Source organism: Symphodus melops, assembly GCF_947650265.1.
Source record: "Symphodus melops genome assembly, chromosome: 7".
NCBI lineage: Eukaryota > Metazoa > Chordata > Actinopteri > Labriformes > Labridae > Symphodus > Symphodus melops.
The window spans coordinates 29,359,259-29,414,258 of record NC_136697.1 but is presented as its reverse complement, the minus strand read 5'-3'; the positions used below and the strand labels follow the sequence as shown (position 1 = coordinate 29,414,258).

The 55,000-nt window shown below is 42.4% G+C and overlaps 4 protein-coding genes across 7 annotated transcripts in view; 1 reads left to right on the top strand and 3 right to left on the bottom strand.

The window, feature by feature from the left end:
• Window positions 1-760: 760 nt before the first annotated feature.
• LOC306826312 (amphiphysin-like) lies at window positions 761-33,236 on the bottom strand. Of its 4 annotated transcripts, none has more exons than XM_079347512.1 (21): window positions 33,005-33,173; window positions 29,492-29,572; window positions 27,305-27,359; window positions 26,963-27,057; window positions 26,382-26,477; window positions 26,191-26,298; window positions 25,619-25,704; window positions 24,295-24,370; window positions 23,878-23,960; window positions 23,644-23,782; window positions 20,750-20,869; window positions 20,584-20,667; window positions 20,466-20,492; window positions 20,355-20,378; window positions 9,703-9,732; window positions 9,356-9,397; window positions 4,377-4,421; window positions 2,555-2,599; window positions 1,964-2,152; window positions 1,770-1,871; window positions 761-1,674 (listed from the first exon to the last, which is right to left on the bottom strand). In XM_079347512.1, the coding sequence occupies exons 1-21, from the start codon at window positions 33,071-33,073 to the stop codon at window positions 1,570-1,572; spliced, it is 1,701 nt and encodes a 566-aa protein (XP_079203638.1). In that variant the 5' UTR covers window positions 33,074-33,173; the 3' UTR covers window positions 761-1,569. The 4 variants fall into 4 exon arrangements, with proteins under 4 accessions (XP_079203638.1, XP_079203639.1, XP_079203641.1 ...); XM_079347513.1 differs by having other exon boundaries at window positions 20,750-20,860; XM_079347515.1 differs by lacking the exons at window positions 761-1,674; window positions 1,770-1,871; window positions 1,964-2,152; window positions 2,555-2,599; window positions 4,377-4,421 and adding an exon at window positions 7,565-7,959 and having other exon boundaries at window positions 33,005-33,236.
• On the bottom strand, window positions 9,954-12,359 carry LOC306827165 (uncharacterized protein; the record flags this gene model as incomplete). Its single annotated transcript, XM_079348834.1, has 2 exons — window positions 9,954-11,245; window positions 11,489-12,359. The coding sequence occupies 2 exons, from the start codon at window positions 12,357-12,359 to the stop codon at window positions 9,954-9,956; spliced, it is 2,163 nt and encodes a 720-aa protein (XP_079204960.1).
• A 9,886-nt stretch (window positions 33,237-43,122) lies between the features above and the next one.
• Window positions 43,123-48,512, bottom strand: inhbab (inhibin subunit beta Ab). Its single transcript, XM_079349020.1, has 2 exons — window positions 48,036-48,512; window positions 43,123-44,134 (listed from the first exon to the last, which is right to left on the bottom strand). Exons 1-2 carry the CDS (start codon window positions 48,442-48,444, stop codon window positions 43,347-43,349), a joined length of 1,197 nt encoding a protein of 398 aa, XP_079205146.1. The 5' UTR covers window positions 48,445-48,512; the 3' UTR covers window positions 43,123-43,346.
• Window positions 48,513-52,817: 4,305 nt separating this feature from the next.
• Window positions 52,818-55,000, top strand: part of mplkip (M-phase specific PLK1 interacting protein) — a 2,817-nt gene continuing 634 nt past the window's right edge. The window contains exon 1 of the mRNA XM_079347772.1: window positions 52,818-53,339. Coding sequence (XP_079203898.1) covers window positions 52,977-53,339 — 363 coding nt within the window. The 5' untranslated portion in view covers window positions 52,818-52,976. The remainder of the gene's footprint in view (window positions 53,340-55,000) is intronic.

Here is a 55,000-nt window from a genome sequence, read left to right as displayed (position 1 = left end):
AAGATCCTATTATTTTATGAACTGCATTAAGATGTTTTAACAAGTGTAAATAAAGATGTATATATGTTTCTACAATTTTACTAACCCATGTATTTTTATGAGTGTGGTTTTAATGTGAATTTAAGCACTTATTTTATTTATGCACTTTTTTACATTTATTAACTAACCTTTTATCAATTTTAACACTTATTCTTTTATTTTGTAGATACATTTATACTTAACTTTTGCCAGGCCTTTTAATTCAGTTCAGGGCACTTATAAATAGGATCTTTATTTTATCTGTTTTAAACTATTTGTTTTATTTATTTTATCTATTTAGATTTTAATTTCTACCCTTTTAGTACAATAAGAGTCATTGAGCTCCGGGGTGTTTTTATCGGAGGCCCTGGGACGGGGTAGGTTTTAACCAGCTACAGAGCTCCGCCGACCTCTCCTGCGCGGTGGTCCGGTTACCCTTTTTATTCAAAACCAAATTTTAGAGTGTCTTAAGAGGGTTTTAGTGAAATCTTTTGGTTTTTAAGGAGGGTTTTAATTGCAAATTCTTAATTATTTATTAAAACCGTTGGTCCCCCCCGAGAGCCAGTGCCCCCCGTAGCATCCCCCAGAGGACGCTGCGCTTTTACCCAAACCTAACCCTAACCCTAACCCTAACCCTAACCCTAACCCAATCCTACAAATAGAAAACATTCTTTATTCTCATTTATTGATTTTGATTGGGTTAGGGTATGTAAAACACATAATACCTTGAATGAGGTTGAACTTCATTGTTAGACCAATTTACATCGTATTATTTATTAACAGAATTGTTACATTAAAGACGCCTGAACTATAATGACAACATAGATTGCATATTGGATCTCAATACCTTCTGAGTTGTGTTACAATGAGGAACAGGTTGTTGTGTTTTGATTAGCTCTGTTAGCCGTAGATCAAGATGTGTCACCTATTAGCAAAAAATGTTGTTACTGGGCAGGTTTTCTTTCACATGGAATACTTTTCATGCTGGATATCACTTGTCCAATATCACACAATATATTTCTCTATGCTTCTGCATTTTATCATCACATACACTCAAGCTCAACATCACAGAAACATAGTGGAGGGTAACAGTTGAATAAAAAATAACTTCCTATTACACCCAAGAACATAGAATAGATCATTGCACGACAGATTTTGTTTAAGTTCAAAGCTGAGCAACTAAATAAATACTTAACACTTGATTAAAGGAGGCTTTTTTTCAGCAGGAAACACATTCCTGATTTTTGTAGATGTGAACAAGTTCAGATTGCAACATTCCCATTTAATGGATGTTTTTTCTTAAAAAAAAAGACAGTTTCAGGGGGTAAGACCAAACTATCACATCATGCTTGTTAATGTTCACTTACACTTTGAAAAGTACTCGTTTTAATGAATATGTTTAAAGTTATAGAAGTCTCATCTTCCACAGAAACTCTTGTGTTTGCAGCAGACAGCTGCAGCAGGTCACAGGCTTTTTTCAGGAATAAGCTGGATACATGCTGAATGAATGGCTTATGCACCAACATGTCAAACTTAATCTCAAGACACTTGTCACTCCAAACGTTGGATAAAATTTTCGGGGAAAAGTCCTTTCTGAGCCCCAGCTCCAACTGTTAACCAGTCACTTTCTCTGATCCCTGTGAGCCAGCCGGCGTCCTGCAAAGAGAACCCAAGACACAACGTTGTGTTCATATCACATTGACCCTGTCTTGTAGGAAGTTATTGGCCTTAAATTTCTGTGCTGTTCTCACCTGATCCTCTAATGAAGCAGTGGGAACCACCAAAACCACATCACCTCTCTTTAGTTCAAGCTCATCTGAATTTGCAGCTTCAAAATCATGCATTGTCTCCACCTGTAGGAAAAAAAGCAATCACAATGTAAGTTAACCTTTTTAGAAATGTTTTAATCTAGCGATATATTCATTATTGATAAACAGAAAGACACCTTGTAAAGGAAGTCATCAGGGAGTCCCGACGCTCCACCAGATGGAGACATGTGTTTGATGGCAGGGTTTTCAGCGGTCACACCGTTGTCACTGATGGCACTGGGAGAGATGATGTCTGCATCACGGTCATCATCCCCTTCATTACTGGAAGCTGGTTCAATCACCACAGAGGGGATTGGCATCTTTTCCTGCAGACAACAAACATAATACAGCTCTTTCATTAACACTGAAAACTTACATGCTACAAGAAATGACAAAGAATCATAAAATGACACTTCTCCTTGTGCAACAATTAATTTAAACTCTCAGCTTGAATCTTTATATCTATGTATAGTCAATAAAATGATGCAAACAATTCTTGGAAAAACTTTTATGCAAAATAACCGTGAACTGGAAAAACAAAGCTCCAAAACTTTCAAGGACCTTTGAAACTTTTATAGCTGATGTTGATGTATTTTGTGTTCTTACCTCATTGATTGAATCACTATTTTCAAAGTCTATTACAACGTTTACTTTTAAGGCTTGAGAAAGTTGTATATGTAGTAACAATGTTATAATTTAATTTTAATTAAAAAGTTTATGATATTTACCGATGATGCTGCTTCAGCTGGAGATGTTTCTTCAGTGGGAGGAATCTGTTATTAGACACAACCCTCTTCATTAAACATCAATATATTTAACTGTAACACATGTATTTTTTCTCTTAATTTATTAATTCATAAATTCAAATTTGAGGACAAAATATTATCAGTTTACTTAACCACACACTCAAAAATAAAAATTAAATATCCATTCATACACATTCACACACTGATGGTAGAGGCTGCTGCAGAGTAAAGAGTCCATCAGTATGAACTCATCCATTCATACACATTCACACACTGATGGTAGAGGCTGCTGCAGAGTAAAGAGTCCATCAGTATGAACTCATCCATTCATACACATTCACACACTGATGGTAGAGGCTGCTGCAGAGTAAAGAGTCCATCAGTATTAACTCATCCATTCATACACATTCACACACTGATGGTAGAGGCTGCTGCAGAGTCCATCAGTATGAACTCATCCATTCATACACATTCATACACTGATGGTAGAGGCTGCTGCAGAGTCCATCAGTATGAACTCATCCATTCAGACACATTCATACACTGATGGTAGAGGCTGCTGCAGAGTAAAGAGTCCATCAGTATGAACTCATCCATTCAGACACATTCACACACTGATGGTAGAGGCTGCTGCAGAGTAAAGAGTCCATCAGTATTAACTCATCCATTCATACACACTCACACACTGATGGTAGAGGCTGCTGCAGAGTAAAGAGTCCATCAGTATTAACTCATCCATTCATACACATTCATACACTGATGGTAGAGGCTGCTGCAGAGTAAAGAGTCCATCAGTATGAACTCATCCATTCATACACATTCACACACTGATGGTAGAGGCTGCTGCAGAGTAAAGAGTCCATCAGTATGAACTCATCCATTCATACACATTCACACACTGATGGTAGAGGCTGCTGCAGAGTAAAGAGTCCATCAGTATGAACTCATCCATTCATACACATTCACACACTGATGGTAGAGGCTGCTGCAGAGTAAAGAGTCCATCAGTATGAACTCATCCATTCATACACATTCATACACTGATGGTAGAGGCTGCTGCAGAGTAAAGAGTCCATCAGTATGAACTCATCCATTCAGACACATTCACACACTGATGGTAGAGGCTGCTGCAGAGTAAAGAGTCCATCAGTATTAACTCATCCATTCATACACACTCACACACTGATGGTAGAGGCTGCTGCAGAGTAAAGAGTCCATCAGTATTAACTCATCCATTCATACACATTCATACACTGATGGTAGAGGCTGCTGCAGAGTAAAGAGTCCATCAGTATGAACTCATCCATTCATACACATTCACACACTGATGGTAGAGGCTGCTGCAGAGTAAAGAGTCCATCAGTATGAACTCATCCATTCATACACATTCACACACTGATGGTAGAGGCTGCTGCAGAGTAAAGAGTCCATCAGTATGAACTCATCCATTCATACACATTCACACACTGATGGTAGAGGCTGCTGCAGAGTAAAGAGTCCATCAGTATGAACTCATCCATTCATACACATTCACACACTGATGGTAGAGGCTGCTGCAGAGTAAAGAGTCCATCAGTAGTGGAGTAAAATGGCTTATCTAGTGTTGGCTGCCTGAATTACTGTTAACACAACTATGATTATCCCAATTACTATTTTAAAGCACAGGCTAAATATTATTCAACAGAATTTTTTTCTGAATGACTAATGAGAAATTATTTAAAAAATGTACTATTGTCAATAAATAAAAGAGTGAATAAACATTAATGAGACAGTAAAAGAAAGAAACAACAGTAGAAGCACACACCTGACCAATATCAGCCTGCTCTGAGCCAGGAGACACGCCAGCAGACTGCAAAGAAAATAACATTGAACACTTTATACCAATCAAAGCACAGGAGCTGAGCTCCCTGCTTCAGACTCTCTGCTGGACGAGGATTTCTGACACACCACGAAATATCCCTTTAGAGCTAAAACATTTTCATGTAGACTCCATTATTTTCCATGTCAGTGAATGATTAAAATTTCATGACAACAAAAAGGATGATGAAGAGGATGAAGGTCAAGATGATGAAACAAATGTTTGTAGGGAGAATGAGGAGGTATTTAATGAGGCTGAACCTGACGATTATAATGATGATGATGATGATGGTGATGATGATGATGGTGATGATGGTGATGATGGTGATGGTGATGATGGTGATGATGGTGATGATGGTGATGATGATGATGGTGATGATGATGATGGTGATGATGGTGATGATGATGGTGATGATGGTGATGATGATGATGGTGATGGTGATGGTGGTGATGATGATGGTGATGATGATGATGGTGATGATGATGGTGATGATGATGATGGTGATGATGATGGTGATGATGATGATGGTGATGATGGTGATGATGGTGATGATGATGGTGATGATGATGATGATGGTGATGGTGATGATGGTGATGATGATGGTGATGATGATGGTGATGGTGATGATGATGATGGTGATGATGATGATGGTGATGGTGATGATGGTGATGATGGTGATGATGGTGATGATGATGGTGATGATGATGGTGATGGTGATGATGATGATGGTGATGATGATGATGGTGATGGTGATGATGGTGATGATGATGGTGATGATGATGGTGATGGTGATGATGATGATGATGATGGTGATGATGGTGATGATGGTGATGATGGTGATGGTGATGATGGTGATGATGATGGTGATGATGATGGTGATGATGATGGTGATGATGGTGATGATGATGGTGATGATGATGGTGATGGTGATGATGATGATGGTGATGATGATGATGATGATGATGATGATGATGATGATGATGATGGTGATGGTGATGATGATGATGATGATGGTGATGATGGTGATGATGATGGTGATGATGATGGTGATGATGATGATGATGGTGATGATGATGATGGTGATGGTGATGGTGATGATGATGATGATGATGATGATGATGGTGATGATGATGATGGTGATGATGATGATGGTGATGGTGATGATGATGATGGTGATGGTGATGGTGATGATGATGATGATGATGGTGATGATGGTGATGATGGTGATGGTGATGATGGTGATGATGATGGTGATGATGGTGATGGTGATGATGGTGATGATGATGGTGATGATGGTGATGGTGATGATGGTGATGATGATGATGGTGATGGTGATGATGATGATGATGATGGTGATGATGGTGATGATGGTGATGATGATGGTGATGATGATGATGATGATGGTGATGGTGATGGTGATGGTGATGGTGATGATGGTGATGATGATGATGATGGTGATGATGGTGGTGATGGTGATGGTGATGGTGATGATGATGATGATGATGATGATGGTGATGGTGATGGTGATGATGATGATGATGATGATGATGATGATGGTGGTGATGATGATGATGATGATGATGATGATGATGATGATGGTGATGGTGATGGTGATGATGATGATGATGATGATGGTGATGAGGTGGTGATGGTGATGATGATGGTGATTTGATGATGATGATGATGGTGATGGTGATGGTGATGGTTGATGATGGTGATGATGATGATGATGGTGATGATGGTGGTGATGGTGATGGTGATGGTGAGATGATGATGATGATGATGATGATGATGTTGATGGTGATGGTGATGATGATAGATGATGATGATGATGGTGATCTGATGATGATGGTGATGATGTGGTGATGGTGATGATGATGATGATGGTGATGATGTGATGATGATGATGCTGATGATGGTGATGGTGATATGATGGTGATGATGATGATGATGATGGTGCTGGTGATGATGATGATGATGATGATGTGGTGATGATGGTGATGATGGTGATGATGATGATGATGGTGATGATGATGGAGATGATGATGATGATGATGGTGATGATGATGGTGATAGTGAGTTGATGATGATGGTGATGATGATGATGATGGTGATGATGGTGATGATGATGATGATGATAGGTGATGATTGATGATGATGGTGATGCTGGTGATGATGATGATGATGATGATGGTGATGATGAGATGATGATGTGGTGATGATGATGATGGTGTGATGATGATGCTGTGATCGGTGATGCTGATGATGATGGATGATGGTGATGATGGTGATGATGAAGGTGATGTGAGATGATGATGGTGATATGATGATGATGATGGGATGATGGTGATGATGATGGTGGTGATGGTGATGATGATGATGATGATGATGATGTGGATGATGATGGTGATGATGGTGATGATGATGATGATGATGGTGATGATGGTGATGATGATGGTGATGATGATGATGATGCGTGATGATGATGATGTGATGATGGTGATGATGGTGATGATGATGATGATGATGATGATGATGGTGATGATGATGGTGGTGATGGTGATGAAGATGGTGATGATGGTGATGATGATGATGATGATGATGGTGATGGTGATGATGATGATGATGGTGGTGATAATGATGTGATGGTGAAGGTGATGATGATGATGATGATGTGATGGTGATGGTGATGATGATGATGATGCATGATCTGTGGCTGTTCATGCATCGGTGATGACTGCTGGTGATGCTGGTGCATGCATGGTGATTCAGCATGGTGCATGCATGATGTGAAGCATGAAGCATGTAGGAGGTGAGCATCGATGCTGATGTTGAAGGCTGATTGAGGACTGATGATGCTTTTTAATGATAGGGATAAAAAGAAGTCGAGGTTCATGTAATTGTGGATGAGAAGAATATCAAACTTGTGCCAAAAGTTCACAAAGTATTGGAGATGTTCTTGAGCTCAGTAGTTGCACTTACATCAGGCTCTTCATCCTTTGCCTGACTTTCTAGGTTCCTCACAGGCAGGAGCAGCCTGGATCCTCACAGGCAGGAGCAGCTGGTTCCTCACTGGCAGGAGCAGCTGGTTCCTACTGGCGGAGCAGCTGGGTTCCTCACTGGCAGGAGCAGCTGGTTCCTCACTGGCAGGAGCAGCTGGTTCCTCACTGGCAGGAGCAGGCTGGTTCCTCACTGGCAGGAGCAGCTGGTTCCTCCACAGCAGGAGTAAGAAACTGGTTCTTCCTTAGCAGGAGGAGCTGGAGTTTCTTCATCAGAAGGAGAAGCAGGAGTTTCTTCATCAGAAGGAGAAGCAGGAGTTTCTTCATCAGAAGGAGAAGCAGGAGTTTCTTTGTCAGAAGGAGAAGCAGGAGTTTCTTTGTCAGAAGGGAGAAGCAGGAGTTTCTTTGTCAGAAGGAGGAGCAGGAGTTTCCTCAACAGCAGGAGGAGCTGGGGTTTCCTCCTCAGAAGGGGCAGCTACAGCAGGAGGAGTAGTAGCTGGTTCCTCATCAGAAGGAGGAGTGGCTTGTTCCTCCACAGCAGAAGAAACGAGAGGCTTTTCAATCTGCGAGGCCTCAGTTGGTTCAGTATTGACTTCGTTCTTTTGCAAAAAACAACAATGTAGTTTTGAAAACATAAACTGTACAGCTCATCCACGTGTTAGACAAAGATTAGAAGAAAAATAAAAGTAGGGTTAGGATTAGCTGAATTCTATATGGATACCTGCAATAACTTTTTTGCAATAATGATTTTTCATATTCTTTACATTTTCATGAAAAGACTGATATCTGCTTGAAAGTATTCTATGTACAGGATAATTCTCACCCACAGGGGGCAGCAAAATGTCCATGAAGGGTTGCTGCTCAATACCAAACTAAATAAGTCAATTAAAAGAAGTGTGTTAGGGTTAGGGTTAACCCTAAGAAAACCACACGCTCTCTTGCCAGCATTTGAGTGACTCGCCTCAGGACGCCAGCTTCGCTGTCCCTGCTGGAGGACAATAGCATAGCAACATTTGTCCCCATGCACTACTCTCTGATATCTTATCCATCATAGCACTACAGTCACTTTATTCTTTTAGTAGCTCTAGTATATATTTAGACTTGTTTTATTATGTGCCATGCACCCCCGTCACTTTATTATTTAGTATCTGCCTACTTGCATATAGCTCTCTCTCTCTCTCTCTCTCTCTCTCTCTCTCTCTCTATATATATATATATATATATATATATATATATATATATATATATATATATATAGATTATATATTATTATATATTATATATATTCTTTTATTGACAATTAATATTTGGTTACATTTTTAGTTTACTTGCCATGTTGTTCCTTTACTGCTCTGTGTGCCTTTGAATTCCCCCCGGGGACGAATAAAGTTTTTTGAATTGAATGTGCTACTTCAGAACATAAGCAATGTACTCTGCACCTTAGTAACTTGTAAGTAAGAACCTCAGGAACGTACTGGTTCTGAACTTAAGAATTTAAACATTGATGAACCTTACGAATGACTGGTTCTGTGTTCTAGGAACAGGGTTAGGAACATACTGATTCTAAAAGATTGTTGTAGTAATTCTAAAGATGAGCAGATAACGAGTAATTGGAACAACTCAATGTGAACGTTTTTGATGTAAAGCATCAAAGTTACTGTTACAGAGGAACAAGATGCATTTTATTCCAGTGGATTAAGCCCAGACCTCCTTTTATTAATCAGTGGTATGGGACATGTTTTCAGTAGGTTATGGGAACCAGTCCTAAACGTGTCTGTACTCCCTGTTTCATGTGGTGCATCTGGAATCTGTGATATAGATTTGTCCATGTATGACATTATATTGCAAAATATTTTGATAACATATTTTGTTTATGATTATGATGTTTGTTCAAAAATGTCATTAAATATATATATAAAACCTCACCATCTTATCAAAATCAGCAAAAAATGATGGAGCAGAGGAATCCTGAGTTAGGGGACAAAACAGAAGATAAAGAGGCCAAAAACATCATTATTGATCATACACAGCAGCAGAAATTTAAAATGTGAGACATTAAAGAAGGAATGTGAAGAAAAGTGAAGAGCAACATAAAGACAATAAAGAAATTTTATACATTAAATTAAAAATATTGGTTTTAATTTTAAAGACAGGAAACTAGAAGCCTTAATTTGTGTGATCAAAGATGGAGTCAATACCTATACTGAATAAGACCTGGAAAAGCTATATTTCAATGTTTTCATTGACATTTTAAGTAAAGTTCAAAACATTACCTGTGAAAATCCATTAAATGCATCAGTCACCTAAATCAAATGACAAAGATACATATTAGAATTAGTTGCCTTTTACAAAAATGAGTGTAAGATGATGAAAATGACAAATGAAGAATGAAGAATGGTTTGAACAGGAAGACAAAGCAAGCAAGAGAGAGTGGGGAGGAGCTCAGGCTGGGATCCAGGATAAGGACACTTTTAACTATTCTCAGTCAGGGTGGAGGACAGGAAAGAGTTTTTTGACTTCTACTCTATTCTAATCTAGCACACTGAAGAGGGGAGGAGTCATGTACCTCTTCCTTCTCTGTATCTAACTCTTGGTACAACTTTCCCAATCTCCGGTTTGCAGCCTCATCTTCAGACATGTCTGAATTTTCTGGTTCTTTGTGAATCCTGGAAACATTTGTGTCTTTTATCACGTCTGCAGCTTCTCCAGAAACAGACTCAGACTTTTCTCCAATGACAGAAGAGATGCTAATGACGTTAGCTTCCTGCCAGGTCGTCTTGTTGAAGGCAGCATCTCCCGTCCCTGACAAGACGGCTGTGAAACCTTGGGCAAAAGGGTCAGAATCCCACCCACCTTTACCATCTAAAGTGTCCTCAACCCCACCTCCTTCTGAGCTCTCAGCAAATGGATCCAGTTCAAAATCATTCCCTTTGTCTCCTTTCACTTTTTCAGCAAAAGGATCTGAATCAAACGCACCTCCTCCCTGTGTTTCAGCAAAAGGATCTGAATCAAACGCACCTCCTCCCTGTGTTTCAGCAAAAGGATCTGAATCAAACGCACCTCCTCCCTGTGTTTCAGCAAAAGGATCTGAATCAAACGCACCCCCTCCCTGTGTTTCAGCAAAAGGATCTGAATCAAACGCACCCCCTCCCTGTGTTTCAGCAAAATGATCTGAATCAAACGCACCTCCTCCCTGTGTTTCAGCAAAAGGATCTGAATCAAACGCACCCCCTCCCTGTGTTTCAGCAAAAGGATCTGAATCAAACGCACCCCCTCCCTGTGTTTCAGCAAAAGGATCTGAATCAAACGCACCCCCTCCCTGTGTTTCAGCAAAAGGATCTGAATCAAACGCACCCCCTCCCTGTGTTTCAGCAAAAGGATCTGAATCAAACGCACCCCCTCCCTGTGTTTCAGCAAAAGGATCTGAATCAAACGCACCCCCTCCCTGTGTTTCAATTACAGGATCTGAATCAAACGCACCCCCTCCATGTGTTTCAGCAAAAGGATCTGAATCAAACGCACCCCCTCCCTGTGTTTCAGCAAAAGGATCTGAATCAAACGCACCCCCTCCCTGTGTTTCAGCAAAAGGATCTGAATCAAACGCACCCCCTCCCTGTGTTTCAGCAAAAGGATCTGAATCAAACGCACCCCCTCCCTGTGTTTCAATTACAGGATCTGAATCAAACGCACCCCCTCCATGTGTTTCAGCAAAAGGATCTGAATCAAACGCACCCCCTCCCTGTGTTTCAGCAAAAGGATCTGAATCAAACGCACCTCCTCCCTGTGTTTCAGCAAAAGGATCTGAATCAAACGCACCTCCTCCCTGTGTTTCAGCAAAAGGATCTGAATCAAACGCACCCCCTCCCTGTGTTTCAATTACAGGATCTGAATCAAACGCACCTCCTCCCTGTGTTTCAATTACAGGATCTGAATCAAACGCACCCCCTCCCTGTGTTTCAGCAAAAGGATCTGAATCAAACGCACCCCCTCCCTGTGTTTCAATTACAGGATCTGAATCAAACGCACCTCCTCCCTGTGTTTCAATGACAGCAGATAAACTCCCCCCCTGTGCTGTGTTAGTTACAGAATGACCTGTAGAATCTAATCTGACTTCAGTTGGCTGTTCTTTAGGTGGACGGTAGCTCTCGGTTGCTACATCCTCACCTCCACCTTCCCACCCCTCTGAAGAGTTTGCTGGACGATCTTCAGATGAAAGTTCATCATCAGCACTCGCCCAGCCTCCCCCCTGAATCCCATCCCCCCATTCCTCAGCAGTTTCATATTCAGACCCAGACCCATCTGGGGACCTGGACCACTTGTCTCTTTTGTCCACTGTGCTATCTTCAATTTCTTGACCGTACTCGTTAGTGAAAACAAGTCCTGGAGTGGACTTCCTGCGATCTTCCTGGCCAGCACCGTATCCCCCTGAATCTAACTTCCCCGCTTCATCTTCATCACCTCTGACTGCCTCAGTGTTACCACTTGGTGTAGCTAGATTTCCATCTGATTTCCAGCCTTCGGCCTGGTTTAAGCCCTGATCCTGATCCTGATCCTGACCCTGAGCCCCCCCCTGAGCCCCCTCCAGCCCTGCAGCAGAGGCCTCAGCTCCTGAAGCAGCGTCTTCATTTGGTGATAGTGAACCAAAGTCAGCCGACCAGTTGGCAACGAAGCCGTCATCTGCAGCCTGCTTAGAAAAGGCAGTGAATGGGTTAAACTTTGTGACCCCCCCCCACCACACACACCTACATTCATAAACGCTCACACACACTTCAGGGACTGTATGTTTTAGATACTGCTGATGAGGACAATGTTTAAATCCAGAGACTTCATTTTGAACACCTTGGTGATTTATACACTGTGTGTGTGTGTGTAGAGTGTGTGTAGAGTGTGTGTAGAGTGTGTGTAGCAGACATGGGAGTAAGTCACACATGTACAAGTCAGTCTCAACCTTCAAGTCTCAAGCAAGTCGCAAGTCAAGTCACAACATTCTTCTAACCCTCGTGTCCACATTTAAACCAGTGAAGACAGTGTTCATGTTAATACTAGCTTCATGATGTGGTCCACTCCAAACCCTGAACCTGCTTTATGTTTTCATGAAGCAGGTTCAGGTTACAGGCGGTGACCCTAACCCAATACTAGCTTCATGATGTGGTCCACTCCAAACCCTGAACATGCTTTATGTTTTCATGAAGCAGGCTCAGGTTACAGGCGGTGACCCTAACCCAATACTAGCTTCATGATGTGGTCCACTCCAAACCCTGAACCTGCTTTATGTTTTCATGAAGCAGGCTCAGGTTACAGGCGGTGACCCTCACCCCTCCAATAGAGACGTGCAGGAGGGTCTAACCCTAACATGGAGAACATGACAGCTACTTTACTGACTTATTAGTTATCGTCTATAGTCTATAGGCCTAGACTACCGGGGGAACTGGCACCAGGATCTCTTATCTCTCTCTCCCTCTCTCTCTCCCAGCTTTCTTATCTTATAGTAATAAGATATGTCTATAGTGACAAGCAGTAGCTTGTCACTATCTTTGTATTCTAACCTCTCCTTTTGAGCTCTCTTAGGTTCCTTGAGCTCTCTTAGGTTCCTTGGGACTGTTGGTGAGGATGGCCTGCCCAAACAACCCCCCCCCCCCCTCCCCCTGAGGATGGCCTGCCCAGACCCCCCCCCCCCCAACCTATCCCATCCTATTCTTCTTTCTGCATCTTGTCCCATTTTCAAGCCCAGCACAGTTTAGCAGATGGCTGTTCCGTCATGATCCAGGTCTGCTGAAGATTTCTGCCTGTTAAAAGGAAGTTTTTTCTTGCCACGCTATGACAGATTAAGCTGGGCTCTTGTAATATATCCATCAGTAAGGTCCTTTACCTGCTTTATGTAAACATAACAATGAGCATGGTCTTGTTACCTGCTCTTTTGTTAATGTTAACAGACAAACAGTAAGGTCCTTTACCTGCTTTTGTAAAGTGTCTCGAGATAACACCTGTTATGAATCTTGAATTTCCCTCGGGATCAATAAAGTATCTATCTATCTATCTATCTATCTATGAATTGACGCTATATAAATAAAGATTGATTGATTGATTGATTATCAGATCAGGAGGCTGTTCATCCCAATCATCGCCCTCCAAGTCTAGCTGTCGCTGCCACGTGAGCGTTGAAGTCCCCAGTCTGAGCACTGTCCAGCACCCCTCCCAGGGACTCTAAGAAGGCCGGGTACTCTGCACTGCTGTTCAGTCTGTAGGCTGAGGAAACAGTCAGAGACCTGTCCTCTTGTTAGAACAAAATGTGTATAAGTTATCATGAAGTGTCATTGTGCAAGGCCGTTGTAAACAAAGTGTCCTTCAGTGCTTTTCCACTCAGATTGTTTGCAGAAAGTATGCAAGTGTGCGTCATCAACAGTGGCGCCGGCTTCTGATACCGGAGGAATGCTGAAGATGCCCAAGGACATGGCAGCAGCTTCTTCTCATATATGTTCTCATATATGTTCTTTACCACTTGCCAACCGCTTCAACATCCTGAGCATGCAGGATTTTCCTCCCTTGGACGAGCGTGCACCACTGCCTTCACCTGCTCCAACAGTCAAATCTTCCATCTCTCACCGCCGCCAATTGCTGAAGGAGGCTGTGATGAGAAGAAGCTCTGAATCTCCTTTCTATCCAAGCTCTAAAGTGCCCCTTACTGCTGGTAAGATAGGTGCCCCAGCGCAACAACACCACACAGACTTGACCGCCCGTCTGCCAGTGAGTACCACCCGCACCTCGAAGGCCCATCATGCCGCCTTTTCTCCCCCCACAACACAGCCAACTATCCCTCTGCCACTTTTTCCACCATCAACTCTAATCATCGGTGACTCAATAATTAGGTCAGTGCACTTTTTTAATGCCACCACCCGCTGCTTTCCTGGAGCCACTGTCACTGACATTATAGAAAAACTCCAGGATTTACTGCCCTCACTCCCGTCCTCAATTAAAAGAGTCATAGTGCACGTTGGCTCAAACGACACAACCCGCTCTCAGTCCGAGGTAACCAAAGCTGACTTTGATAAATGTTTAGGGCTCCTTAAGTGCTGTGGAAAGTCCATCTTCATCTCAGGTCCCATCCCCACAGTCGGTCGCGGCACCGGCCAATTCAGCAGACTTCTCAGCCTTCACAGCTGGCTCCAGTCAGTCTGTAGAGGACACGCTGTGGGCTTCATCGACAACTTCAATCTTTTTTGGAACAGATGGTCTTATTTTAAAAGAGACGGGCTACATCCGAACAAACTAGGTGCACGAATGCTCGCTGCTAACATACAGCACGCCGTGCACACAGCCCCAAGTGCCTGACTGTCTGTATGCCGGAACAGCCACGCCCCTGTCTCACTTCATGCTCCTGACTCTATTCCACATATCATCCCAGTCAGAACCGAAAAAAGGGTCAAATCAGTTCACCACCCACCCTCCATTGCCCTATCGACAGTAACAGAGATGTTACATCTACGGACCTTCTCCAGGGCCGCTCCGCCACAGACTGCACAACACCACTACATTCTCAAATGACACATCCACAAAGGCTCTCAACGGAACCTTCCGTACAGTCAACACAACAGCAACACAAACATCCGCTCCTTTTGGTCTACTGAGCCCCGCCCCCCCCGCCGCACTACCCGTCCTGTCAATCACAACCTACTGTCTTCTCTGCTCAAAGCAACCACATACACACCACTCACCTGTCTGAAACTCTGTCTGCTGAACATTAGATCCCTTAGTAACAAGGCTCTGCTGATCGCTGACTTTATTGCTGACCATAAACTGGACATTTTATGCCTCACTGAGACTTGGCAACAGCCAAACGACTTTTCCCAGCTAAATGAGGCTGTTCCACCGGGCTTCTCCTTTATCAGTAAACCCCGTGCCACAGGGAGGGGGGGAAGTCTCGCTCTCCTTCACCGCGACAACATCAAAGTCACTGCTGTCACTATCCCCCACCATTCCTCCTTTGAATGTTTAGCTGCAAAAATCACAGGCCCAAAGCCCACCATCATTGTCACCATCTACAGGCCACCAAAACCCTCCACCGTGTTCCTCAATGAATTTGCATCACTACTAACATCTGTTTGTGCCATGTCCCCCACTGTAATCCTCCTCGGCGATTTCAACATACACATTGACAATCCGTCCAACACCTTAGCTAACGACTTCACATCACTCCTGGACTGTCTCGGAATCACACAACATGTAAAGCTCCCAACTCATAACAAAGGCCACATACTGGACTTAATCTGCTGCACTGACATCACCCCCACCAACCTTGACATCATGGACTTCCCCATTACTGACCACAAAGCTGCTTTTTAACATTCACACCCAACTTCACAAAGTCAAAGAACAACGGACCATCTCCTTCAGAAACATCAATCATATCAACACGACAAATCTCTCCACCCTGATCAGCTCCTACCCCAGCCCTCCCCTAGCATCTTCCCCTTCTGACTTGGTGACCCACTATAACAACTGTCTCTCCACTGCCCTTCAGACCATGGCTCCTCTGAAAACACGCTCAGTCTCCTTCCATCACACTGCTCCCTGGTTCACCCCTGCCCTACGCCAGCTCAAAGCCACAGGTCGTCAACTGGAGCGACTGTACAAAAAAACCGGACTCACCGTTCACAGCCAAATGTACTCAGACCACCTGCATCACTATAAAAATGCGCTTACTACTGCCAAATCTTCATATTATTCCAACCTCATCAACATTGGTACTGGCAGCGACAGAACCCTCTTTGCAACGGTCAGCCACCTAATTCAGCCTCCTAAAATCCTCCCACCAGACACATCCACCGATCAGTGCACTGCTTTCCTGAACTTCTTCAACTCAAAAATCACTACCATTCACCAACAACTGGCATCATCCTGCACCTCCTCAAATGATCCAACTTGGATGATCACTGCTGGCCAACCTCTCATCAGCTGCCTCTCTGACTTCACCCCAGTATCGGATCACACCATCTCTGAACTCATCCGCAAAGCTAAAACCACCACCTGCCAGCTTGATCCTCTTCCCACTTCCCTCGTCAAAGCCCGTCTGCCATCCATCTCTCCGATGATCACCAATATAATTAACTCCTCCCTCACCACTGGCATTGTACCCCCCACTCTCAAACTAGCTGCTATCACTCCCATCCTGAAAAAACCCGCCGCTGACCCAACTGACCTCAACCTCTACCGGCCCATCTCCAACCTCCCCTTCATCTCCAAAACACTTGAAAGGGTGGTTGCCGCTCAACTACAGTCCCACCTCAACACAAACAACCTCCATGAACCCTTCCAATCCGGTTTCCGTCCAAAACACAGCACTGAAACAGCCCTAGTCAAAATCACCAACGACCTCCTCTGTGCAGCTGACTCCGGACTTCTGACCATACTCATCCTCCTCGACCTCAGCGCAGCATTCGACACTATTTCCCACACATTACTCCTGGACCGCCTGGCTGGCATTGGGATCACTGGTGCTGCACTCCGCTGGTTCACATCATACCTCACTGACCGCCAACAATTTGTGCAAATAAGGGACCACAAGTCTGGGTGTTCGGGTGTTTCACTGGGTGTTCCCCAGGGGTCAGTCTTGGGTCCATTACTCTTCATCATCTACCTCCTCCCTCTGGGCACAATCCTCCGCCATCATGGGATCCACTTTCACTGTTACGCCAACGACACACAGGTCTACATCTCCTCCAAACCCACTGCCACCACCCCTCCCACCTCCCTCATCACCTGCATGGAAGACATTCGGAACTGGATGAGCAGGAACTTCCTAAAACTCAACGGCAACAAAACCGAGTCCCTGCTCATCGGCTCCAAACCCACCCTCACCAACTCACAACCCACCCCAGTACCACCCATCATCATCGACGGTTTCCCTGTACCCTTCTCCCCCCAAGTCAAAAGCCTCGGCGTCATTCTGGACAGCACCCTCTCATTTGCTCCCCACATTAGAAACATCACCCGGACTGCCCTCTTCCACCTCCGTAACATTTCTAGACTCCGCCCATCACTGTCCCAGTCCAGCACCGAAATCCTAGTTCACTCATTTGTCACTTCCCGCATCGACTATTGCAATGCCCTCCTCACTGGACTCCCCGCCAAACTCATCAACAGACTGCAACTCATCCAGAACTCTGCCGCCAGGATCATTACTCGCACCACATCATCTGATCACATCACCCCCATTCTCATTCAACTTCACTGGCTCCCTGTACAACATCGCATCAACTACAAAAACCTCCTCCTCACTTACAAAGTTCTTCACCAGCTAGCCCCCACTTACCTCTGTGACCTCCTCCATCACTACAGCCCCTCACGCACCCTCTGCTCAACCTCTGCTGGACTGCTAGTCATCCCCACACCACGCCTCAGTACCATGGGTGCCCGAGCCTTCAGCTGCTCGGCACCCAGACTTTGGAACTGCCTCCCCCCCCCCACATACGACAGTCAGAGTCCATCTCCACCTTTAAATCCCAACTCAAAACCCACCTGTTTAAACTGGCATACTCACTGTAACTGTTCACTTCACACTACACCTGTCTTTTGTTTGTTTTTATGTTTGGTTTTAACCTAATGTATTGTTTTTATCCACTGTAAGGCGACCTTGGGTGGCTTGAAAGGCGCCATTAAATAAAATGTATTATTATTATTATTATTATTATAACAAACATCATGTGCAGATATGAGTGGCGCCTGCTTTTCCCCCTCCCTTATTTCTTACTCTTATCTTCTGCAAATTAGGGCGTTCTTCTTCAATAAAAAGAAAGGACGGGCAGCGGAACAGCAGAGTAGTTTGGAGATTGTAAACTCTCGCCGTCTCCAGCTGCTCTCCTTGCAAGTATTTTAACCTGAATTCTGATGTCTGTCTGTGTGTTCTAAGAATCTATTTGCAGCTGCAGCACAAACTAGACTAACATGGAGGTAAAGCTGCGGAGTGTCAGTTTTGGACCTGACACCTCTATCCAAAGGTGTAGTGATGTGACTCTCTCATTCACCGGGATAAACTCCAGCATATGGCGGCTGAGCTGTGGGCCATTCACAGTGCTTTACAGATATAAAAACAGGAATACATTCAAACAAAGCTTCAGCAAAGAACACAACAGAAATTACAAATAAAAAGCTATAAGCAGGCCCAGAGAATTTTAAAACATGTAACCCTAACCCTTCTCCGGGGCCCAAAGAGAAGCGAAGAGTCCATCGTATCCTTGAATTTCCCTCGGGATCAATAAAGTATCTATCTATCTATCTATCTATCTATCTATCTATCTATCTATCTATCTATCTATCTATCTATCTATCATCAGGGTTAGGGTTAGGGTTATCTATCATCGCCTCTCGAGGAGCTAAGCCTGAATGCATCTATCCGGTAGCCCTCGACTTCCCGCTCAAGCTCAGGCTCCTTCCCCCCCAGCGAGGTGACATTGTCCCAACAGCCAGAAGCTTTGTTCAGGGATCAGGTTGCCGAGTCCCCTGCTAATGGCTGCCGCCTGATCCACATTGCACCAGGCCTTGGACTTGAGTTTGTATAGTGCTTTTCGAGTCTTCTGACTGCTGTGGTCCTTTTACAGCGCATGTCACACCTACTCATTCACACACTGATGGCAGTGGGTGCTCTGTATACTGACCATGAGGACAGACACATTCAGAGACACAGCAGGGGGAGCACTTCAGGGTTCAGTGTGTTGCCCAAGGACACATCAGACATGTTGCTCACAGGAGCTGAGGATTGAACCCTCGAGCTTCAGGTTAAGAGACGACGACTCTATAAACTGAAGGTCGACTAAAGTCTGTTCAAGTCACCTGTCTCAAGTGAAGTCAAGTCTTTTATCAATGTCAGTCAAGCAAGTCTCAAGTCATCAAATCTGGGACTGAAGTCCCCTAACTCTGGTGTGTACTGTGTGTATACTATGTGTACTGTGTGTACTGTGTGTACTGTGTGTACTGTTTACTTTGTGTGTGTACTGTGTGTACTGTGTGTGTACTGTTTACTTTGTGTGTGCACTATGTGTACTGTGTATACTGTGTGTTTGTGTACTGTTTACTTTGTGTGTATACTGTGTGTGTGTACTGTTTACTTTGTGTGTGTACTGTGTGTGTGTACTGTTTACTTTGTGTGTGTACTGTGTGTGTGTACTGTTTACTTTGTGTGTGTACTGTTTACTTTGTGTGTGTACTGTTTACTTTGTGTGTGTACTGTTTACTTTGTGTGTGTACTGTTTACTTTGTGTGTGTACTGTGTGTGTGTACTGTTTACTTTGTGTGTGTACTGTGTGTGTGTACTGTTTACTTTGTGTGTGTACTGTGTGTGTGTACTGTTTACTTTGTGTGTGTACTGTTTACTTTGTGTGTGTACTGTGTATACTGTGTGTTTGTGTACTGTTTACTTTGTGTGTATACTGTGTGTGTGTACTGTTTACTTTGTGTGTGTACTGTGTGTGTGTACTGTTTACTTTGTGTGTGTACTGTGTGTGTGTACTGTTTACTTTGTGTGTGTACTGTGTATACTGTGTGTTTGTGTACTGTTTACTTTGTGTGTATACTGTGTGTGTGTACTGTTTACTTTGTGTGTGTACTGTGTGTGTGTACTGTTTACTTTGTGTGTGTACTGTGTGTGTGTACTGTTTACTTTGTGTGTGTACTGTTTACTTTGTGTGTGTACTGTTTACTTTGTGTGTGTACTGTTTACTTTGTGTGTGTACTGTTTACTTTGTGTGTGTACTGTGTGTGTGTACTGTTTACTTTGTGTGTGTACTGTGTGTGTGTACTGTTTACTTTGTGTGTATACTGTGTGTGTGTGTACTGTTTACTTTGTGTGTATACTGTGTGTGTGTACTGTTTACTTTGTGTGTGTACTGTGTGTGTGTACTGTTTACTTTGTGTGTGTACTGTGTGTACTCACAGGTGGAGCTGTTTGAGCGTTGCCCTTCAAAATAAAACAAAGGTTGTTAACGTGTGATGGAGTTGTTTTTGGTGATTTGAATGTTTGGATGGAAGATGAGGAGTCACTCACCGACCACATGTCCCAGGGTACAGCAGTCTGAAAGGTAAACAGCATGCTGTTCATTTAGGACACATGGAACAAACACACACTCAGTATATTGTGTATCAACATTCAGGTTAATAAAGACCTGAGGTATTGGAGACACACTGTCATCAGGCTGAAAAGCATCAAAGTCGAGGTCCAGCAGAGACTCTCCGGGTCGTTCATTGGGCTGTTAGAAACAGACAGCAGGTGTGAACAGGACACACAGGTGAGTCTGATCATTACACATTATAGGACAGGACTTCACACACCTGGGATGGAGAAGGTGCAGGTAAGAATTCTCCTCCGAACAAGTCGATAATCTGCTCCTCTGCCACCTCCTTGGACGGTGTGGCCTTTGGTGGAGGGGGCACTGGGGGCCCCTTTTTCAGCTGTTTTCAGAAATCAACAAGGATTTCATGTTTTCTTTACTGTTTCTGATCTTCAGTTTTAAATGAACCAAAAGATATATCAAACGATTACTGTGCACTGTCTCTGTATGTATACACTTTATCTGTATAGAGATACAAACATAGACTCTGTATGTATACACTTCATCTGTATAGAGATACAAACATAGACTCTGTATGTATACACTTTATCTGTATAGAGATACAAACATAGACTCTGTATGTATACACTTTATCTGTATAGAGATACAAACATAGACTCTGTATGTATACACTTTATCTGTATAGAGATACAAACATAGACTCTGTATGTATACACTTTATCTGTATAGAGATACAAACATAGACTCTGTATGTATACACTTTATCTGTATAGAGATACAAACATAGACTCTGTATGTATACACTTTATCTGTATAGAGATACAAACATAGACTCTGTATGTATACACTTTATCTGTATAGAGATACAAACATAGACTCTGTATGTATACACTTTATCTGTATAGAGATACAAACATAGACTGTGTATGTATACACTTTATCTGTATAGAGATAGAAACATAGACTCTGTATGTATACACGTTATCTGTATAGAGATACAAACATAGACTCTGTATGTATACACTTTATCTGTATAGAGATACAAACATAGACTCTGTATGTATACCCTTTATCTGTATAGAGATACAAACATAGACTCTGTATGTATACCCTTTATCTGTATAGAGATACAAACATAGACTGTGTATGTATACACTTTATCTGTATAGAGATAGAAACATAGACTCTGTATGTATACCCTTTATCTGTATAGAGATACAAACATAGACTCTGTATGTATACCCTTTATCTGTATAGAGATAGAAACATAGACTGTGTATGTATAAACTCTATATATAGAGAGAGAAACATAGACTGTGTATGTATAAACTCTATATATAGAGAGAGAAACATAGACTGTGTATGTATAAACTCTATATATAGAGATAGAAACATAGACTGTGTATATATACACACTCTATATATAGAGATAGAAACGTAGACTGTGTATATATACACACTCTATATATAGAGATAGAAACATAGACTGTGTATATATACACACTCTATATATAGAGATAGAAACATAGACTGTGTATATATACACACTCTATATATAGAGATAGAAACATAGACTGTGTGTATATATACACACTCTATATATAGAGATTGAAACATAGACTGTGTATATATACACACTCTATATATAGAGATAGAAACATAGACTGTGTATATATACACACTCTATATATAGAGATAGAAACATAGACTGTGTATATATACACACTCTATATATAGAGATAGAAACATAGACTGTGTATATATACACACTCTATATATAGAGATAGAAACATAGACTGTGTATATATACACACTCTATATATAGAGATAGAAACATAGACTGTGTATATATACACACTCTATATATAGAGATAGAAACAGACTGAGTATGTACACACCATATATTTAAACTATAAACTTTATAGTATAGACAAGAATGTAATTTCAAGAGCTATAAACAGAGACTCCTTATATAAAGAGTCTATACCTTAGTGTATATATACTGTAGAAAAGTATAGAGGAATAATACAAATACATTTGACAAACAATGATCACGTGTATAACATGAGTATAACATTAACACAAACACACAGCATATATATATATGTGTGTGTGTGTGTGTGTGTGTTTACTCAGCACAGACAGTCATACAAACACATGAATAAACTACTGTTGTGTGTTCACTCACCCAGTGACAAACAAATGTGTGCGGAAAAAAAAAAACAGTCACAAAAAATTACTTTGAAGGTCTCCAAGTCGATTATTCATCAATAACCCTTAGAAGAGGTCCCATGTCACATCAGTCATATAAAACATTATTTAATAACTATTACAACTCAATAAGTCAATAATTCATGAAATGTAAGAAAGTTAAATAAGGGGGGGTATTCAGTAGTCCAGTATGCCCTACCACCTGTGTTGTACTTAAACACGTACCAGTATGTATGCCTGCTGTTGGTCCTGTGGCGTGAGGCCAAAGGTCATATACAGTCTAAATGATTTCAATAGTCATGTTTAACATCAAAAGTAATTTCTGACAAGTTATCTGAACAAGCACCAAATAAGTGTGTCCCAGTTCTGTTAGATTTGGTACTTCTTTAAACGTAGCTTTCGTTTGATCTGTGATTCACACTTCAGATATCTCGTGTCATTCAAGGTGTATGCCATCTCTTCTCTGCAGACCTTCCTTTGTTAAGGGAATAATTGGTTGATTTCATGATGACACAGGGAGGACCTGTCGTAGGGTAGGTAGACGTTTTGTTTCCCCTGAGTGGCCATTAGACTGGCAGGATCAGGATTACAGTCAGACCCGAACCCTTGGTACCAACAGAAGCCTCAGCTGTGTGGTCAATGGAATTCTTCTCTGAGAAACTTAAGGTAGATCTAAACAGACTGTCTGTCCAGGTTTCTGTCTGTTCAAAATGAGTCAGAACAGTTCAATGTTTTAACCACTTCCAGGGACAATGGGGGTCCCAAGTCTCTAGCACTGTTACATTAGGGATCACGGGCTAAAATCTTTGGGAACCCCTCACATAGGAAACATCTTATCTTTGAAAAGAGACGACTTACTAACCTGTGGCGTGGATCTTAACTAAAATCTACCTGTGAACAGGAGATCAGGTTAGGGTTAGGTTAGGGTAAGATCAGGTCTACCTGTGTTGGGGACTTGGGTCGAGGCGGTCCAGGTGAGACGGGACGAAGCATGTGATTGGAGCTGGCGTCTGGACTCTCAGGTGGACTTTCATCTTCTGGAGGTGAAGGGGTTCTGGCAAGTCTCAGAGGTCCTGAATCACTGAAGGACAAATGTGATTATAATAGAAGCTCTATATGAACCTTACTTGAACAAGTACTCGCTGAGTGTTTGTCTGATGTGAGCATGGCACTGACCTCGGTGCTCCTTGGATGGTGAACATTTTGTCTGAGTGCTGCTCAGCCAGCTGAGTCATTACTTCATACAGTTGTCTGCACACCTGGAGGTAAAACATTTCTTTTATCTATCAATGATTGTCTTCTTTACTTTCTCCTGGAAACACGTGATGTCACATAGTGCTCAAACCGGGTTGGTCACAAATAGTTTATTTTTTAAGTGTTTGTGAATCTTTGAAAAAATAACAACTGACTGAAGCCCTGATAATACATTGTTTTATTCATTGTCTGGCTGTATGCTAACTGATGATGCAGGCATTAGACTAGAGTTGGTCATGTCTTGTTGGGGGGTCAGATCTGTGGCTCCTGCAGACACGTCTTAACCCTAACCCTTTATAAGCTGCGTATGAAAGTGTATTAAGTAAAGCCGATCCTCACCAGAGAGATCTCACGATGAAATTTGGCCTCCAGACTCGTCACACACTTGTAGGTGCTGATGTAGAAACCGACCCGGCTGCAGACAAACAAGAAGGGTTAATGAGTGTGTCACTGTCTGATCCATTCAACACACTGTCTAACACATTGTCCTGGTTTACTCTGAGATCTCTGACAACAGGTCAAGTTTAATAAAATATACAGGTACACTGATTCGCACATGAAAGGGATAGTTGTACATTTTGAAGGGTGGTTATGTGGGGTACTTGTCAATAGAAGGTACATTATCCACAGGAGCCAGTGAGCGTGGCCCCTTTAAGGAGAGACCAGTCAGATTTCTGGCACCAAGGATTAGCTATACCAATGGCTTAGTTTGAAACATGTGATTTCCATTAATAAGTTTACAAACAAGCAGACGAGAGAGAGAAAAGGGACACGCACTCGAGTCCACGTCGACACATTTGAGAACACAGAGAACGTGACACCTACTTTGTGCCTAATGTTGAGTCATGTATGTCAGATACAGCCGGAAGACTGGAAACTCAACCTTATTTTTTTATTTTAAGCTTTATTCACACATGTTGGTCCCATTGATATTAAGGCGCTCTCCTAGCCAAGAAAGGCAGAAGAAAGTTACAGACAAATACACAAAGGGAGATAAAAGTGTCACAAAACATGAAGCATTATGAGAGAACCATCTATGAGTCAAATCTGGGAGTCAGTAGTTCAAGCAGTCGACTCTGCTTCCAGATCTTTCATTTTAGATTTAAAACATTTAAAAACACAAGCTCCTTGACTTTTAAATCATTCTGCAACAGATTCCAGGCTGAGGGTGGTTAGCCCTAACCCTAACACCCCAAAAGACTGAGAGCATGAAAAGGTTCTGAGTGCGCAAACCATACTGTCCAGTACAGCAGACCAAGAATGTCATTATATATATATATATATATATATATATATAAAGGTGTAGCCGTGTAAGAGCCTGCAGGTTGCCAGAGCATGCCATCCAATCCGAGAGTACAAGTCACAGTAGTGAGTCAAAGCTTTACAGTTTGAACCTCAACGATGCATGTGAAGTTGTGTCAACCACATGGAGACACTGAGCAGAGGCGTGCAAGTACAAAAGACATTGAGATAGATAATTTATTACCTATTACCTATTATTTATAGGCTCAGGGCCTGTCTGATACAATGTAGAGACCAGTTTCAGAGTCTCTACTCTGGCCAGTCTTTACTTCAAGGCGCCACGGCGAGCAGCATCTTTCCTTTGATGTCACACAGACGACACAGATCTACACACATCAACATCCACAGATGAATCAGTCACCTGTCCCAGAGAGTGGGCAGTTCATCCTGAAGACCAACATTCAGCTCGTCAAACACTTTCTGAGCCTTTCTGAGCTCATCGTCTGCCTGGAGGAAACAAGAGCAGTCTGTTAACAACATGACCTTCACAGCACACCTGGACAGGTCAAACATTAAACCTGGACAGGTCAAACATTAAACCTGGACAGGTCAAACATTAAACCTGGACAGGTCAAACATTAAACCTGGACAGGTCAAACATTAAACCTGGACAGGTCAAACATGAAACCTGGACAGGTCAAACATGAAACCTGGACAGGTCAAACATTAAACCTGGACAGGTCAAACATTAAACCTGGACAGGTCAAACATGAAACCTGGACAGGTCAAACATTAAACCTGGACAGGTCAAACATTAAACCTGGACAGGTCAAACATTAAACCTGGACAGGTCAAACATTAAACCTGGACAGGTCAAACATTACACCTGGACAGGTCAAACATTAAACCTGGACAGGTCAAACATTAAACCTGGACAGGTCAAACATTAAACCTGGACAGGTAATATACCAAATCAAAAACGAGTGCACTCACCTTCATCATCTTACGATCACTCTTCATCCCTGACAACTGCAGAGTTTCCACGTGATGACGAGCGCTGTCATAGTCGATCAGTTTACGACTTCTTTTGGCCACACGAGTCTGAAATGTGAAAGTTTCAATCTTTAACTGATGAGTCTTCAGCACATTAAAAGACTTTTTGATTTGAGGACGAGCTGTTTTACTTTTAGATCTGGAAACTGTTGCAGGTACGCATCAAGGTTCAGGAGAGTTGAGTCTACCAGTTTATTGTGAAAATCTTCCCACAATGCATCACTGTCCTAAAAGAAACACACAATAACCAACGTCATTATAGTAACTGTGAACGAGAGGAGTGTTGCAACAGTTTGATGTCATCACCATAAATGTATGAGTTAGTCAACACATGAGCTCATCCCGGGCGCCGGAGGAAAACAAACCTCACTCTCAGGTTTAATGGATTCCTGAACTCGGACCGGTTCTCTATAAGAAATCCATTAAGAGCAGAATCCAGGACTAACACACGCCCTTCCATCACAATAACATGTCAGTTCGTTTGAGTCTATGACTTCATGTCTTCCTACTGACAATAATGAAACCTTTCTAATGGCGTCATGAAGATCTGTTTGAAACATCCATCAAAGCAAAGCTTGCAACATGTCTGCACAGCTACTGTTTAAAGTCATTATCCAGCCTTCTACGGGTTCCTCTAACATCCGGACTCACACAGGACAGGCTCTTCTGAGAAGTCACCTGACAACTTTGTCAAATGTGAAATGACTCTGACCTTCCCAATGACCATGACATCATCTTTCCCATGCCAGTCGGGTTCGTAGACTTCATGCAGAGATTGTGTCAGATTGATGGAGGCCTGCTGCATCCCTGCAAGAGAAGGATCAAGTAATGAGGTTGCCATGGACAACTTCAACTTTTAAGCATCCCGTTTAAAGGTGGAAAAACGGATTTTGCTTTACTAACCACTGATGTCAAAGTAATAAAAATAAAACACAATAAAACCATCGAGAAGAAACATGGATAGATAGATAGATACTTTATTGATCCCGAGGGAAATTCAAGTATGAACATGACTAAATGTTCAAGGTAAAATCATATTCAGATCTCTTCTCACCTTTAATGGCAGCCATGTAGGATTTCATTTCCCTCTGCAGCCGAGAACCTTCAGACTAACAACACACACACACACACACACACACACACACACACACACACACACACAGTTAGACTGACTCAGACTGACCTGTTAGACTGACTCAGACTGACCTGTTAGACTGACTGACCTGTTAGACTGACTCAGACTGACCTGTTAGACTGACTCAGACTGACCTGTTAGACTGACTTAGACTGACCTGTTAGACTGACTTAGACTGACCTGTTAGACTGACTCAGACTGACCTGTTAGACTGACTGACCTGTTAGACTGACTCAGACTGACCTGTTAGACTGACTGACCTGTTAGACTGACTCAGACTGACCTGTTAGACTGACTCAGACTGACCTGTTAGACTGACTTAGACTGACCTGTTAGACTGACTGACCTGTTAGACAGACTGACCTGTTAGACTGACTCAGACTGACCTGTTAGACTGACTGACCTGTTAGACTGACTCAGACTGACCTGTTAGACTGACTGACCTGTTAGACTGACTCAGACTGACCTGTTAGACTGACTCAGACTGACCTGTTAGACTGACTCAGACTGACCTGTTAGACTGACTGACCTGTTAGACTGACTCAGACTGACTTGTTAGACTGACTCAGACTGACCTGTTAGACTGACTCAGACTGACCTGTTAGACTGACTGACCTGTTAGACTGACTCAGACTGACTTGTTAGACAGACTGACCTGTTAGACTGACTGACCTGTTAGACTGACTCAGACTGACTTGTTAGACTGACTCAGACTGACCTGTTAGACTGACTCAGACTGACTTTTTAGACTGACTGACCTGTTAGACTGACTCTGACTGACTTGTTAGACTGACTCAGACTGACTTGTTAGACTGACTGACCTGTTAGACTGACTCAGACTGACTTGTTAGACTGACTCAGACTTGTTAGACTGACTCAGACTGACTTGTTAGACTGACTCAGACTGACTTGTTAGACTGACTGACCTGTTAGACTGACTCAGACTGACTTGTTAGACTGACTCAGACTTGTTAGACTGACTCAGACTGACTTGTTAGACTGACTCAGACTGACCTGTTAGACTGACTCAGACTTGTTAGACTGACTCAGACTGACTTGTTAGACTGACTCAGACTGACTTGTTAGACTGACTCAGACTGACCTGTTAGACTGACTCTGACTTGTTAGACTGACTCAGACTGACTTGTTAGACTGACTGACCTGTTAGACTGACTGACCTGTTAGACAGACTCAGACTGACTTGTTAGACAGACTCAGACTGACTTGTTAGACTGACTCAGACTGACTTGTTAGACTGACTCAGACTTGTTAGACTGACTCAGACTGACTTGTTAGACTGACTCAGACTGACTTGTTAGACTGACTCAGACTTGTTAGACTGACTCAGACTGACTTGTTAGACTGACTGACCTGTTAGACTGACTGACCTGTTAGACAGACTCAGACTGACTTGTTAGACTGACTCAGACTGACTTGTTAGACTGACTCAGACTGACTTGTTAGACTGACTCAGACTTGTTAGACTGACTCAGACTGACTTGTTAGACTGACTCAGACTGACCTGTTAGACTGACTCAGACTGACTTGTTAGACTGACTCAGACTGACCTGTTAGACTGACTCAGACTGACTTGTTAGACTGACTCTGACTTGTTAGACTGACTCAGACTGACTTGTTAGACTGACTGACCTGTTAGACTGACTGACCTGTTAGACAGACTCAGACTGACTTGTTAGACTGACTCAGACTTGTTAGACTGACTCAGACTGACTTGTTAGACTGACTCAGACTGACCTGTTAGACTGACTCAGACTGACTTGTTAGACTGACTCAGACTGACCTGTTAGACTGACTCAGACTGACTTGTTAGACTGACTCAGACTGACTTGTTAGATTGACTCAGACTGACTTGTTAGACTGACTCAGACTGACTTGTTAGATTGACTCAGACTGACTTGTTAGACTGACTCAGACTGACTTGTTAGACTGACTCAGACTGACTTGTTAGACTGACTCAGACTTGTTAGACTGACTCAGACTGACTTGTTAGACTGACTCAGACTGACTTGTTAGACTGACCTGTTAGACTGACTCAGACTGACTTGCTAGACTGACTTGTTAGACTGACTTGTTAGACTAACTCACCTCCTGCCTCCTGAAGTTGATGACCACTTGCTCAAATTGCTCATCTTTGGTCTCGTCTGCTTTGCCGAGTTTCTGCAGCACCTGGAAGTCAATCAGATAATGTTGTGTTTATCACAGAGGGTTAGATCAATCAATCAATCAATCAATCAATCAATCAATCTTTATTTGTGGGTTAGGGTTAGGGCTAGTGTCAATTCATAACAGGCGTTATAGGTAGATTACTGATTATTATCACAGGAGGTCCATGTTCTGTTCTGAACCTCTCGTGTACTCAAACAGAACTTTGACATTTAGAAGAATTTTCCACAGACAAGGAAAAAGTTCCATAAATGTGGATCAAGCTGACAGTCCTCTGTCAGAACCAGGTCATGTTTCAGAACCATGGACAGTCCTCTGTCAGAACCTGGTCATGTTTCAGAACCATGGACAGTCCTCTGTCAGAACCTGGTCATGTTTCAGAACCATGGACAGTCCTCTGTCAGAACCAGGTCATGTTTTCAGAACCATGGACAGTCCTCTGTCAGAACCTGGTCATGTTTCAGAACCATGGACAGTCCTCTGTCAGAACCTGGTCATGTTTCAGAACCATGGACAGTCCCCTGTGAGAACCTGGTCATGTTTCAGAACCATGGACAGTCCTCTGTCAGAACCTGGTCATGTTTCAGAACCATGGACAATTGCCTGTCAGAACCTGGTTATGTTTCAGAACCATGGACAGTCCTCTGTCAGAACTCAGAACTGTGTGAGGACGTCCACGGGGGGGACGGGGGGACGGGGGGGGGGGCCTCATGTGTCTGCAGTGACTCAGCAGTTCCTGTAAGATGAAGGCATTGATGCTGTGGACCGACCCGCCCGTTCCCCAGACATCATGTCTCCATCCACCACAGACTGTCCAGGAGGAGGAGGATGCTTTAGTCCAGGTCTGGGAGGAGATCCCTCAGGAGACCATCCTCCACCTCATCAGGAGCAGGACCAGGTGTTGTAGGGAGGTCTCACATAGGTCACACAGGCAGGTGGAGGCCACACAGAGGTCACACAGGCAGGTGGAGGTCACACAGAGGTCACACAGGCAGGTGGAGGCCACACAGAGGTCACACAGGCAGGTGGAGGTCACACAGAGGTCACACAGGCAGGTGGAGGTCACACAGAGGTCACACAGGCAGGTGGAGGCCACACAGAGGTCACACAGGCAGGTGGAGGTCACACAGAGGTCACACAGGCAGGTGGAGGTCACACAGAGGTCACACAGGCAGGTGGAGGTCACACAGAGGTCACACAGGCAGGTGGAGGTCACACAGAGGTCACACAGGCAGGTGGAGGCCACACAGAGGTCACACAGGCAGGTGGAGGTCATACAGAGGTCACACAGGCAGGTGGAGGTCACACAGAGGTCACACACACTACTGAGCCTCATTCTGTTTAAAGGACATCAGAGTGGGATCTGCCTGTTTTTAAATCTAGACCTTCATTGATACAGGAGATTTACATTGATCATGTTTGTGTTTAAATCTAGACCTTCATTGATACATGAGATTTACATTGATCATGTTTGTGTTGATTGATCATGACCTTCATTGATACAGGAGATTTACATTGATCATGTTTGTAAAGAACTAAATATTTAATCAGAATACTTCACTGGTTCACATCCAGGATGTTTTATTTTACTGTTCCCTTTATTGTTCTGAAAATATTAATATTTTAACATTTTATTGAAATGTTTTCAAAAGCTTGTTGAAAACTAAAAATGTTATTGTTCTTTATTTGGCAAAGAACAAACTGAAACCAGTAAATATTTATATTTTATTCAGTAAATAAAGTATGATAATAAGTATTGTGTCCAGCCTCCTCTGGTCTACAGAACAGCTCCAGTCTCTTTTCTGATTGGGTCCTAAATAGTTTGGACTTGTTCCCACAGCTTTAGATCAAACTTCTGTACGATCAATCTTTGAATCTACTAAATGTGTTCACAAGGCTTTCAATGTGGACTTGGACTTGGACTTGGCCGGTCCTCCAGAGTCCTTTTTCTTGGTCTCATAGTCTCTGAAGGACGCTCAGAACATTCAACCACTGTAATCTTCATCTAGAAAGATTCCTTTGCTTTCCTACTTGTTGTAAAATAGGAGAACAATGATTATGATATATACTTACTAACAGTATATATATATATATATATATACTGTTAGTAAGTATATATATATATACTGTTAGTAAGTATATATATATATACTGTTAGTAAGTATATATATATATATATACATATACTTACTAACAGTATATATATATATATATATATATATACTGTTAGTAAGTATATATATATATATATATATACATATACTTACTAACAGTATATATATATATATTGTTAGTAAGTATATATATATATACACTTACTAACAGTATATATATATATATATATACTTACTAACAATATATATATATATATATATTTACTAACAGTATATATATATATATATATACTGTTAGTAAGTATATATATATATATATATATATACTGTTAGTAAGTATATATATATATATATATATATATACTGTTAGTAAGTATATATATATATATATATATATACTGTTAGTAAGTATATATATATATATATTGTTAGTAAGTATATATATATATATATATATATATATACTGTTAGTAAGTATATATATATATATATATATATATATACTGTTAGTAAGTATATATATATATATTGTTAGTAAGTATATATATATATATATATATATATATACTTACTAACAATATATATATATATACTGTTAGTAAGTATATATATATATATATACTTACTAACAGTATATATATATATATATATATATATACTGTTAGTAAGTATATATATATATATATATATATATATATATACTGTTAGTAAGTATATATATATATATATATACTTACTAACAGTATATATATATATATACTTACTAACAGTATATATATATATATACTTACTAACAGTATATATATATATATACATACTAACATCTTAATGACATATACAGACTGGTCACCTCACTGTATATGACCTGTATGGACACCGTTTGGCTCATCATGTATATGTAGGCTTCTGTGATGCACAGTCACTCACAGACCTGCTCTACAAACAACGTGCAGGTAGTAGTGACGTCATCACGCCTCCCCTTCTGCCGACCTTGACGCAATAAACTCTTGTTCTACGCAAATGTTGGTGAACGTGACAAACGTGCTGGGCATAACACCGCACGTCTTACGTCATCACAATATGTTGTAAAAACGTTAAAGCACAGACACGGTTTTAATGTTTGTAAATGAATCATTATGACGTCACTCAGCATTAACGCACATAAAGATCATCGATCTATTTGCGACTTGATTGCAATGAAATGAACAGAGAAGAGAAGCAGGCCTGCAGCCACCAACCACCTACACCCCCCCGTCCTCTTACACCATCACCTCCTTCATCATCATCATCATCATCATCATCATCATCATCATCTTCTTACCTTCTCCTGCGCGCGATTCAGACGTTTCTGCACGTTTTTAGCGAAAATCCCCGTTTTGATTTCCGCCATGATCACCGAAAGAGGGAGACGGATTAACGGCGGAGGGAGCGAAAGATGCGCGCTGACAGCAAGGGGGAGGGGTGTGTGAGTGTGTGCGTACGTGTGTGCAGGGGGCGGGGCTTAAAGGGACCGCACACAGTCAGCTGATTATCAAACAGGAGTTCAGCCGTCAATCTCTTACGGTCTCTGCAGGTAATCTGTCTGCAGGTAGAGGAGATTATTCATGTGCTATTTATGGTTCACTTTCTGACACTGTGACGCAAAAACAGGAAATAATGCAAAAAACAAACAAGTAATTAGCAAGCTGCATTCAGGTACTCCTCAGATCGATATGCTTCAGGTGTTCCTGGGACTAGAATAACAATAAACCTGATTGATCCCCCAAAGGGGGACATTTGGTTGTTACAGCAGCTCCAAAAACACAATAGTGTTAGGGTTAGGAAATATAAACAGCATCAATAGCAAATAAGTGACAAGAACAAAACAAAACAAGCAGCTATGAGCAAGTTGACTTAAATAAAGGAAGGAAGAAAGAGTTAAATAATAGCAGGAATAAACACTCTGTACACTTCTTTCTTTATTGTCATTCAAAATGGACCTTCATCGTGCAGACCGAGCAGACTGGCTCGTAGTGCAGGTTAAAGTATTTACATCAGGTAAGCAATATTTACAACAGGTAAGCAATATTTACAACAGGTAAGCAATATTTACATCAGGTAAGCAATATTTACATCAGGTAAGCAATATTTACAACAGGTAAGCAATATTTACAACAGGTAAGCAATATTTACATCAGGTAAGCAATATTTACATCAGGTAAGCAATATTTACATCAGGTAAGCAATATTTACATCAGGTAAGCAATATTTACAACAGGTAAGCAATATTTACATCAGGTAAGCAATATTTACAACAGGTAAGCAATATTTACAACAGGTAAGCAATATTTACAACAGGTAAGCAATATTTACATCAGGTAAGCAATATTTACATCAGGTAAGCAATATTTACATCAGGTAAGCAATATTTACATCAGGTAAGCAATATTTACAACAGGTAAGCAATATTTACATCAGGTAAGCAATATTTACAACAGGTAAGCAATATTTACATCAGGTAAGCAATATTTACATCAGGTAAGCAATATTTACAACAGGTAAGCAATATTTACATCAGGTAAGCAATATTTACATCAGGTAAGCAATATTTACAACAGGTAAGCAATATTTACAACAGGTAAGCAATATTTACATCAGGTAAGCAATATTTACATCAGGTAAGCAATATTTACATCAGGTAAGCAATATTTACAACAGGTAAGCAATATTTACAACAGGTAAGCAATATTTACAACAGGTAAGCAATATTTACATCAGGTAAGCAATATTTACATCAGGTAAGCAATATTTACATCAGGTAAGCAATATTTACATCAGGTAAGCAATATTTACATCAGGTAAGCAATATTTACAACAGGTAAGCAATATTTACATCAGGTAAGCAATATTTACAACAGGTAAGCAATATTTACATCAGGTAAGCAATATTTACATCAGGTAAGCAATATTTACAAGAGGTAAGCAATATTTACAACAGGTAAGCAATATTTACAACAGGTAAGCAATATTTACATCAGGTAAGCAATATTTACATCAGGTAAGCAATATTTACATCAGGTAAGCAATATTTACAACAGGTAAGCAATATTTACATCAGGTAAGCAATATTTACAACAGGTAAGCAATATTTACATCAGGTAAGCAATATTTACATCAGGTAAGCAATATTTACAACAGGTAAGCAATATTTACATCAGGTAAGCAATATTTACATCAGGTAAGCAATATTTACAACAGGTAAGCAATATTTACAACAGGTAAGCAATATTTACATCAGGTAAGCAATATTTACATCAGGTAAGCAATATTTACAACAGGTAAGCAATATTTACATCAGGTAAGCAATATTTACATCAGGTAAGCAATATTTACATCAGGTAAGCAATATTTACAACAGGTAAGCAATATTTACATCAGGTAAGCAATATTTACAACAGAAGCTGCAGCTGTGTGTGAAATGACTATACAGTCTGAGGCCCTGCAGGATCCAGACCAGACAGGTCAGGACCAGAGGCTCTCTATAGTCTCTGTATATGACTATACAGTCTGAGGCCCTGCAGGATCCAGACCAGACAGGTCAGGACCAGAGGCTCTCTATAGTCTCTGTATATGACTATACAGTCTGAGGCCCTGCAGGATCCAGACCAGACAGGTCAGGACCAGAGGCTCTCTATAGTCTCTGTATATGACTATACAGTCTGAGGCCCTGCAGGATCCAGACCAGACAGGTCAGGACCAGAGGCTCTCTATAGTCTCTGTATATGACTATACAGTCTGAGGCCCTGAGACCAGACCAGACAGGTCAGGACCAGAGGCTCTCTATAGTCTCTGTATATGACTATACAGTCTGAGGCCCTGCAGGATCCAGACCAGACAGGTCAGGACCAGAGGCTCTCTATAGTCTCTGTATATGACTATACAGTCTGAGGCCCTGAGACCAGACAGATGCAGTTGGTCTGTAGAGTCTCTATAGTCTCTGTAGAAGGTGGTGAGAATGGGGGGGGGGGGGGGGGGGGGGGAGCTGAGCTCTTTTCATCATTTACAGTGTTTTCATCTCAAAACCATTTTTAAAGTTTTGATTGTGTCAACATTCAAATCCCCACCATGAGCTTCTTAGTGTTTCAACTTAGTGGGTCATGTCTGAAATGATCTATATATAAATCCATATCTATCAATCTATATCAATAGATCTATATGTACAGATCTAGATCTATATAAATCTAAAATGACCTATATTGATCAGTATTGATATCTCTGTAGATCTATAGATATAGATCTAGGCAGATCGACCACAGGAGCAGCAAACTGCAGACACCCTGACAGAGCAGGGGGAGGGTTAGGGTTAGGGTTGTCTTGCCCAAGGACACGTCGGACATGTTGCTCACAGGAGCTGGGGATCGAACCCTCGACCTTCTGGTTGAGAGACGATGACTACCCACTGAGCCACAGCCGCCCCGCTTGAGGCATGAATGAGACTTCAGACCTCCATACTTCCATCGAGCTTCCAGCCGGACTCTGCTGGTTCAGTCCATCAGAGAATGGACTGATTTATGTCAAACACCACTCATGAGGATCCACATATGAGGCTCACAGTTTCCTTCTCTGCATCCCGACTACAACATGCTGATACCGTGTCCTCAGCAAGTGATCAAATGTCCAACTGCTGCAAAATATCACAATGCTAAATCACCAATTATGAAAAAACACATGTAATGAGCCTCGAGCGTCACTGAGCCTCGAGGACCAGCACCTTAACCGGGGGGGGGGCCTGGAGTAAGTCCTTTAATAAAACAAGGAGTAAGGTATTGCTCCCTGTGAGTGGATCCGTCCCTTTGGAGGAGAAACATTCAAACCTTTCCTGGATGTTAAAATCTGTGCTGCTCATCTTCATGACTCATAGGACTCATCTGTCACTCTCTCTCTCTCTCTGCTCTATGGGCGTACAAACAAATTGCTTTATTGCTGAATCTGAACACACCATCTGAGAATGCAACACACACTATATATATGCTGATATATAGGAGACTAACCCTACTGTCATAGAATGTAGTCCCACTTTTTATCAATGTGAGGCCCAAAAAAGGAATCATGAAGATGTTGTAGTTTTTATAGGCACATCCATGTTTGACTGTGGGGGAGAGTCTGAGAGCAGTTTGTGGTGGAGGTGGTGTTGAGGTTATCAGGCCTGACGTGTCCTGCAGCCGGCCCACACACACAAAATAGATCCTTAACTTTGACTCACATGACGATGGGCCACCTTCATCATGTTTCTCTGGACATCTTCCTCCTCCACAGTCTGCACGTTCACTCGATAAATCATCTGTTCTGTGATTACAGAATTCAGCACTCTGATTGGCTCTCGCACAGAGAAACATGTGATATCAGAGAAATCTTAACAAAACCCTCAATTTTGAAAAACTGTAAAGAAATGTCGATTGTCATTTTAGTTTTCGTTCCTTGTACTTAATTTTGTGTTTTAGTTTCACTTCCTTCGTCATATTAAGACATGTATAAACGCCAAAGTATCTATCATCTATCTATCTATCTATCTATCTATCTATCTATCTATCTATCTATCTATCTATCTATCTATCTATCTATCTATCTATCTATCTATCTATCATCTATCTATCTATCATTTAAAACAACCAGGTGGGGAGAGAGAGACAGATATCAGAATATAGAATAGCTAGCTAACCCTAAGCCTTTCCCTCGGGATCAATAAAGTATCTATATATCTATATCTGATCCAAAGCTGAGGAAATGTTTGAACATGTTCAGACTCAGTGAACACGACTTCGCCATCGACAGACCTGGCTCCCCAAAGAGGACAGGGTCCGGGGTCTAACCCTAACCCTAACCTCGCCATCGACAGACCTGGCTCCCCAAAGAGGACAGGGTCCGGGGTCTAACCCTAACCCTAACCTCGCCATCGACAGACCTGGCTCCCCAAAGAGGACAGGGTCCGGGGTCTAACCCTAACCCTAACCTCGCCATCGACAGACCTGGCTCCCCAAAGAGGACAGGGTCCGGGGTCTAACCCTAACCCTAACCTCGCCATCGGCAGACCTGGCTCCCCAAAGAGGACAGGGTCCGGGGTCTAACCCTAACCTCGCCATCGACAGACCTGGCTCCCCAAAGAGGACAGGGTCCGGGGTCTAACCCTAACCCTAACCTCGCCATCGACAGACCTGGCTCCCCAAAGAGGGACAGGGTCCGGGGTCTAACCCTAACCCTAACCTCGCCATCGACAGACCTGGCTCCCCAAAGAGGACAGGGTCCGGGGTCTAACCCTAACCCTAACCTCGCCATCGACAGACCTGGCTCCCCAAAGAGGACAGGGTCCGGGGTCTAACCCTAACCCTAACCTCGCCATCGACAGACCTGGCTCCCCAAAGAGGACAGGGTCCGGGGTCTAACCCTAACCCTAACCTCGCCATCGACAGACCTGGCTCCCCAAAGAGGACAGGGTCCGGGGTCTAACCCTAACCTCGCCATCGACAGACCTGGCTCCCCAAAGAGGACAGGGTCCGGGGTCTAACCCTAACCCTAACCTCGCCATCGACAGACCTGGCTCCCCAAAGAGGACAGGGTCCGGGGTCTAACCCTAACCCTAACCTCGCCATCGACAGACCTGGCTCCCCAAAGAGGACAGGGTCCGGGGTCTAACCCTAACCCTAACCTCGCCATCGACAGACCTGGCTCCCCAAAGAGGACAGGGTCCGGGGTCTAACCCTAACCCTAACCTCGCCATCGACAGACCTGGCTCCCCAAAGAGGACAGGGTCCGGGGTCTAACCCTAACCCTAACCTCGCCATCGGCAGACCTGGCTCCCCAAAGAGGACAGGGTCCGGGGTCTAACCCTAACCTCGCCATCGACAGACCTGGCTCCCCAAAGAGGACAGGGTCCGGGGTCTAACCCTAACCCTAACCTCGCCATCGACAGACCTGGCTCCCCAAAGAGGACAGGGTCCGGGGTCTAACCCTAACCCAAAGAGGACAGGGTCCGGGGTCTAACCCTAACCCAAAGAGGACAGGGTCCGGGGTCTAACCCTAACCCAAAGAGGACAGGGTCCGGGGTCTTAACCCTAACCCAAAGAGGACAGGGTCCGGGGTCTAACCCTAACCCAAAGAGGACAGGGTCCGGGGTCTAACCCTAACCCAAAGAGGACAGGGTCCGGGGTCTAACCCTAACCCATTCATGTTGGGTTTTATAAGTAAAAATTGATTACCAAATAAAAATGTTATTTACTTTATTTAATTATTCATATAAATCAACAATATTATTAAACTGAGTTTAATACACCTATAGCAGTATCACTCTGATATCAATCAATCAATCAATCTTTATTTATATAGCATCAGTTTATAACAGGTGTTATCTCTTTACATAAAGCAGGTAAAGGAGCTTCCTTATGGCTACATTACAAGAGCCCAGCTTAGAAGAGTAGGATAGGATGGGGGGGGGGGCAGGCCATCCTCGTGGGGGGGGGGGGGGGGGGGGGAACAGGCCATCCTCTTGGGGGGGGGGCAGGCCATCCTCTTGGGGGGGGGGGGGCAGGCCATCCTCGTGGGGGGGGGGGGGGGGGGGCAGAACATCCTCTTGGGGGGGGGGCAGGCCATCCTCGTGGGGGGGGGGGGGGGGGGCAGAACATCCTCTTGGGGGGGGGCAGGCCATCCTCTTGGGGGGGGGGCAGGCCATCCTCTTGGGGGGGGGGGGGGTGTTTGGGCAGACCATCCTCATCATCAGTCCCAAGGAACCTAAGAGAGCTCAGGAGCTCCCAGAAATGGGATGTATATCAGAATCGTATATCAGAGAACAACCAAATATTAGTATCTGATTAATTAATAAATACCAATATTATCAATAATTAATTAATTGAAGGTGTGAAATCCGAACACAAAGCCCTTTCACCCAGCCTAAGTCACAATGTAAATACACAGTAATCACAAACAGCTGCTCTTTAAATTATAACAGAATTTATTTAACAAAGAAACATCAAGTTAATCAATGAAACTCAATCAATCAAATAACTGTTATAAACTAAACTACATAAAACAAACCATAATCAAACTGTGTGTCGCCCGCTGAGTTCAGTAACTTTAACTTAAACAGCAGAAAGCCACTGGTGCTTAACTGAAACAGAATGTGACTTCTATATAATAATGCAGAATCATCAGAGGTTATAAAAGAAACCAGAATCTCGTATAGTGAATCACTGCTGGTGATTGTTGAAGGTTCGTTTCACTTTGTTGAATGTTAAAATCAGCAGCTTCTGGCAGGTTTCCTTCAGATGCAGGATTCAGATTTTGGACCAGATCCGGCATCGAGAGAGGACGCCACCAACAGACCTGGCTCCCCAAAGAGGACAGCGTCGGTGAACTCTGTGTTTCCACAGCAGCATTGTAATTGTATTCATGATGTGAGAAATGTAGTCGTCATGGTTAGATTTGAAGCAGCAGAGTGCAGCTCTTTCCATCTTTCATTAAAATGTGATTTCAAGTTTTTTTTTCTGATTCTGTTGCAGCAATGTGCTTTATTACCCAGAGTGCTGTGCGTGAGTTTGTAGGTCAGTGAACAAACAGACTGTTGTCCTGCCAACTGGTCGCCACTGTCCCCCTTTTCCTTGACTAAACATTTAGTGTCCTAATTTTCCAGGTGGATTATTTAATGTTTAACACTCAGCTGTCTGTCCTGAAGGGGGCGCAAGAGGACACAGCATGCTGCCTTTAATAACAAAGAATCAGTTTGTTGTTCAAAAAAAGACATCTATTAGTCTACTTTAAAAAAAAAGGATTGTTCTTCATTTAGGCCTATTAGTCTCCTCAATGTCGACTATAAAACTGTTCAAAGGTACTGGCTCAGAGATTGACAAAACATCCTTCCAAAAATAATGAATCCAGATCAGGCAGGGTTCATAAAATCAAGATATAGCACAGACAATGAATGCCATGCTCTTAATGCTGTTCAATATCTTAACACTCACCCGGCGCTAGGGTCAGGGTCAGGGTCAGGGTCAGGGTTAGGGTTAGGGTCAGGGTTAGGGTCAGGGTCAGGGTCAGGGTCAGGGTTAGGGTTAGGGTTAGGGTCAGGGTCAGGGTTAGGGTCAGGGTCAGGGTTAGGGTCAGGGTTAGGGTTAGGGTTATCGTCTATCTTGATGCCAAAAAAGCCTTTGGCTGAGTGGAACAGTCTTTTTTGTTTTCGGTATTAAACAAATTTGGTCGGGGCTCTAACTTCATTATTTAATTAAAACCTTCTAATCAGACCGAATAGCCACAGTTAATACTAATTATTACCCTTATTTGCAGATGATGTCCTTTTATATTCAATTGAACCGGAGAAATCACTGAATTCATATCCCTTGCTATATGTGTAATAAAAACACCAAAGAGTTAAGTTTTCTTTACTTACTAAGCTAAAGGATCTGGGAGGGTCACTCCTGCTTAATCTATCGTTAGATTAATGGTCAAACTGGTTTATGAACAGGAAAGATTCCCTATGGGTGGGTTTTAGCTTGTTGCTATCCCAGAAGGCCCCTTCCTTTTATCAACACTGTGGATCAGTTATCTCATCTCAACGATACCATGATTGTTTATAACACGGTACTGGTTTGGCATGATACCTAAATATTCCCCCCGTCATCACTCGGGCTCTGAATTCAGATTTAACAACTCAAATTAGGAGTATTTGTTTGATGGAGTGGACTTCTAAGGGCCTGTCAAACATTTACTGACCTGTTGGTCCCTGATTCTGATCTCTATACATGAGCTTTAAATGTTTTCTTCAAACTTATTATACACCTGTTCTCCTCCAGAGAATGTTCCCTGACACTTCCGATCTAATATACCCAAAGGTACATTAATCCATGTCATTGGTAAGCAGCTTTGTTGATGTGGTGGTCGACTCTCCAGGTCTCCACAGTCAACATGTGAATATCACAGAGTTCTGCTCTGGACTCCAAGTTGACCTCAGATGGAGGATCTGGGAACCACTACATTACTTCTTACAATTATTTCAAGTATGTGCTCTCTGTTTACCTGTCTCCTGTTATCTTTTCATTTACTTATTCATGTTATATATACGTACAGTGAAGCGACCACTGTTTGGTTTAGTGGTCCATTTTGTTCTAATGTTTGTTTATAAAATTTAAGAAAAAAAAAACAAGAGTATAAAAAAAGACACAGACATAATTTAACATTGAAGGTTTTTTGTTTATTAATGAAACTAAAAAAAATAAATTAGATTATTTTTATAAGAAATAAAATGTATTCACAAAGTTTAACATTCATCATCAGTAAAATCACTCTTTGGTTGTTTTTTTTCTCCGACTCTTATATTCATCCTCCAATGTGTTCAAATATTAACATTCAATGTGTTACTATGAGAAAAAACAAAACATCATTATAGTTATGATTTTCATCCATCTACTTCTGTCGTGGTTGCAGCTAGAGCAGTAAGTCACCCCAACATGTTGGCCAACCAAAAGTCCTTCTCCATAGTCTCCCTGAACTCCACCCACACCGGGGTTTTTGCTTCCGCAACCACTGAAGCCACAGTCCTCCAAGAGGCCTGATACCTGACAGCTGATTCTCATGACCCCTTAGATAACCAAACCAGAAAGGCCTCCATCTTCCAATTAATGGATTTTCTTTACCATTGGTGTCCACCAGCAGATTTTTTAGGCTGCCAACAGGACAGGCACTGATTGTCTTCTGACCACAACTCCTTTGAACATGGACCACTTGGACCCCATGTCAACAAGCTGCCCCGGGGTCAAAGAGCTTTTCTGGAGGTGAGAATTGAAGACTGCATGGACACAGTCCTCTGCCAAATGTTTCCATGTCACCCGCACTACACATTTGTTAGATCTGTCCAGCAGCCATCCCTACCATCTGATCCAACTCACCACCAGGTGGTGATCCGTTGACAGCGCCGCTCCTCTCTTCACCCGAGTGTCAAAGACATACAGCCGCAGATCTGACAAAACAACTTTGATCTTTGGCTAAGGGTGTTCTGGTACAAAGTGCACTTATCCAAGTGCACCAATACACATCCCTTTATTTGAATATGGTGTTTGTGATGGCTAATCCATGACTAGCACAGAAGTCCAACAACATAACACCACTCAGGTTCAGATCAAACAGGCTGTTCTTCACAATCACCCCCTTTCAGGTGTCACCTACAGAACTGTAGAACTATAGATGGAACCCCTTCCAGGACCAGTACTGTGCATTGAGGTAAGCCCAACTATATCTGACTGGTAGTGCTCTACCTCAAGTACGAGCTCCTTTATTGCCTGAGAGGTGACGTTCCACATCCTGAGAACTAGTCTGCGTCCCCTTGGGGCATGCACCCAATGCTTCTCCCTGCAGGTGGTGGGCCGACAGGGCGGGGGCACTGAAGGTAATAATGATAACAAATTACTCAAAAGTCTTCCCACTTCAGTAAGCAAAGGAACCATTCTATCAAATATGTCCAATAATGAAATACATTAGGACATATTATGATAAAACAACAGAACACACTCGGAGGAATGACTCACACTGACTTGATAATGTGTTGCATAGGCTCTTCAAGTGGCTCCAATGTGGAAAAGAGACTAAACTAAACATAGATCCTGCTTTTGAGCAGGAAGCAGGAAGGGTTTGATGTGTCTCTGTGGTTAGGAGCAACCACACTCGTCCACAATCATGTCTTGGACGTCCTTTTTAATAATCTTTTGCTCTTCATTGAAGTACAGCATGGACATGGCGCGCAGCCTTGTGGGCACGCAGCACGACCGCACATTTTGAAATGGCGCGTGGCCTCTCAGGCGATAATGGTTAATGACCATTGAATGGAAGGACAGGGACGAGCCGCCGAAGCTCGCCATGTGGTTTGGACAGTCTCCCTCACAGTAGTTGGCATGGTAACCGGACGGAGCAATGATCCAGTCACTCCAGCCGATGTCTTTGAAGTCCACGTAGAACTGTCGTTTACAGCAAAGGCGAAGTTTCCCGTCACACTCAAGACCTCGTTTGATTCGTCGCTGGGCGAGTTCATCTCGAGGTTGCATCGTCACAGTGAGGAACGGTCGGTGAGACTGATCTCGCCCTCCTGCTCCGGTCATCAGGACAGGCAAGGCTCCACCCTCAGCACACAGAGGACAGGAAACCTGCAAGCTGAGTGAGCTGCTGCCGCCTTCAAGTTGATTCTGAACCTGGCGAGAGATTTCTAAGGTGTGCCAGCCGCTTCGCCGAGTGTCCACCATCTTCTCTAAAACACAGTCCTCCTCATCTTTATCATCCTCATGATCATCACTTAGGGGACGAAGCAGCCTCAGCATTACTTTGCCTTTCGCTCGATTTCCCTTCAACACCTTGAAGAAGATCCAGACGTTGGCCTGTTCAACCACTGACGAGTCACTGTTGTCCATTGAAATGTCAAAGGTTACAGAGTTTGGAGAGCCTCCTGCAACACAGAGAAGTTAGCATATTAGCAGGAATTAGCCACATCCATCAGAAATGATAATCTGGTTCTACAGCTGCTGCAGTCATATGTTGGTTAGCTCCAGGATCTTTGACACCAGAGGGTTTTTTTACACATCACTACTGCTTCAGGATTGGATTAACACTGATCTACAAAACAGACAGGTTTAAGTTATCTTAACAATCTTAAAAGATCTGATGGTTGAAATCCCTGTTGTGAAGAGGGTTACTTCTGTTTGATGCTATATGGAGACAACGGTTTGTATTTGACCCCACTGCCTCTACTCTGAAATGAATGTTTCACATCAATAAAGAACCCCCCCCCCCCCCCCCCGCCCCGTCATTGTTTCCCTGTCTTTTGAATTAACGAACAAAGAATTTTATCAACGAAACAGCATGAATGGAGCCGCTGCTTCTAAATATATTCCATGTGAGCAGTGACACTAAAAAAAGAAAAAGCCTGCTTACAGGGAATGTTGTTAACAAGGTCAAACACACACACACACACACACACACACACACACACACACACACTCTTTGTCTCTCTGCAGGATAATTACTGAGGCCCAGATTTGTCTGAATAAAAACATTATTTACGGCCTGAGACCACTTGGAATGCCCCCCTCCTCTAATTTGAGCCTTTGAGAGACAATTTGAATCAAAAGTAAAATTATTTATAGCACAAAGACATTCTGTACATTTATGTAAGCAGAAAGACAACAGGGCGATGTGATGCTTTCTGCTCATCATTTAATCTAAGACGATAAATGTGTTCAGAATGTATGTGTTTGAAAACCTTTGATTTTTATTTCATTTAAGATATTTTTTGGACATTGTTAACCTTATTTAGATATGACAGCTGAAGAGAGAATGTTAGGAGGAGAGACTGGGGGATGACACGCATCAAAGGACCAGGGCCAGATTCCAACCCATGACTCCTGAGGACCACATAGACCACATAGACTCACATAGCACATGAGGCGCACAACATACCCACTAGGCTATCCAGGGCCCCAAAGCCTTATTGACAGGACAGTAGGACTACACAAACATATAACTGACTCTGTAACATCTTAACTGACTCTGTAACATCTTCAATTACTCTGTAACATCTTAACTGACTCTATAACATCTTCACTGACTCTGTAACATCTTAACTGACTCTGTAACATCTTAACTGACTCTGTAACATCTTAACTGACTCTGTAACACCTTAACTGACTCTGTAACATCTTAACTGACTCTGTAACATCTTAACTGACTCTGTAACATCTTAACTGACTCTGTAACATCTTAACTGATTCTGTAACATCTTAACTGACTCTATAACATCTTAACTGACTCTATAACATCTTAACTGACTCTGTAACATCTTAACTGACTCTGTAACATCTTAACTGACTCTATAACATCTTAACTGACTCTGTAACACCTTAACTGACTCTGTAACATCTTAACTGACTCTATAACATCTTAACTGACTCTGTAACACCTTAACTGACTCTATAACATCTTAACTGACTCTGTAACATCTTAACTGACTCTGTAACATCTTAACTGACTCTATAACATCTTAACTGACTCTGTAACATCTTAACTGACTCTATAACATCTTAACTGACTCTGTAACACCTTAACTGACTCTATAACATCTTAACTGACTCTATAACATCTTAACTGACTCTATAACATCTTAACTGACTCTGTAACACCTTAACTGACTCTATAACACCTTAACTGACTCTATAACATCTTAACTGACTCTGTAACATCTTAACTGACTCTGTAACACCTTAACTGACTCTATAACACCTTAACTGACTCTATAACATCTTAACTGACTCTGTAACACCTTAACTGACTCTATAACACCTTAACTGACTCTATAACATCTTAACTGACTCTGTAACACCTTAACTGACTCTGTAACATCTTAACTGATTCTGTAACATCTTAACTGACTCTGTAACATCTTAACTGACTCTATAACATCTTAACTGACTCTGTAACATCTTAACTGACTCTGTAGCATCTTAACTGACTCTGTAACATCTTAACTGACTCTGTAACATCTTAACTGACTCTGTAACATCTTAACTGACTCTGTAACATCTTAACTGACTCTGTAGCATCTTAACTGACTCTGTAACATCTTAACTGACTCTGTAACATCTTAACTGACTCTGTAACATCTTAACTGACTCTGTAACATCTTAACTGACTCTGTAACATCTTAACTGACTCTGTAAACATCTTAACTGACTCTGTAACATCTTAACTGACTCTGTAACATCTTAACTGACTCTGTAAACATCTTAACTGACTCTGTAACATCTTAACCTACTCTGTAACATCTTAACTGACTCTGTAACATCTTAACTGACTCTGTAACATCTTAACTGACTCTGTAACATCTTAACTGACTCTGTAACATCTTCAATTACTCTGTAACATCTTAACTGACTCTATAACATCTTAACTGACTCTATAACATCTTAACTGACTCTGTAACATCTTAACTGACTCTATAACATCTTAACTGACTCTGTAACATCTTAACTGACTCTGTAACATCTTCAATTACTCTGTAACATCTTAACTGACTCTGTAACATCTTAACTGACTCTGTAACATCTTAACTGACTCTATAACATCTTAACTGACTCTGTAACATCTTAACTGACTCTATAACATCTTAACTGACTCTGTAACATCTTAACTGACTCTATAACATCTTAACTGACTCTGTAACATCTTAACTGACTCTATAACATCTTAACTGACTCTGTAACATCTTCAATTACTCTGTAACATCTTAACTGACTCTATAACATCTTAACTGACTCTATAACATCTTAACTGACTCTGTAACATCTTAACTGACTCTATAACATCTTAACTGACTCTGTAACATCTTAACTGACTCTGTAACATCTTCAATTACTCTGTAACATCTTAACTGACTCTGTAACATCTTAACTGACTCTGTAACATCTTCAATTACTCTGTAACATCTTAACTGACTCTGTAACATCTTAACTGACTCTGTAACATCTTAACTGACTCTGTAACATCTTAACTGACTCTGTAACATCTTAACTGACTCTGTAACATCTTAACTGACGCTGTAACATCTTAACTGACTCTATAACACCTTAACTGACTCTGTAACATCTTCAATTACTCTGTAACATCTTAACTGACTCTGTAACATCTTAACTGACGCTGTAACATCTTAACTGACTCTGTAACATCTTAACTGACTCTATAACATCTTAACTGACTCTATAACATCTTAACTGACTCTATAACACCTTAACTGACTCTGTAACATCTTCAATTACTCTGTAACATCTTAACTGACTCTGTAACATCTTAACTGACGCTGTAACATCTTAACTGACTCTGTAACATCTTAACTGACTCTGTAACATCTTAACTGACGCTGTAACATCTTAACTGACTCTGTAACATCTTAACTGACTCTGTAACATCTTAACTGATTCTGTAACATCTTAACTGACGCTGTAACATCTTAACTGACTCTATAACACCTTAACTGATTCTGTAACATCTTCACTGACTCTATAACATCTTAACTGACTCTATAACATCTTAACTGACTCTATAACATCTTAACTGACTCTGTAACATCTTAACTGACTCTATAACATCTTAACTGACTCTGTAACATCTTAACTGACTCTATAACATCTTAACTGACTCTATAACATCTTAACTGACTCTGTAACATCTTCACTGACTCTATAACATCTTAACTGACTCTATAACACCTTAACTGACTCTATAACATCTTAACTGACTCTGTAACATCTTAACTGATTCTGTAACATCTTCACTGACTCTATAACATCTTAACTGACCTTGCTCTGCAAAGGTGATACTTTCAGATGGTGGTTCAGGAGACATTGTTGTGCCCCGGCCTTCCTGAATCTCCACTCTACCATCTTCAGCGACACGGCCCACGTGGAGTTTCTTTATGGCGTTGAGCATTGCAGCACGAGGGACTGGCTGTGTCAGGTTTGGCCGAGTGCTCAGGTGCAGCATGTTCAGAATGTGACGTTTCACTGCTTCCACCATGTCATTCTGTCCTTCCAAAGTAGATGAGTTCCTCCTCATGTGAGACAAAGCGCACGATGGACAATCCGAGGACGGCACCTTCTCTTGGAGCCGAGACTTTACATCCACCTCCAAAGCTGGAGAGACTGTCGGAGAGGCATCAACCAGGAGACCCATATCCAGAAAGAAGAGCACAGCAAAAAAAGGGAACATGATGTCAGAATGAGTTTGTCCTGATGGTTCTGGTCCTGATGGTTCCGGTCTGAGCTGAATGTGTGCAGGGTCAGTCTACTCTCCCTCTCTGCTCTGTAATTATACCTCTCTGCATGTTTAATCCCTCCCTCCATCCACAGAGGTATTTCCCTGTGAGTCACACACACACACACACACACACACACACACACACACACACACACACACACACACACAGTGAGTACACTCTCTCAAAATATCTCAGGACTGTTTGTGGTGTTTTCTCCTGAAAGAACGTCACGACAGAAGAGGAGGTGGAAGGAGGGAAGAGGAGGAAGAGAGTGTCCCTGATTCATTCTCACCACACACACACACACACACACACACACACACACACACACACACAATACACACACACACACAAATACACACACCACATGCTGATGACTCAAAGCAGAATCATCGTCACCTCACGTGGAGGAGAAACTCTGTTGGTGTGAAATAAATTTTTAGACTGAAAAGACAAGTTTATTGATACAATTTTAGACCTGCAAACAGCAGATGGGGCGCTCAGAACAGATCGTCACACACGCTCACACACGCTCACAGATATTTTAAGAATTACATCACTACGCCTCTCTGGACAGTTTTCTTGAGGACCTTGGTTAGACTTTGAACTTAGACCTCCAGGTCAAAAAGTTCAACAGCTGCATTCTCCTAAAGGACAAAAGTCAGTCTTTTTCAGATTACACATCCATGCATTTGTTACCTCCAGGTTGGATTACTGTAATTCTATTTTAGCAGGGTGCTATGGTAAATCTCTAAAGACCCTTCAGCTAGTCCAAAACGCTGCAGCTCGTGTTCTGACTAGAACGAGGAAAAGGGACCACATGACTCCTGTATTGGCTTCTCTCCATTGGCTCCCTATAAAATCTAGAATAGAATTTAAAATCCTTCTGCTCACCTACAAAGCTCTAAACGGTCAGGCACCATCGTATCTCTCTAAATGTCCTACAGGAGGTAGAGTCTGCAGTTATCAGACCTGCTGGTACCTACAGTCTCTAAACTACAGGTGGTAGAGTCTGCAGTTATCAGACCTGCTGGTACCTACAGTCTCTAAACTACAGGAGGTAGAGTCTGCAGTTATCAGACCTGCTGGTACCTACAGTCTCTAAACTACAGGAGGTAGAGTCTGCAGTTATCAGACCTGCTGGTACCTACAGTCTCTAAATGTCCTACAGGAGGTAGAGTCTGCAGTTATCAGACCTGCTGGTACCTACAGTCTCTAAACTACAGGAGGTAGAGTCTGCAGTTATCAGACCTGCTGGTACCTACAGTCTCTAAACTACAGGAGGTAGAGTCTGCAGTTATCAGACCTGCTGGTACCTACAGTCTCTAAACTACAGGTGGTAGAGTCTGCAGTTATCAGACCTGCTGGTACCTACAGTCTCTAAATGTCCTACAGGAGGTAGAGTCTGCAGTTATCAGACCTGCTGGTACCTACAGTCTCTAAACTACAGGAGGTAGAGTCTGCAGTTATCAGACCTGCTGGTACCTACAGTCTCTAAACTACAGGAGGTAGAGTCTGCAGTTATCAGACCTGCTGGTACCTACAGTCTCTAAACTACAGGAGGTAGAGTCTGCAGTTATCAGACCTGCTGGTACCTACAGTCTCTAAACTACAGGAGGTAGAGTCTGCAGTTATCAGACCTGCTGGTACCTACAGTCTCTAAACTACAGGAGGTAGAGTCTGCAGTTATCAGACCTGCTGGTACCTACAGTCTCTAAACTACAGGAGGTAGAGTCTGCAGTTATCAGACCTGCTGGTACCTACAGTCTCTAAACTACAGGTGGTAGAGTCTGCAGTTATCAGACCTGCTGGTACCTACAGTCTCTAAATGTCCTACAGGAGGTAGAGTCTGCAGTTATCAGACCTGCTGGTACCTACAGTCTCTAAACTACAGGAGGTAGAGTCTGCAGTTATCAGACCTGCTGGTACCTACAGTCTCTAAACTACAGGAGGTAGAGTCTGCAGTTATCAGACCTGCTGGTACCTACAGTCTCTAAACTACAGGAGGTAGAGTCTGCAGTTATCAGACCTGCTGGTACCTACAGTCTCTAAACTACAGGAGGTAGAGTCTGTGAGGGGCCTTTGACATGAAGTCACAGACCCTGTATCGGGTCAGTACATTTAGAGGCCGTAGGTACCACGAACGGGCCCGATAACAGATTTTCATTTAGTGGACCTGACACACCCTGAGAGTTCATATCATTGTGCTTTTAGAGAAGAGAACCTTTATAATGATGAAGGAAGAGGCTGCATATTCCAGCTAAAGTTTTTATTGCTTTTCATTTTCACAGCTTTTGTAATTTACCTGTTTTTTATGATTATTCTCTCAGAGTTTCGATAGATAGATAGATGATAGATAGATAGATAGATAGATAGATGATAGATAGATGATAGATAGATAGATAGATAGATAGATAGATAGATGATAGATAGATGATAGATAGATAGATAGATGATAGATAGATAGATAGATAGATAGATGATAGATAGATGATAGATAGATAGATAGATAGATAGATAGATAGATAGATAGATAGATAGATAGATAGATAGATAGATAGATAGATAGATAGATAGATAGATAGATAGATAGATAGATAGATAGATAGATAGGGTTAGGGTTAGTTAAAAATAGACTCGGTGGCGCTGGTGGCTCAGTGGTCAGTGCGTGCGTCCCCATGTATGGAGGCTATCGTCCTCAAGGCGGGCGGCCTGGGTTCATGTCCACTCGCTCTTCCTGATTTCTGTCTCTGTAACAAAGGCAGAAAAGGAACTCACATAAAGAAATGTACATAAGCTGAGAATGTGCTTAAAAGAGACGAGACAGTTAAAGAAGAAGTGCTGACCTGCTGCTGTTCTCACCTGAGTACCTGCTGCTGTTCTCACCTGAGTACCTGCTGCTGTTCAATGTGTAGTTCACACTTTATACATTATTATGGGCTGTTTCCCAACTTGGTGTGTTCCTTGTGTTGAATAAGGGAAAAAAAGACAGAAGCCAAAGAATGAAGGTGGACTTGGCCTTCTGTAATGCCAGTGCATGGACAACACGTTATCCTCCTCGCTGTATCAATCACAACAACGCCATGTCGCTCACAGGGGCCTTTAAAACATTTGTTATTTTCTACCAAACAGTTGAAAAATGATTTAATTCTTCACAATTAATTCAAGATCCTCAAGCAAGTGAGGGTGTACTGGATCTCTCAGAAAAGTCTCTTTGTACAGCTCTCTGTAAGAAGCCTCGGGATCAATAAAGTATCTATCTATCTATCATCTATCTATCTATCTATCTATCTATCTATCATCTATCTATCTATCATCTATCTATCTATCTATCTATCTATCTATCTATCTATCTATCTATCTATCATCTATCTATCTATCTATCTATCTATCTATCTATCATCTATCTATCTATCTATCTATCTATCATCTATCTATCTATCTATCATCTATCTATCTATCTATCTATCTATCTATCTATCTATCTATCATCTATCTATCTATCTATCATCTATCTATCTATCTATCTATCATGCCTCAGCAACACTTTTGATGACCTCCTGTTTCTAAACGTTTCACAGTTAGTCATTCTTTTCTTTATAGCAACGTCTCCTCGTCATATAAAGGACGCGTGGATTTGAGATCTCAGACGATCTATGGGCTCAAAGTTTAGCTTCATGTGCTATTAATGCTAGACTCCAACTCATACAGTTCAAGGTCATTCATGGACTGCACTACTCAAAGTCCAAACTGAATAGACTCTAACCCACAGTCTCCATATGAGATGTGCCAGTCAGAGGTTGGGACCCAGATCACTCTTTCTGGTCCTGTCCAAGACTTCATATCTGTTGTACAGTGTTATCTATAAGGTGCAGCTAATTCCTCACAGCCTGTCTGTGATACTGGGTTTCTTCCTTCTGCTTCACAACAAGCTTTAAGGTTTGGTCTGGTTGAAGCAAAAAGATCCTGAGAGACTGGAAATCAGCCGACCGTCCTCTTTAGATTTGAGATCTTTTCATTGATCAAGAAGGAGAAAGACTGATTATATTGTTTTATTTCACAGGGGCTGGAAATGTGCGACCCCTAATTATGCCCTTTCCTTTCTGTGGTTCCTGGATCTCCTGCCTGGCGTAGTTCTCCCTGATCATCGAAGGACACTGGATTCTACTTCAGCATGATTTGGACACAGACTCGCTTTCTTTCTTTCTTTCAGTTTGGCTGGGTGACTTGTTTTTGTGTGTCTTTGTGTTTTGTAATTTCAAAAAATGTTTATCAATTAAAACTGTTAAAAAATAAAACTAAGGACAGAAAATAGGTGAGTGTGTAATAAAGGGAATAGCCGCTGGGTGGCGCTGCAGTCTGCTGAACCAGCCGACAGTATGGTTGAGTTTCCGGGTGAGACCTTTTGTTTGTGTGTGCGGACTGCAGCTCCTGTCCAGTCTGAACCCGAACCCGAACCCTTTGTTGATCCACAGCCGTTCACATGTACCGAGCTCCGGACAGACCGCAGCGTAGTCCGGGACCTCCGCGGCCGGCGGGAAGGTTCCCCTCCCCGGCCTCCTGCTGGGGTTTCCCCGGAGCTCGCTCACCGTACGGAGGCTCTGAGCACCGCGGCCCGGCTTTCTCCCCGGGGTCTCCGGCCTACTCTCCGCCTTCTACCCGGGGGTACAGGGGCGGTTCTCCGGCTTCTACCTGGGGATACAGGGGCGGTTCTCCGGCTTCTACCCGGGGGTATAGGGGCGGTTCTCCGGTCGGGTTTGGCAGCGGCTCCGGGGGGCAGATGTGGCGGACGGGGGGGCGTTTCCGGCGTCCTCAATCCTTCAGTCCCTCCACTCACCTGCAGCAGGTAAATGTGTTTATGAAGTCTTGTGTTGTGGGCAACAAGCATCCACCTGTTTGTGATGACATATATATATATATATATATATATATATATACATACACACACACACATATATATATATATATATATGTATATGTGTGTGTGTGTATGTATATATATATATATATATATACACACTCAACAAAAATATAAACGCAACACTTTTGTTTTTGCTCCCATTTGTCATGAGATGGACTCAAAGATCTAAAATTCATTCCAGATACACAATATTACCATTTCTCTCAAACATTGTTCATAAATCTGTCTAAATGTGTGATAGTGAGCACTTTTGCTTTGCTGAGATAATCCATCCCACCTCACAGGTGTGCCACATCAAGATGCTCATCAGACACCATGATTAGTGCACAGGTGTACCTTATACTGCCCACAATAAAAGGCCACTCTGAAATGTGCAGTTTTGTCTCACAGCAAAATGCCACAGATGGCGCAAGCATTGAGGGAGCGTGCAATTGGCATGCTGACAGCAGGAATGTCAACCAGATCTGTTGCTCGGGCATTGAATGTTCATTTCTCCACCATAAGCCGTCTCCAAAGGCGTTTCAGAGAATATGGCAGTACATCCAACCGGCCTCACAACCGCAGACCACGTGTAACCACACCAGCCCAGGACCTCCACATCCAGCAGGTTCACCTCCAAGATCGTCTGAGACCAGCTACTCAGACAGCTGCTGAAACAATTGGTTTGCATAACCAAAGAATTTCTGCACAAACTGTCAGAAACCGTCTCAGGGAAGCTCAACTGCATGCTCGTCGTCCTCATCGGGGTCTTAACCTGACTCCAGATCGTCGCCGTAACAGACTTGAGTGGGCAAATGCTCACATTCGATGGCGTCTGGCACGTTGGAGAGGTGTTCTCTTCACGGATGAATCTCGGTTTACATTGTTCAGGGCAGATGGCAGACAGCGTGTGTGGCGTCGTGTGGGTGAGCGCTTTGCTGATGTCAATGTTGTGGATCGAGTGGCCCATGGTGGTGGTGGGGTTATGGTATGGGCAGGCATCTGTTATGGACGAAGAACACAGGTGCATTTTATTGATGGCATTTTGAATGCACAGAGATACCGTGATGAGATCCTGAGGCCCATTGTTGTGCCATACATCCATGAACATCACCTCATGTTTCAGCAAGATAATGCACGGCCCCATGTTGCAAGGATCTGTACACAATTCTTGGAAGCTGAAAATGTCCCAGTTCTTGCATGGCCAGCATACTCACCGGACATGTCACCCATTGAGCATGTTTGGGATGTGCTTGACCGGCGTATACGACAGCGCGTACCAGTTCCCACTAATATCCAGCAACTTCGCACAGCCATTGAAGAGGAGTGGACCAACATTCCACAGGCCACAATTGACAATCTGATAAACTCTATGCGAAGAAGATGTGTTGCACTGCATGAGGCAAATGGTGGTCACACCAGATACTGACTGGTTCTGAGTCCCCAGACCCTCAATAAAGCAAAAACTGCACATTTCAGGGTGGCCTTTTATTGTGGACAGTCTAAGGTACACCTATGCACTAATCATGGTGTCTGATGAGCATCTTGATGTGGCACACCTGTGAGGTGGGATGGATTGTCTCAGCAAAGCAAAAGTGCTCACTATC

Excerpts from the sequence above, each read along its gene's own strand:
- inhbab (XM_079349020.1), bottom strand. The coding sequence starts at position 48,444 with ATGTTCCCTTTTTTTGCTGTGCTCTTCTTTCTGGATATGGGTCTCCTG. Across the intron at positions 44,135-48,035 it reads TATCACCTTTGCAGAGCAAG|GAGGCTCTCCAAACTCTGTA; the intron begins GTCAGTTAAGAT and ends TCTGTGTTGCAG.
- LOC306826312 (XM_079347512.1), bottom strand. The coding sequence starts at position 33,073 with ATGGCGGAAATCAAAACGGGGATTTTCGCTAAAAACGTGCAGAAACGT. Across the intron at positions 25,705-26,190 it reads GTGATCGTAAGATGATGAAG|GCAGACGATGAGCTCAGAAA; the intron begins GTGAGTGCACTC and ends TGTTTCCTCCAG. Across the intron at positions 1,872-1,963 it reads CTGATGACTTCCTTTACAAG|GTGGAGACAATGCATGATTT; the intron begins GTGTCTTTCTGT and ends TTTTTCCTACAG.